The sequence below is a fragment of the Ranitomeya imitator genome, chromosome 3 (assembly GCF_032444005.1).
Source record: "Ranitomeya imitator isolate aRanImi1 chromosome 3, aRanImi1.pri, whole genome shotgun sequence".
NCBI lineage: Eukaryota > Metazoa > Chordata > Amphibia > Anura > Dendrobatidae > Ranitomeya > Ranitomeya imitator.
Window position 1 is genome coordinate 304,583,599 of NC_091284.1, and position 72,089 is coordinate 304,655,687.

Here is a 72,089-nt window from a genome sequence, read left to right on the forward strand (position 1 = left end):
CCAAAGATTCCAGGATGACCAGCCAACACCGAACAATGAACCTCAGAGATAACTTTATTCGTCCACCTATCAGGGACAAACAGTTTCTCCGCTGGGCAACGATCAGGTTTATTAGCCTGAAATTTTTGCAGCACCCGCCGCAAATCATGGGAGATGGCAGACACAATTACTCCCTCTTTGAGGATACCCGCCGGCTCAGATACACCCGGAGAGTCGGGCACAAAACTCCTAGACAGAGCATCCGCCTTCACATTTTTAGAGCCCGGAAGGTATGAAATCACAAAGTCAAAACGGGCAAAAAACAACGACCAACGAGCTTGTCTAGGATTCAACCGCTTGGCGGACTCGAGATAAGTCAAGTTCTTATGATCAGTCAAGACCACCACGCGATGCTTAGCTCCTTCAAGCCAATGACGCCACTCCTCGAATGCCCACTTCATGGCCAGCAACTCTCGATTGCCCACATCATAATTTCGCTCAGCAGGCGAAAACTTCCGGAAAAGAAGGCGCATGGTTTCATCACCGAACAATCAGAACTTCTCTGCGACAAAACAGCCCCTGCTCCAATCTCAGAAGCATCAACCTCGACCTGGAACGGAAGCGAAACATCTGGTTGACACAACACAGGGGCAGAAGAAAAACGACGCTTCAACTCTTGAAAAGCTTCCACCGCAGCAGAAGACCAATTGACCAAATCAGCACCTTTCTTGGTCAAATCGGTCAATGGTTTAGCAATACTAGAAAAATTGCAGATGAAGCGACGATAAAAATTAGCAAAGCCCAGGAACTTTTGCAGACTTTTCAGAGATGTCGGCTGAGTCCAATTATGGATGGCTTGGACCTTAACAGGGTCCATCTCGATAGTAGAAGGGGAAAAGATGAACCCCAAAAATGAAACCTTCTGAACACCAAAGAGACACTTTGATCCCTTCACAAACAAAGAATTAGCACGCAGGACCTGAAACACCGTTCTGACCTGCTTCACATGAGACTCCCAATCATCCGAGAAGATCAAAATGTCATCTAAGTACACAATCAGGAATTTATCCAGGTACTCTCGGAAGATGTCATGCATAAAGGACTGAAACACTGATGGAGCATTGGCAAGTCCGAATGGCATTACTAGATACTCAAAATGGCCCTCGGGCGTATTAAATGCAGTTTTCCACTCATCGCCTCGCTTAATACGCACAAGATTATACGCACCACGAAGATCTATCTTGGTGAACCAACTAGCCCCCTTAATCCGAGCAAACAAATCAGATAACAATGGCAAGGGGTACTGAAATTTAACCGTGATCTTATTTAGAAGGCGGTAATCTATACAAGGTCTCAGTGACCCATCCTTCTTGGCTACAAAAAAGAACCCTGCTCCTAATGGCGACGATGACGGGCGAATATGCACCTTCTCCAAAGACTCCTTCACATAACTCCACATAGCGGCGTGCTCAGACACAGATAAATTAAACAGTCGACCTTTTGGGAATTTACTACCAGGAATCAAATCGATAGCACAATCACAATCCCTATGCGGAGGTAGGGTATCGGACTTGGGCTCATCAAATAAATCCCGGTAATCAGACAAGAACTCAGGAACCTCAGAAGGGGTGGATGATGAAATAGTCAGAAATGGGACATCACCATGTACCCCCTGACAACCCCAGCTGGACACAGACATGGATTTCCAATCTAATACTGGATTATGGACTTGTAGCCACGGCAACCCCAACACGACCACATCATGCAGATTATGCAACACCAGAAAGCGAATAACCTCCTGATGTGCAGGAGCCATGCACATGGTCAGCTGGGTCCAGTACTGAGGCTTATTCTTGGTCAAAGGTGTAGCATCAATTCCTCTCAATGGAATAGGACACTGCAAGGGCTCCAAGAAAAACCCACAGCGCCTAGCATACTCCAAGTCCATCAAATTCAGAGCAGCGCCTGAGTCCACAAATGCCATGACAGAATACGATGACAAAGAGCAGATCAAGATAACAGACAGAAGAAATTTTGACTGTACCATACCAATGGTGGCAGACCTAGCGAACCGCTTAGTGCGCTTAGGACAATCAGAGATAGCATGAGTGGAATCACCACAGTAGAAACACAGCCCATTCAGACGTCTGTGTTCTTGCCATTCAACTCTGGTCAAAGTCCTATCGCACTGCATAGGCTCAGGTTTAAGCTCAGGTAATACCGCCAAATGGTGCACAGATTTACGCTCGCGCAAGCGTCGACCGATCTGAATGGCCAAAGACATAGACTCATCCAGACCAGCAGGCATAGGAAATCCCACCATGACATCCTTAAGGGCTTTAGAGAGACCTTTTCTGAAAATAGCTGTGAGCGCACCTTCATTCCACTGAGTGAGTACGGACCACTTTCTAAATTTCTGACAATATACCTCTATTTCATCCTGACCCTGACACAGAGCCAGCAAATTCTTCTCTGCCTGATCCACAGAATTAGGCTCATCGTACAGCAATCCGAGCGCCAGGAAAAATGCATCGATATTACTTAATGCAGGATCTCCTGACGCAATAGAAAATGCCCAGTCCTGAGGGTCGCCACGCAAAAAAGAAATAACGATCCTAACTTGTTGAACTGGGTCACCAGAGGAGCGAGGTTTCAAAGCCAGAAATAGTTTACAATTATTTTTGAAACTCAGAAATTTAGTTCTATCTCCAAAAAACAAATCAGGAATAGGAATTCTCGGTTCTAACATAGAATTCTGAACCACAAAGTCTTGAATACTTTGTACTCTTGCCGTGAGCTGATCCACACATGAAGACAGACCTTTAATGTCCATTGCTACACCTGTGTCCTGAACCACCCAAATGTCTAGGGGAAAAAAAAGGCAAAACACAGTGCAGAGAAAAAAAAAATGGTCTCAGAATTCTTTTTTCCCTCTATTGAGAATCATTAGTACTTTTGGCCTCCAGTACTGTTATGAAAGGTAATTCAGTACCACAATGGACATAGAGGTCAGCGCACATACAGTGACCTGGCAATAACCCAAAAAACAAGAACGAGCTCTGAGACGTGGGAACTCTGTTGACCGCAATCCCTAATCCTCTCCAACCACACTAAAGGCAGCCGTGGATTGCGCCTAACGCTACCTATGCAACTCGGCACGGCCTGAGAAACTGGCTGGCCTGAAGATAGAAAATAAGCCTACCTTGCCTCAGAGAAATACCCCAAAGGAAAAGGCAGCCCCCACATATAATGACTGTGAGTTAAGATGAAAAGACAAACGTCTGGAAAAGTATAATGTTACAGGGTATATACACTAGATTCCTTGATAGGGCGTTGATCCAGGGAACTAGTCTGATTGCCGTATGTGGAGTCGGGAAGGAATTTTTTTCCCCAATGTGGAGCTTACTCTTTGCACATGGGTTTTTTTTGCCTTCCTCTGGATTAACATGTTAGGTTAGGCTATGGGTTGAACTAGATGGACATATAGTCTTCCTTCAACCTTAATAACTATGTAACTATGTAGAGATGAAATAGTTTTAGCAAAGTGAGGCCCAACTTTCTGAACAGAGCGAGGATAGGAAAGGTAACTTTGCGGTCAACACAAAACCCTACAAAGACCACGCAAAGGGGGCAAAAAGACCCTCCGTACCGAACTAACGTCACGGAGGTACACCCTCTGCGTCCCAGAGCTTCCAGCAAGCAGTAAAAAACAAATTGACAAGCTGGACAGAAAAAAAACAGCAAACAAATAGCAAAGAGGAACTTAGCTATGCAGAGCAGCAGGCCACAGGAACGATCCAGGAGGAAACAGGTCCAATACTGTTGTGAATTCTGTGGCAGAGCTCCCTCTTGTGGTCACAAGTGGTACTTCGGCTGATTCTCTCTGTGAGCTTCCGTTGGTGGAGGAAAGTGGTACTGCGGCTTCTGAGTTTCCTTCCTCAGGTGATATGGTGAAGTCGTTAGGTGCTACCTTATTTAACTCCACCTAGTGCTTTGATCCTGGCTTCCAGTACTGTTATGAAAGGTAATTCAGTACCACAATGGACATAGAGGTCAGTGCACATACAGTGACCTGGCAATAACCCAAAAAACAAGAACGAGCTCTGAGACGTGGGAACTCTGTTGACCGCAATTCCTAATCCTAACCAACCACACTAGAGGCAGCCGTGGATTGCGCCTAACGCTACCTATGCAACTCGGCACGGCCTGAGAAACTGGCTAGCCTGAAGATAGAAAATAAGCCTACCTTGCCTCAGAGAAATACCCCAAAGGAAAAGGCAGCCCCCACATATAATGACTGTGAGTAAAGATGAAAAGACAAAGGTAGAGATGAAATAGACTTAGCAAAGTGAGGCCCAACTTTCTGAACAGAGCGAGGATAGGAAAGGTAACTTTGCGGTCAACACAAAACCCTACAAAAACCACGCAAAGGGGGCAAAAAGACCCTCCGTACCGAACTAACGGCACGGAGGTACACCCTCTGCGTCCCAGAGCTTCCAGCAAGCAGAAAAAACAAATAGACAAGCTGGACAGAAAAAAAACAGCAAACAAATAGCACAGAGGAACTTAGCTATGCAGAGCAGCAGGCCACAGGAACGATCCAGGAGGAAACAGGTCCAATACTAGAACATTGACTGGAAGCCAGGATCAAAGCACTGTGTTTTGCCTTTTTTTTTCCCCTAGACATTTGGGTAGTTCAGGACACAGGTGTGGACATGGATATTCAGGGTCTGTGCTCTTCATTGGATAATCTCGTTATAAATGTACAAAAGATTCAAGATTTGGTTGTTCAGAAGCCTATGTTAGAACCAGAATTCCTATTCCTGATTTGTTTTATGGTGATAGAGCGAAGTTTGTGAATTTCAAAAATAATTGCAAACTGTTTCTGGCCTTGAAACCTCGCTCCTCTGGTGATCCAGTTCAACAAGTGAGAATTGTTATTTCTTTTTTGCGTGGCGATCCTCAGGACTGGGCATTTTCCCTTGCGCCAGGGGATCCTGCATTGAGTAATGTTGATGCGTTTTTTCTGGCGCTCGGATTGCTGTACGATGAGCCTAATTCAGTGGATTAGGCAGAGAAGAATTTGCTGGCTCTGTGTCAGGGTCAGGATGAGATAGAGGTATATTGTCAGAAATTTAGAAAGTGGTCTGTACTCACTCAGTGGAATGAAGGTGCGCTCGCAGCTATTTTCAGAAGAGGTCTCTCTGAAGCTCTTAAGGATGTCATGGTGGGATTTCCTATGCCTGCTGGTCTGGATGAGTCTATGTCTTTGGCCATTCAGATCGGTCGATGCTTGCGCGAGCGTAAATCTGTGCACCATTTGGCGGTATTACCTGAGCTTAAACCTGAGCCTATGCAGTGCGATAGGACTTTGACCAGAGTTGAACGGCAAGAACACAGACGTCTGAATGGGCTGTGTTTCTACTGTGGTGATTCCACTCATGCTATCTCTGATTGTCCTAAGTGCACTAAGCGGTTCGCTAGGTCTGCCACCATTGGTATGGTACAGTCAAAATTTCTTCTGTCTGTTACCTTGATCTGCTCTTTGTCATCGTATTCTGTCATGGCATTTGTGGACTCAGGCGCTGCTCTGAATTTGATGGACTTGGAGTATGCTAGGCGTTGTGGGTTTTTCTTGGAGCCCTTGCAGTGTCCTATTCCATTGAAAAGGAATTGATGCTACGCCTTTGGCCAAGAATAAGCCTCAGTACTGGACCCAGCTGACCATGTGCATGGCTCCTGCACATCAGGAGGTTAGGCTACGTTCAGATTAGCGTTGCGCGCCGCTGCGTCGGCGACGCAACGCACGACACACACAAAAACGCGGCAAAACGCACGCAAAAACGCTGCGTTTTGCGACGCGTGCATCGTTTTTTGCCGAAAATCGGACGCAAGAAAAATGCAACTTGCTGCGTTTTCTTGGTCCGACGCTAGCGGCAAAAAAGACGCAAGTGTTGCAAAACGCAACACACAAAAACGCATGCGTCCCACATGTTAAACATAGGGGCGCATGACGCGTGCGTCGCCGCTGCGTCGCCCGACGCTAAGGCGACGCACACTAGCAGAACGCTAGTGTGAACGTAGCCTTATTCGCTTTCTGGTGTTGCATAATCTGCATGATGTGGTCGTGTTGGGGTTGCCGTGGCTACAAGTCCATAATCCAATATTAGATTGGAAATCCATGTCTGTGTCCAGCTGGGGTTGTCAGGGGGTACATGGTGATGTCCCATTTCTGACTATTTCATCATCCACCCCTTCTGAGGTTCCTGAGTTCTTGTCTGATTACCGGGATTTATTTGATGAGCCCAAGTCCGATACCCTACCTCCGCATAGGGATTGTGATTGTGCTATCGATTTGATTCCTGGTAGTAAATTCCCAAAAGGTCGACTGTTTAATTTATCTGTGCCTGAGTACGCCGCTATGCGGAGTTATGTGAAGGAGTCTTTGGAAAAGGGGCATATTCGCCCGTCATCGTCGCCATTAGGAGCAGGGTTCTTTTTTGTAGCCAAGAAGGATGGTTCACTGAGACCTTGTATAGATTACCGCCTTCTAAATAAGATCACGGTTAAATTTCAGTACCCTTTGCCATTATTATCTGATTTGTTTGCTCGCATTAAGGGGGCTAGTTGGTTCACCAAGATAGATCTTCGTGGTGCGTATAATCTTGTGCGTATTAAGCGAGGCGATGAGTGGAAAACTGCATTTAATACGCCCGAGGGCCATTTTGAGTATCTAGTAATGCCATTCGGACTTGCCAATGCTCCATCAGTGTTTCAGTCCTTTATCCATGACATCTTCCGAGAGTACCTGGATAAATTCCTGATTGTGTACTTAGATGACATTTTGATCTTCTCGGATGATTGGGAGTCTCATGTGAAGCAGGTCAGAACGGTGTTTCAGGTCCTGCGTGCTAATTCTTTGTGAAGGGATTAAAGTGTCTCTTTGGTGTCCAGAAGGTTTCATTTTTGGGGTTCATCTTTTCCCCTTCTACTATCGAGATGGACTCTGTTAAAGTCCAAGCCATCCATAATTGGACTCAGCCGACATCTCTGAAAAGTCTGCAAAAGTTCCTGGGCTTTGCTAATTTTTATCGTCGCTTCATCTGTAATTTTTCTAGTATTGCTAAACCATTGACCGATTTGACCAAGAAAGGTGCTGATGTGGTCAATTGGTCTTCTGCTGCTGTGGAAGCTTTTCAAGAGTTGAAGCGTCGTTTTTCTTCTGCCCCTGTGTTGTGTCAACCAGATGTTTCGCTTCCGTTCCAGGTCGAGGTTGATGCTTCTGAGATTGGAGCAGGGGCCATTTTGTCGCAGAGAAGTTCTGATTGCTCGGTGATGAAACCATGCGCCTTCTTTTCCAGGAAGTTTTCGCCTGCTGAGCGAAATTATGATGTGGGCAATCGAGAGTTGCTGGCCATGAAGTGGGCATTCGAGGAGTGGCGTCATTGGCTTGAAGGAGCTAAGCATCGCGTGGTGGTCTTGACTGATCATAAGAACTTGACTTATCTCGAATCCGCCAAGCGCTTGAATCCTAGACAAGCTCGTTGGTCGTTGTTTTTTGCCCGTTTTGACTTTGTGATTTCTCATCAGTTCCTGGATCACTTTGCCACCTGGCTTCCACACTTTCTCTCCTGTGACACCCCCACCCTTATCATGGGTGATTTCAACATCCCCATTGCTTCTCCCCTCTCCCCATCTGCTTCTCACCTTTTATCTCTAACCTCCTCTTTCGGCCTCTCGCAGCATACTAACTCTCCAACATATGAAGATGGAAACTCCCTTGACTTGGTCTTCTCGCGGCTTTGCTCAGTGGATGATTTCACAAACTCCCCTCTCCCGCTCTCTGACCACAACCTTCTTTCATTCTCTATCAAAAACTGCCATCCCGCTCAGGTCACCCCCACTTTCCACACTTATGGAAACATACAGGCCATTAACACCCAGAAACTTATGAAGAACTTGCAGTCCTCATTGTCCCCAATCTCCTCCATCTCATGTCCTGATTCTGCTCTGAAGCATTACAATGAAACCCTGCAAAGTGCCCTGGATGAAGCTGCACCTCCTATACAAAGAACACTCAGCACAGACGGCGACAACCGTGGCACACGCTACAAACACGTTTCCTGCAGCGGTGCTCCAGGTGCGCCGAACGTCTGTGGAGAAAATCTAATCTACCCGAAGATTTCATCCATTATATATTTCATGCTAAAAACATACAACTCTGCCCTTCACCTCTCCAAACAAACCTATTTCAACACCCTGATCATGTCACTGTCAAATAACCCTAAACGTCTCTTTGGCACTTTCCAGTCCCTACTCAACCCAAGAGAGCAGGCCCAACCACGGATCTCCGCGCTGACGATCTGGCCAATGACTTTAAAGAAAAAATTGACCACATTCGACAGGAAATCATCTCCCAATCTCTTCATACCATGCACTGTCCTCCCTCCCCCACTGCATCTAGTTCACTCTCTGACTTTGAACCAGTTACAGAAGAAGAAGTAGTCGGGCTCCTTGCATCTTGTCGCCCGACAACTTGCACCAGTGACCCCATTCCGTCACATGTCCTCCAGTCCCTTTCCCCGGTTGTCACCTCTCACATAACAAAAATATTCAACCTTTCTCTCACTTCCGGTATTTTTTCCTCCTCATTTAAGCATGCCATCATACATCCATTACTTAAAAAACCATCCCTCGACGAAAACTGTGCCGCTAACTATAAACCTGTCTCTAATCTTCCCTTCATCTCTAAAATCCTCGAACGCCTGGTCCACTCCCATCTTACCCGCTATCTTTCAGATAACTCTCTTCTCGACCCTCTTCAATCTGGCTTCCGCTCTTTACACTCTACTGAAACTGCCCTCACTAAAGTCTCTAATGACCTACTAACAGCTAAATCTAATGGTAACTACTCCATACTAATTCTCTTGGATCTCTCCGCAGCATTCAACACTGTGGATCATCAGCTCCTCCTCACTATGCTCCGCTCCATCGGTCTCAAGGACACCGTTCTCTCCTGGTTCTCCTCCTATCTCTCTGACCGCTCCTTCACTGTATCTTTTGCTGGTTCCTCCTCCTCTCACCTTCCCCTTACTGTTGGGGTTCCTCAAGGATCAGTCCTAGGCCCCTCCTCTTCTCTTTGTATACTGCCCCTATTGGACAAACAATCAGTAGATTTGGTTTCCAGTACCATCTCTATGCTGACGACACCCAATTATACACTTCTTCTCCTGTTATCACACCGACCTTTTTAGTAAACACCAGTGATTGTCTTACCGCTGTCTCTAACATCATGTCCTCCCTCTATCTGAAACTGAACCTGTCAAAAACTGAACTCCTCGTGTTCGCTCCCTCTACTAACCTACCTTTGCCTGACATTGCCATCTCCGTGTGCGGTTCCACCATTACTCTAAAGCAACATGCCCGCTGCCTTTGGGTCATCCTTGATTCCGAGCTTTCATTCACCCCCCACATCCGATCACTGGCTCGCTCTTCTTATCTGCACCTTAAAAACATTTCTAGAATTCGCCATTTTCTGATTTTCGACTCTGCAAAAACTCTTACTGTTTCACTTATTCATTCTCGTCTGGACTATTGTAACTCTCTACTAATCGGCCTACCTCTTGCCAAACTCTCCCCGCTCCAATCTGTGCTGAATGCTGCAGCCAGGATCATATTCCTCACCAACCGTTACACCAATGCCAGTCATTACACTGGCTATCCATCCAATCCAGTACAAAACTACTACCCTCATCCACAAAGCACTCCATGGCTCAGCACCACCCTACATCTCCTCTCTGGTGTCAGTCTACCACCCTACCCATGCCCTCCTCTCCGCTAATGACCTCAGGTTAGCATCCTCAATAATCAGAACCTCCCACTCCCGTCTCCAAGACTTTACACGTGCTGCGCCGATTCTTTGGAATGCATTACCGAGGTTAACACGATTAATCTCCAATCCCCACAGTTTTAAGCGTGCCCTAAAAACTCATTTATTCAGATTGGCCTACCGCCTCAACACATTAACCTAACGATCCCTGGGTGACCTATCATGAAAAAAAAACAAAAAAACATAATCAGGTTCCTCGCATCATGTTCTCATACACTTTATGCAGTTATTAGCCCTCTGTGTCTGTACTGCTACATACTTAGGCAGTTAACTGGTTCATGCAGCTTTACAGGAACACCCGAGCCTTACACTATGGCTGGTCCGAACAACTAAAGCAATTGTTACCATCCACCTCTCGTGTCTCCCCTTTTCCTCATAGTTTGTAAGCTTGCGAGCAGGGCCCTCACTTCTCTTGGTATCTATTTTGAACTATGATTTCTGTTATGCTGTAATGTCTATTGTCTGTACAAGTCCCCTCTATAATTTGTAAAGCGCTGTGGAATATGTTGGCGCTATATAAATAAAATTATTATTAATTATTATTATCTGGGGCTCTCCAAACGCGACATGGTGTGCTATCTCAATTCCAGTCAATTTTGCATTGAAAAGTCAAACGGTGCTCCTTCTGCCATGCGCCCAGTGTACTTAGGAAAAATTGTGCAACAACTTTTGGGGTCCAATTTCTCCTATTACCCTTGGTAAAATAAAACAAATTGGAGCTGAAGTAAATTTTTTGTGAAAAAAGTTAAATGTTCATTCCAAAAATTCCTGTGAAACACCTGAAGGGCTAATAAACTTCTTGAAGGTGGTTTTGAGCACCTTAAGGGGTGCAGTTTTTAGAATGGTGTCACACTTGGGTATTTTCCAGCATATAGACCCCTCAAAGTTATTTTAAATGTGATGTAGTCCCTAAAAAAATGGTGTTGCAAAAATGAGAAATTGCTGGTCAACTTTTAACCTTTGCAACTCCCTAACAAAAAAAAATGTTGGTTCCAAAATTCTGCTGATGTAAAGTAGACATGTAGGAAACGTTACTTATTAAGTATTTTGTGTGACATATCTCTGTGATTTAAGGGCATAAAAATTCAAACTTGGAAAATTGCGAAATTTTCAAAATTTTCGCCAAATTTCCATTTTTTTCACAAATAAACGCAGGTGATATCAAAGAAATTTTACCACTAACATGAAGCACAATATGTCGCGAGAAAACTTTCAGAATCATCAGGATCCATTGAAGCGTTCCAGAGTTATAACCTCATAAAGGGACAGTGGCCAGGATTGTAAAAATTGGCCCGGTCATTAAAGTGCAAACCACCCTTAGGGGTTAAGGGGTTAATTATGAACACCCACCCTTAATTAACCCCTTGTGAGTATAGCTATGCAACAGGGGCCGGGGTGGTAGTCATGGCGAGTGGCTGCTGTTTTGGCACACCCTGGTGGGATTTGGATGTTTCGCCCCCAGCAGTTCGCCCCTGGGTACACTTCACCCCCACACATTTCGCCCCCAGCAGTTCACGCCTGGGTACATTTCGTCCCTAGCATTTGGCCCCCAGGATGTTTTGGCCCCGCACATTTCACCCACGCACATTTTGCCCCCAGCATTTGGCCCCCAGGATGTTTCGCCCACGGCAGTTCACCCCCAGCAGTTCGCCCCCGGATGTTTATACATTTCGCCCCCGAACATTTCATCCCCAACATTTGGCCCCCAGGATGTTTCGCTCCCGCACATTTCACCCCCAGCAGTTCGCCCACTTCGCCCCCGGTCGAACATTTCATCCCCAGCATTTGGCCCCCAGGATTTTTCAGCCCTGCACATTTCACGCCCGCACATTTCGCCCCCGCAGTTCACCCCCAGCAGTTCGCCCCCAGATGTTTTGCCCCGAATGTTTCTCCTACAGCATTTTGTCCCTGGATGTGTCGCCATCTGATGTTTTGCCCTTAACATTTTGACCCAGATGTTTCACCCTCAAATTTTGTGGTCAACATGCAGGGAACAAAACATCTAGGGCTGAACATACCCGGGGGTAAAATGTACAGGACCCCAATTGCTGTGGATTCCTGTGGCTGCCTTTTCAGCAGCTCACCCAGTGTCTCTTCTGGCTGGCCTTAAAGGAGTATTATCACCCTAGAACAAAAAAACCTGACATACTTACCTGTCGCAGCTGCACTTGGGTCATGGAGTGCAGTCTAGAGGTTCCCCGTGATGTCTTCTGCTGCTTCTGGCTGTTTTTTCATCTTGCCTGGATCACTGATCCATGAAGCATGATGAATGCAAATCTCCAGGTCGCTCACTGATATGACGTCACTCCCGCCATACCATAGCTCCCTGAGAAGCCAGTCTAGCTTGTTCCTTGTGCTCCATCCATTTTCCCCTGTTATGACCTGGTTGTTAGGAGCACCCGGAATGACCTGATAGTTAAAACTCACACAGGACAAGCTCTGGGATGTGGGAGCTCTGCTGACCGCAATCCCTAATCCTATCACACACACTAGAAATAGCCGTGGAGCGCTCCTGACACTCCCTAGGCGCCTCGTCACAGCCTAAGAGCTAGCTAGCCCTAGAGATAGAAAATAAAGCCTACCTTGCCTCAGAGAAATTCCCCAAAGGATAAGGCAGCCCCCCACATATATTGACTGTGAGTAAAGATGAAAGTCACAAACGCAGAAATGAAACAGGTTTCAGCAAAGGGAGGCCAGACTTACTAAATAGACAGAGGATAGGAAAGGTAGCTTTGTGATCAGCACAAAAAACTACAAAAGACCACGCAGAGTGTGCAAAAAGACCTCCGCACCGACTAACGGTGCGGAGATGCCACTCTGCATCCCAGAGCTTCCAGCTAGCAAGACAAAATCATGATATCCAGCTGGACAAGAAAACAATGAACGAATTAGATACTATCAGGAACTTAGCTTCTGCTGGAGTAGACATGTCACCAGAAAGATCCAAGAGCGAACTGAACCAATGCAGAAACATTGACAGCTGGCATGGAGTAACGATCTAAGTGGAGTTAAATAGAGCAGCCAACCAAAGGATAAACCGCGTCACCTGTGTAAGGAACCTCAGAAGCAGCAGCTCCACTCACAGCCACCAGAGGGAGCCCACGGACAGAACTCACCGAAGTACCACTCACGACCACAGGAGGGAGCTCAACAACAGAATTCACAACAGTACTCCCCCTTGAGGAGGGGTCACCGAACCCTCACCAGAGCCCCCAGGCCGATCAGGATGAGCCAAATGAAAGGCACGAACTAAATCGGCAGCATGAACATCAGAGGCAAAAACCCAGGAATTATCTTCCTGACCATAACCCTTCCACTTGACCAGGTACTGGAGTTTCCGTCTTGAAACACGAGAATCCAAAATCTTCTCCACCACATACTCCAACTCCCCCTCGACCAACACCGGGGCAGGAAGATCAACGGAGGGAACCATAGGCGCCACGTATCTCCGCAACAACGACCTATGGAACACATTATGGATGGCAAAAGAAGCTGGAAGGTCCAAACGAAGTGACACAGGATTAAGAACTTCAGAAATCTTATATGGCCCAATGAAACGAGGCTTAAACTTAGGAGAGGAAACCTTCATAGGAACATGACGAGATGACAACCAAACCAAATCCCCAACCCGAAGTCAGGGACCAACACAGCACCGGCGGTTAGCGAAACGTTGAGCCTTCTCCTGGGACAATGTCAAATTGTCCACCACATGAGTCCAAATCTGCTGCAACCTGTCCACCACAGTATCCACACCAGGACAGTCCGAAGGCTCAACCTGCCCTGAAGAGAAACGAGGATGGAAACCAGAATTGCAGAAAAAAGGAGAAACCAAAGTAGCCAAGCTGGCCCGATTATTAAGGGCGAACTCAGCCAAAGGCAAGAAGGACACCCAATCATCCTGATCAGCAGAAACAAAGCATTTCAGATATGTTTCCAAAGTATGATTAGTTCGTTCGGTTTGGCCATTAGTCTGAGGATGGAAAGCCGAAGAAAAAGACAAATCAATGCCCATCTTAGCACAAAAGGACTGCCAAAACCTTGAAACAAACTGGGAACCTCTGTCCGAGACGATGTTCTCCGGAATGCCATGCAAACGAACCACATGCTGGAAAAACAATAGCACCAAATCAGAGGAGGAAGGCAATTTAGACAAGGGTACCAAATGGACCATCTTAGAGAAGCGATCACAAACCACCCAAATGACCGACATCCTCTGAGAAACAGGGAGATCAGAAATAAAATCCATGGAAATATGTGTCCAGGGCCTCTTCGGGACCGGCAAGGGCAAAAGCAACCCACTGGCACGAGAACAGCAGGGCTTAGCCCGAGCACAAGTCCCACAGGACTGCACAAAAGAACGCACATCCCGTGACAAAGAAGGCCACCAAAAGGATCTAGCTACCAAATCTCTGGTACCAAAGATTCCAGGATGACCAGCCAACACCGAACAATGAACCTCAGAGATAACTCTACTAGTCCATCTATCAGGGACAAACAGTTTCTCCGTTGGACAACGGTCAGGTCTATCAGCCTGAAACTTCTGCAGCACACGCCGCAAATCAGGGGAGGTGGCAGACAAAATTACCCCCTCTTTGAGAATACCCGCCGGCTTCGGAACACCCGGAGAGTCAGGCACAAAACTCCTTGACAGGGCATCAGCCTTCACATTCTTAGATCCCGGAAGGTACGAAACCACAAAATCAAAACGGGAGAAAAAGAGCGACCATCGAGCCTGTCTAGGATTCAACCGTTTGGCAGACTCGAGATAAGTCAAATTCTTGTGATCCGTCAAGACCACCACGCGATGTTTAGCTCCTTCAAGCCAATGTCGCCACTCCTCGAATGCCCACTTCATGGCCAACAACTCTCAATTGCCAACATCATAATTGCGCTCAGCAGGTGAGAATTTTCTAGAAAAGAAGGCACATGGTTTCATCACCGAGCCATCAGAACTTCTTTGCGACAAAACAGCCCCTGCTCCAATCTCAAAAGCATCAACCTCGACCTGAAACGGGAGCAAAACATCTGGCTGGCACAGCACAGGGGCAGAAGAAAAACGACACTTCAACTCCTGAAAAGCCTCTACAGCCGCAGAGGACCAATTGACCACATCAGCACCTTTCTTGGTCAAATCAGTCAACGGTTTAGCAATACTAGAAAAATTAGCGATGAAGCGACAGTAAAAATTAGCAAAGCCCAGGAACTTCTGCAGGCTCTTCACAGATGTCGGCTGAGTCCAATCATAAATGGCCTGAACTTTAACAGAGTCCATCTCGATAGTAGAAGGGGAAAAAATGAAACCCAAAAATGAAACCTTCTGAACTCCAAAGAGACACTTTGACCCCTTCACAAACAAGGAATTCGCACGAAGGACCTGGAACACCATTCTGACCTGCTTCACATGAGACTCACAATCATCCGAAAAGACCAAGATGTCATCCAAATATACAATCATGAATCTATCCAGCTACTCTCGGAAGATGTCATGCATAAAGGACTGAAACACAGATGGAGCATTAGAAAGCCCGAATGGCATAACCAGGTACCCAAAATGGCCCTCGGGCGTATTAAATGCTGTTTTCCATTCATCGCCCTGTTTAATTCGCGAAAGATTATACGCCCCTCGAAGATCTATCTTGGTGAACCAACTAGCCCCCTTAATTCGAGCAAACAAATCAGACATCAGCGGCAAAGGATACTGAAATTTGACTGTGATCTTATTAAGAAGGCGGTAATCAATACAAGGTCTTAAAGAGCCATCCTTCTTGGCCACAAAAAAGAACCCTGCTCCCAATGGTGACGACGACGGGCGAATATGACCCTTCTCCAAGGATTCCTTTATATAACTCCGCATAACAGCGTGCTCTGGCACAGATAAATTAAACAGTCGGCCCTTAGGAAACTTACTACCGGGAATCAAATTAATAGCACAATCGCAATCCCTATGAGGAGGTAGGGCACCGGATTTGGGCTCCTCAAATACATCCCAGGAATACAATAAAAACTCAGGGACTTCAGAAGGAGTGGAAGGCGAAATTGACAACAATGGAACATCACCATGTACCCCTTGACAACCCCAGCCGGACACAGACATAGATTTCCAATCCAATACTGGATTATGGACCTGTAGCCATGGCAACCCCAAAACGACCACATCATGCAGATTATGCAACACCAAAAAGCGAATATCCTCCTGATGTGCAGGAGCCATGCACATGGTCAATTGTGTCCAGTATTGTGGTTTATTCTTGGCCAAAGGCGTAGCATCAATTCCTCTCAATGGAATAGGATACTGCAAGGGCTCCAAGGAAAAACCACAGCGCCTGGCAAACTCCAAGTCCATCAAATTCAGGGCAGTGCCAGAATCCACAAATGCCATAACAGAATAGGACGACAGAGAGCAAATCAGAATAACGGACAAAAGAAATTTAGACTGTACCGTACTAATGGTGGTAGACCAAGCGAACCGCTTAGTGCGCTTAGGACAATCGGAGATAGCATGAGTGGATTCACCACAGGAAAAACACAGTCCATTCCGACGTCTGTGTTCTTGCCGTTCTGTTGTGAATTCTGTGGCAGAGCTCCCCCCTGTGGTCACAAGTGGTACTTCGGCTGATTCTCTCTATGAGCTTCCGTTGGTGGAGGAGAGTGGTATTGCGGCTTCTGAGTTTCCTTCCTCAGGTGATGTGGTGAAGTCGTTAGGTGCTGCTCTATTTAACTCCACCTAGTGCTTTGATCCTGGCCTCCAGTCAATGTTCTATTATTGGACTTGCTTCCTTCTGGATCGTTCCTGTGGCCTGCTGCTCTGCATAGCTAAGTTCCGCTTTTGTTATTTTGTTTGCTGTTTTTTTCTGTCCAGCTTGCTTATTTGGTTTTTCTTGCTTGCTGGAAGCTCTGGGATGCAGAGGGTGTACCTCTGTGCCGTTAGTCGGTACGGAGGGTCTTTTTGCCCCCTTTGCGTGTTTGTTTGTAGGGTTTTGTGTTGACCGCAAAGTTACCTTTCCTATCCTCGCTCTGTTCAGAAAGTCGGGCCTCACTTTGCTAAGTCTATTTCATCTCTACGTTTGTCTTTTCATCTTAACTCACAGTCATTATATGTGGGGGCTGCCTTTTCCTTTGGGGTATTTCTCTTAGGCAAGGTAGGCTTATTTTCTATCTTCAGGCTAGCTAGTTTCTCAGGCTGTGCCGAGTTGCATAGGGAGCGTTAGGCGCAATCCACGGCTGCCTCTAGTGTGGTTGGAGAGGATTAGGGATTGCGGTCAGCAGAGTTCCCACGTCTCAGAGCTCGTTCTATGTTTTTGGGTTATTGTCAGGTCACTGTATGTGCTCTGACTTCTATGTCCATTGTGGTACTGAATTACCTAATTATAACAGTACTGGAGGCCCAAAGTACTAATGATTCTCAATAGAGGGAAAAAAGAAGTTCTGAGACCATTTTTTTTTCTCTGCACTGTGTTTTGCCTTTTTTTCCCCCTAGACATTTGGGTGGTTCAGGACACAGGTGTAGCGATGGACATTAAAGGTCTGTCTTCATGTGTGGATCAGCTCACGGCAAGAGTACAAAATATTCAAGACTTTGTGGTTTAGAATTCTATGTTAGAACCAAGAATTCCTATTCCTGATTTGTCTTTTGGAGATAGAACTAAATTTCTGAGTTTCAAAAATAATTGTAAACTATTTCTGGCTTTGAAACCTCGCTCCTCTGGTGACCCAGTTCAACAAGTTAGGATTATTATTTCTTTTTTACGTGGCGACCCTCAGGACTGGGCATTTTCTCTTGCGCCAGGAGATCCTGCATTAAGTAATATTGATGCATTTTTCCTGGCGCTCGGATTGCTGTACGATGAACCTAATTCAGTGGATCAGGCAGAAAAAAATTTGCTGGCTCTGTGTCAGGGTCAGGATGAGATAGAGGTATATTGTCAGAAATTTAGAAAGTGGTCCGTACTCACTCAATGGAATGAAGGTGCGCTCGCAGCTATTTTCAGAAAGGGTCTCTCTGAAGCCCTTAAGGATGTCATGGTGGGATTTCCTATGCCTGCTGGTCTGAATGAGTCTATGTCTTTGGCCATTCAGATCGGTCGACGCTTGCGCGAGCGTAAATCTGTGCACCATTTGGCGGTATTATCTGAGCATAAACCTGAGCCTATGCAGTGCGATAGGACTTTGACCAGAGTTGAACGGCAAGAACACAGACGTCAGAATGGGCTGTGTTTCTACTGTGGTGATTCCACTCATGCTATCTCTGATTGTCCTAAGCGCACTAAGCGGTTCGCTAGGTCTGCCACCATTGGTACGGTACAGTCAAAATTTCTTTTGTCCGTTACCTTGATCTGCTCTTTGTCATCTTATTCTGTCATGGCATTTGTGGATTCAGGCGCTGCCCTGAATTTGTTGGACTTGGAGTATGCTAGGCGTTGTGGGTTTTTTTTGGAGCCCTTGCAGTGTCCTATTCCATTGAGAGGAATTGATGCTACGCCTTTGGCCAAGAATAAGCCTCAGTACTGGACCCAGCTGACCATGTGCATGGCTCCTGCACATCAGGAGGTTATTCGCTTTCTGGTGTTGCATAATCTGCATGATGTGGTCGTGTTGGGGTTGCCATGGCTACAAGTCCATAATCCAGTATTAGATTGGAAATCCATGTCTGTGTCCAGCTGGGGTTGTCAGGGGGTACATGGTGATGTCCCATTTCTGTCTATTTCGTCATCCACCCCTTCTGAGGTTCCAGAGTTCTTGTCTGATTACCGGGATGTATTTGATGAGCCCAAGTCCGATACCCTGCCTCCGCATAGGGATTGTGATTGTGCTATCGATTTGATTCCTGGTAGTAAATTCCCAAAAGGTCGACTGTTTAATTTATCTGTGCCTGAGCACGCCGCTATGCGGAGTTACGTGAAGGAGTCCTTGGAGAAGGGGCATATTCGCCCGTCATCGTCGCCATTAGGAGCAGGGTTCTTTTTTGTGGCCAAGAAGGATGGTTCGCTGAGACCTTGTATAGATTACCGCCTTCTAAATAAGATCACGGTTAAATTTCAGTACCCCTTGCCGCTGTTATCTGATTTGTTTGCTCGGATTAAGGGGGCTAGTTGGTTCACCAAGATAGATCTTCGTGGTACGTATAATCTTGTGCATATTAAGCGAGGCGATGAATGGAAAACTGCATTTAATACGCCCGACGGCCATTTTGAGTATCTAGTAATGCCATTCGGACTTGCCAATGCTCCATCAGTGTTTCAGTCCTTTATGCATGACATCTTCCGAGAGTACCTAGATAAATGCCTGATTGTATACTTGGATGATATTTTGATCTTCTCGGATGATTGGGAGTCTCATGTGAAGCAGGTCAGAACGGTGTTTCAGGTCCTGCGTGCTAATTCTTTGTTTGTGAAGGGATCAAAGTGTCTCTTTGGTGTTCAGAAGGTTTCATTTTTGGGGTTCATTTTTTCCCCTTCTACTATCGAGATGGACCCTGTTAAGGTCCAAGCCATCCATGATTGGACTGAGCCGACATCTCTGAAAAGTCTGCAAAAGTTCCTGGGCTTTGCTAATTTTTATCGTCGCTTCATCTGCAATTTTTCTAGTATTGCTAAACCATTGACCGATTTGACCAAGAAGGGTGCTGATGTGGTCAATTGGTCTTCTGCTGCTGTGGAAGCTTTTCAAGAGTTGAAGCGTCGTTTTTCTTCTGCCCCTGTGTTGTGTCAACCAGATGTTTCGCTTCCGTTCCAGGTCGAGGTTGATGCTTCTGAAATTGGAGCGGGGGCTGTTTTGTCGCAGAGAAGTTCTGATTGCTCGGTGATGAAACCATGTGCCTTCTTTTCCAGGAAGTTTTCGCCTGCTGAGCGAAATTATGATGTTGGCAATCGAGAGTTGCTGGCCATGAAGTGGGCATTCGAGGAGTGGCGTCATTGGCTTGAAGGAGCTAAGCATCGCGTGGTGGTCTTGACTGATCATAAGAACTTGACTTATCTCGAGTCTGCCAAGCGGTTGAATCCTAGACAGGCTCGTTGGTCGCTGTTTTTTGCCCGTTTTGACTTTTTGGTTTCGTACCTTCCGGGCTCTAAAAATGTGAAGGCGGATGCCCTGTCTAGGAGTTTTGTGCCCGACTCTCCGGGTTTATCTGAGCCGGCGGGTATTCTCAAAGAGGGAGTAATTGTGTCTGCCATCTCCCCTGATTTGCGGCGAGTGCTGCAAAAATTTCAGGCTAATAAACCTGATCGTTGCCCAGCGGACAAACTGTTTGTCCCTGATAGGTGGACGAATAAAGTTATCTCTGAGGTTCATTGTTCGGTGTTGGCTGGTCATCCTGGAATCTTTGGTACCAGAGAGTTAGTGGCTAGATCCTTTTGGTGGCCATCTCTGTCACGGGATGTGCGTTCTTTTGTGCAGTCCTGTGGGATTTGTGCTCGGGCTAAGCCCTGCTGTTCTCGTGCCAGTGGGTTGCTTTTGCCCTTGCCGGTCCCGAAGAGGCTTGGACACATATCTCTATGGATTTTATTTCAGATCTTCCCGTCTCTCAAAAAATGTCAGTCATTTGGGTGGTTTGTGATCGCTTCTCTAAGATGGTCCATTTGGTACCCTTGTCTAAATTACCTTCCTCCTCTGATTTGGTGCCATTGTTCTTCCAACATGTGGTTCGTTTACATGGCATTCCAGAGAATATCGTTTCTGACAGAGGTTCCCAGTTTGTTTCGAGGTTTTGGCGAGCCTTTTGTGCTAGGATGGGCATTGACTTGTCTTTTTCCTCGGCTTTCCATCCTCAGACTAATGGCCAGACCGAACGAACCAATCAGACCTTGGAAACATATCTGAGATGCTTTGTTTCTGCTGATCAGGATGACTGGGTGTCCTTTTTGCCTTTGGCTGAGTTCGCCCTTAATAATCGGGCCAGCTCGGCTACCTTGGTTTCGCAGTTTTTCTGCAACTCTGGGTTCCATCCTCGTTTCTCTTCAGGGCAGGTTGAGTCTTTGGACTGTCCTGGTGTGGATACAGTGGTGGACAGGTTGCAGCAGATTTGGACTCATGTAGTGGACAATTTGACCTTGTCCCAGGAGAAGGCTCAACGTTTCGCTAATCGCAGACGCTGTGTGGGTCCCCGACTTCGTGTTGGGGATTTGGTTTGGTTGTCTTCTCGTCATATTCCTATGAAGGTTTCCTCTCCTAAGTTTAAACCTCGTTTCATTGGTCCGTATAGGATTTCTGAGGTTCTTAATCCTGTGTCTTTTCGTTTGACCCTTCCAGATTCTTTTTCCATCCATAACGTATTCCATAGGTCATTGTTGCGGAGATACGTGGCACCTATGGTTCCATCCGTTGATCCTCCTGCCCCGGATTTGGTGGAGGGGGAGTTGGAGTATATTGTGGAGAAGATTTTGGATTCTCGTGTTTCAAGACGGAAACTCCAGTATCTGGTTAAGTGGAAGGGTTATGCTCAGGAAGATAATTCCTGGGTCTTTGCCTCTGATGTCCATGCTCCCGATCTTGTTCGTGCCTTTCATATGGCTCATCCTGGTCGTCCTGGGGGCTCTGGTGAGGGTTCGGTGACCCCTCCTCAAGGGGGGGGTACTGTTGTGAATTCTGTGGCAGAGCTCCCTCCTGTGGTCACAAGTGGTACTTCGGCTGATTCTCTCTATGAGCTTCCGTTGGTGGAGGAGAGTGGTACTGCGGCTTCTGAGTTTCCTTCCTCAGGTGATGTGGTGAAGTCGTTAGGTGCTGCTCTATTTAACTCCACCTAGTGCTTTGATCCTGGCCTCCAGTCAATGTTCTAGTAATGGACTTGCTTCCTTCTGGATCGTTCCTGTGGCCTGCTGCTCTGTATAGCTAAGTTCTGCTTTTGTTATTTTGTTTGCTGTTTTTTTCTGTCCAGCTTGCTTATTTGGTTTTTCTTGCTTGCTGGAAGCTCTGGGACGCAGAGGGTGTACCTCCGTGACGTTAGTCGGTACGGAGGGTCTTTTTGCCCCCTTTGCGTGGTTGTTTGTAGGGTTTTGTGTTGACCGCAAAGTTACCTTTCCTATCCTCGCTCTGTTCAGAAAGTCGGGCCTCACTTTGCTAAATCTATTTAATCTCTACGTTTGTCTTTTCATCTTAACTCACAGTCATTATATGTGGGGGCTGCCTTTTCCTTTGGGGTATTTCTCTGAGGCAAGGTAGGCTTATTTTCTATCTTCAGGCTAGCTAGTTTCTCAGGCTGTGCCGAGTTGCATAGGGAGCGTTAGGCGCAATCCACGGCTGCCTCTAGTGTGGTTGGAGAGGATTAAGGATTGCGGTCAGCAGAGTTCCCACGTCTCAGAGCTCGTTCTATGTTTTTGGGTTATTGTCAGGTCACTGTATGTGCTCTGACTTCTATGTCCATTGTGGTACTGAATTACCTAATCCTAACACCGTTCAGCTCTGGTCAAGGTCCTATCACACTGCATAGGCTCAGGCCTATTCTCAGAGAATACCGCCAAATGGTGCACAGCTTTGCGCTCACGCAAGCGCCGATCGATCTGAATGGCCAAGGACATAGACTCATTCAGACCAGCAGGTGTGGGAAATCCCACCATGACATCCTTAAGGGGTTCAGAAAGACCCTTTCTGAAAATTGCCGCCAGGGCACATTCATTCCACTGAGTAAGCACAGACCACTTTCTAAACTTCTGACAGTACACCTCCGCTTCATCCTGACCCTGACACAATGCCAGCAAGATTTTCTCTGCCTGATCCACTGAATTTGGTTCATCATAAAGCAATCCAAGCGCCAGAAAAAACGCATCAACATCACGCAATGCAGGATCTCCTGGCGCAAGTGAAAATGCCCAGTCTTGAGGGTCACCACGCAACAAAGAAATAATGATTTTTACTTGTTGAGAGGGGTCACCAGAGGAGCGGGGTTTCAAAGCTAGAAACAGTTTACAATTATTTTTGAAATTCAGAAACTTAGATCTATTCCCTGAAAATAAATCAGGAGTAGGAATTCTAGGCTCTAACATCGGATTCTGAACCACAAAATCTTGAATGTTTTGTACCCATGCAGTGAGATGATCCACACAAGAGGACAGACCTTGAATGTCCATATCTACACCTGTGTCCTGAACCACCCAAGGGTTTAGGGGAAAAGAAAGACAAAACACAGTGCAAAGAAAAAAAAAATGGTCTCAGAACTTCTCTTATCCCTCTATTGAGATGCATTAATACTTTGGGCCAGCTGTACTGTTATGACCTGGTGGTTAGGAGCACCCGGAATGACCTGATAGTTAAAACTCACACAGGACAAGCTCTGGGATGTGGGAGCTCTGCTGACCGCAATCCCTAATCCTATCACACACACTAGAAATAGCCATGGAGCGCTCCTGACACTCCCTAGGCGCCTCGTCACAGCCTAAGATCTAGCTAGCCCTAGAGATAGAAAATAAAGCCTACCTTGCCTCAGAGAAATTCCCCAAAGGAAAAGGCAGCCCCCCACATATATTGACTGTGAGTAAAGATGAAAGTCACAAACGCAGAAATGAAACAGGTTTCAGCAAAGGGAGGCCAGACTTACTAAATAGACAGAGGATAGGAAAGGTAGCTTTGCGATCAGCACAAAAATCTACAAAAGACCACGCAGAGTGTGCAAAAAGACCTCCGCACCGACTAACGGTGCGGAGATGTCACTCTGCATCCCAGAGCTTCCAGCTAGCAAGACAAAATCATGATATCCAGCTGGACAAGAAAACAATGAACGAATTAGATACTATCAGGAACTTAGCTTCTGCTGGAGTAGACAGGTCACCAGAAAGATCCAAGAGCGAACTGAACCAATGCAGAAACATTGACAGCTGGCATGGAGTAACGATCTAAGTGGAGTTAAATAGAGCAGCCAACCAAAAGATAAACCACGTCACCTGTGTAAGGAACCTCAGAAGCAGCAGCTCCACTCACAGCCACCAGAGGGAGCCCACGGACAGAACTCACCGAAGTACCACTCACGACCACAGGAGGGAGCTCGACAACAGAATTCACAACATTCCCAATCCTGAGCAAAAGTAAAGGATGCCACTGCCAATCCTTGTCAGACCATAGGACTTCGACGTCACAGAAGTGTCCCATAAGCCTAGCTGCTGTTTCTCTCATGTTACCCAATTCTGCTTGTGCCCATGTGTCTGTCCACCCGTAGAGCCTGGATTCATGAGCCTCTGTCATAACACAGCTCTGGTCAATCACCTCACTGTTCCTCTTCCTATCCAACCCTGTAACTAACTCCAGAACACTCCAGAACACTCTCCTAACCTAATCTAGCTCCTCCCACTAGCTAACATCCTATTGCTTTAACTATTTCTTATCTGAACTCAATCTACTCTCCTAATCTAGAGTGCCCCCCACTGCACTAAGTCCTATATTAACCCTTACTAACATTTGCAGTATGGCGTCCTTTGGTTTCCTTTAGTTCATAGAGCAGCAGGTGATATGGATTAGAACAAAAGGGTGGAAACGTTTAGGTTTTAACATGCGTCATAACTCATTTAAATATGAGGCTGGTGGGTATTTGCAGTCTGTGATTTTGTTTTATTAATTCAACTCTTCCTTGATGTTGGAAACTTGATACGTCATAGCAGTGGGCGTTATGACATCACAATTGGTACAGAATGTATAAAGGTGTATTCCTGAAACATCTTGTGTCCCCAGAGGGTGCAGCTTGAGGAAGGCCAGGTAGGTAGCTGTTCACTTAACACTAAGGGTACCTTCACATTTAGCGATGCTGCAGCGATCCAGACAACGATCCCGATCGCTGCAGCGTCGCTGTTTGGTCGCTGGAGAGCTGTCACACAGACAGCTCTCCAGCGACCAACGATGCCGGTCCCCTGATAACCAGGGTAAACATCGGGTTACTAAGCGCAGGGCCGCGCTTAGTAACCCGATGTTTACCCTGGTTACCAGCGTAAACGTAAAAACAAACAAACACTACATACTTACCTTCCGCTGTCTGTCCTCCGGCGCTCTGCTTCTCTGCACTGACTGTGAGCGCCAGCCGGAAAGCAGAGCAGTGACGTCACCGGAGGACAGACAGCGGAAGGTAAGTATGTAGTGTTTGGTTTTTTTTATGTTTACGCTGGTAACCAGGGTAAACATCGGGATACTAAGCGTGGCCCTGCACTTAGTAACCCGATGTTTACCCTGGTTACCAGTGAAGACATCGCTGAATCGGCGTCACACACGCCGATTCAGCGATGTCTGCGGGAGATCCAGCGACGAAATAAAGTGCTGGCCTTCTAGCTCCGACCAACGATGGCACAGCAGGATCCAGATCGCTGCTGCGTGTCAAACTCAACGATATCGCTATCCAGGACCCTGCAACGTCACGGATCGCTAGTGATATCGTTGAGTGTGAAGGTACCTTAAGGCCCCAATCGCATATTATGTGGCTGTGGGGTGTTTGTGGTGAAGTTCAGAATTGCACCATTTACCCCTAAAAAATCTCAACAAACATCTCTGAGTGACATGTTCTCTCTTGTGTATCAGGATGATTCCTTAAATAGGACCTATAATATCATTTTTTTTTGTAATGATAGGTGTTATGTCTCATCTAGTTCAGATGAGCGCTGTAATGAAGCACGGACAGATGACGATGGTGCAGCAGGATGGCGGAGCAGAAACAACTGAGGATGTTGTAGCTTGATGGCAGCAGGAAGACTAGAACTGGAACCACAAGATATCATGGGCAGAATTGGAGCAACAGCAACTGGCATAATAGAGTAACAGAGTCTAATCAGAGTTTGACCAGAGTTTGATGAGAGAGGCATCAGTTTTTCTCGGATGTGCAGAGGGGAAAAAAAACAGGTTTCTCCACCTTCTCCATTCTGTCAGTGTTGTGAATTCCGCTCTTGGGCTCCCTCCGGTGGTTGTAAGTAGCATTTTTGTGAGTTCTGCTCTTTGACTCCCTCCTGTGGTTTTGAGTGGTATGGCTGCTTCTTGGATTTAGCTTCTGCAGCTGTTTTCACTGATCGTCTTTCTGGCTCGGCTATATTAGTCTGGCCTTATCCCTCATTCAATGCCAGTTGTCAATTGTTCCTGCCTGGAGTCATTGCTCTTAGGACTTTCCTGACACTCTGACCAGTTCATCAAAGCTAAGTCCTTTCTTGTCCTTTTGCGGTTCTCTTGTTGTGGACTTTGTTGTTCAGCACTTTCTTTGTTTTTGTTCATTTGTCCAGCTTTTCAGTGTGGATCTATTCAGCTAAGCTGGAAGCTCTGGGCAGCAGAGTTTGCCCTCCACACCTTTAGTCAGGTGTGGAGATTTTTGCATTTCACTGCGGTCAGTACAGTTGCCACCTGCTCAGAGCTAGATGCATGTCGCTCCTTAATCACCAGATCATAACAGTCAGTCTGTGAAAATCTGATCGGTGCCATCCAATTTATTCATGGACCGATAGACTTGCATGGCAGATTTTGATTCAACCCTCGGATGAAAATTGGACTTATATCTGATTTTTTTCAGCAGACCACTCTGTCCAAGGAAAAAATCTGATGCAGCTCCAAGGAATATCATGGGTAGGAGTTCTATCCGTAAAACCCACAAACAGCACTTATACGAGAAAATCGGTTGTGTGCACGAGCCCTTGTGTGGAGTGGATCAGTGGGGGACTGGGTCCTGAGAAATCCACTGGTTGCTCAAAACAGGTGCTCTATAGCATGCTGCACAACAGACAGAAAGCACAGAGGTTCAGCCTGAGTGGGCTCAAATCTACAGTGGATACAGAAAGTATTCATACCCCTTTAAAATTTTCACTCTTTGTTTCTTTGCAGCCATTTGGTAAATTCAAAAAAGTTCTTTTTTACTCATTAATGCACAGTCTACACCCCATCTTGACTGAAAAAACAGAAATGTAGTAATTTTTACAAATTTATTAAAAAAGAAAAACTAAAATATCACGTGGTCATATGTATTCAGACCCTTTGCTCAGTAATGATTAGAAGCACCCTTTTGAGCTAGTACAGCCATGAGTCTTCTTGGGAATAATGCAACAAGTTTTTTTTACACCTGGATTTGGGAATCCTCTGCCATTCTTAATTGTAGATTCTCTCCAGTTCCATCAGGTTGTATGGTGAACGTTGGTCAGGGCTCTGGCTGGGCCAGTCAAAAATGGTCACAGAGTTGTTCTGAAGCTACTCCTTTGTTATTTTAGCTGTGTGCTTAGGGTCATTGTCTTGTTGGAAGGTGAACCTTCTGCCAAGTCTGAGTTCCAGAGCACTATGGAAGAGGTTTCCATATCTCTGTACTTGGCTGCTTTCATGTTTCCTTCAGTGACAACCAGTTGTCCTGTCCCTGCAGCTGAAAAATACCCCCATAATATGATGCTGCCACCACCATATTTCAGTGTTAGGACTGAATTAGGCAGGTGATGAGCAATGCCTGGTTTTCTTCACACATACCACTTAGAATTATCACCAAAAAGGTATATCTTCATCTCATCAAACCAGAGAATCTTATTTCTCATAGTCAAGGAGTCCTTCACGTGTTTTTTTTAGCAAACTCTATGCGGGCTTTCATATGGCTTCCATCAGGCCACTCTGCCATAAAGCCAAAACTGTTGGGAGGGCTGCAGTGATAGTTGACTTTGTGGAACTTCTTCCATCTCCCTACTGCATCTCTGGAGCTCAGCCACAGTGATCTTGGGGTTCTTCTTTACCTCTCTCACCAATAGTGTTGAACATTCCGATACCGCAAGTATCGGATATCGGCCGATATTTGCGGTATCGTAATTCTGATACCGAGTTCCGATATTTTTGCGATATCGGGAATCGGTATCGGGATCCATATTCATGTGTAAAATAAAGAATAAAAATAAAAAATATTGATATACATACCCTCGGAGACGCCCTGGTTGAAACCGCTGTAACCGCCAGTCTCCCCTCCTAAGAATGAGCGAGTGAAGGACCTGCGATGACGTCGCGGCTTTTGATTGGTCGCGTGAGCGGTCACATGAGCGGTCACGCGACCAATCACAAGCCGCGACGTCATCGAAGGTCCTTCACCCTGCATTCTTAGGAACAGAGGCTGCCGGTTACACCGCTTATAGCCAGGGGCCGTCAGAGGGGTGAGTATATCGATATTTTCTTATTTTTATTCTTTATTTTTTACATGAATATGAATCCCAGGGCCTGAAGGAGAGTTTCCTCTCCTTCAGACACTGGGAACCATTACAGGATACCTTCCGATATTTGCGTCCCTTTGACCTGTATTGGTATCGGATATCGGTATCGGCGATATCCGATATTTTTTGGATATCGGCCGATACAATCCGATACCGATACTTTCAAATATCGGAAGGTATCGCTCAACACTACTCACCAATACTCTTCTCCCAAGATTGCTCAGTTTGAATGGACAGCCAGGTCTAGGAAGACTTCTGGTGGTCCCAATCTTCTACCATTATTAGGATTATGGAGGCCACTGTGCTCTTAGGAACATTGAGTACTGCAGATATTCTGTTGTAACCTTGGCCAGATCAGTGCCTTGCCACAGTTCTGTCTCTGAGCTCCTTGGCCAGTTCCTTTGACATCATGATTCTCATTTGGTCTGACATGCACTGTACAGTAAGTGAGCTCTTATATAGACAGATGTGTGCCTTTCCAAATCAAGTCCCATCAGTTTAATTAAACACAGCTGGACTCTGATGATGGAGTAGAACCATATCAAGAAGGATAACAAGGAAATGGACAGCATATGACTTAAATATGAGTGTCTGAGCAAAGCGTCTGAATACTTATGACCATGTGATATTTCAGATTTTCTTTTTTATTAAATTTGCAAAAATTTCTACATTTATTTTTTTCAGTCAAGATGGGATGCAGTGTGTACATTAATGAGAAAAAAAATGAACTTTTTTGAATTTACCAAATGGCTGCAATGAAACAAAGAGTGAAAAATTTAAAGGTGTCTGAATATTTTCTGTACCCACTGTATGTGCGGGCTCAGGAGAAAGTCTATAAGACTGAACTTCGCTCGGTGTACAGGCTTATATAGTTGCTCAAATACACACACACATTATATATACAGTGCCTTGCAAAAGTATTCGGCTCCCTGGAACTTTTCAACCTTTTCCCCACATATCATGCTTAGTGTTGAGCATTCCGATACTGCAAATATCGGGTATCGGACGATATTCGCTGTATCGGATTTCCGATCTGAGTTCCGATACTTTTAAGATATCGGATACCGGAATCGGAAGTTCCTATAGTGCAATGATGCACTATAATGGAGTGTGGGTGGTGCGTGGGCGGAGACTGCATGTCTGTGTGTATGGGCGGGATCTGTGCGTGACCATGGGGGGGTCTGTGCGGGCCTGCCGGGGGTCCGTGCGGGCCTGCCGGGGGTCTGTGCGGCCTACCAGGGGTCTGTGCTGGCCTGCTGGGGGTCTGTATGGGCCTGCTGGGGGTCTGTGTGGGCTGCCAGGAGTCTGTGCAGGCCTGCCGGGGGTTTGTACGGGCCTGCCGGGGGTTGTGTGTGTTTGCAGGCATTATCCGATGGGGCTACAAGTCCCATCGGGCTATGCCTGCTACAATGACAGTGATTGACACATTAGCCAATGATGGGACAGTAGTAGTCCCATCTTCCGGCTAATGTGTTGAATGTAAAAAAAAAACACAAACATACATACTACATACAACATACATACTACATACATACATACAACATACATACTACATACTACATACATACTACATTCATACTACATACATACTGCATACATACAACATGCATACATACTACATACATATAACATACATACATACAACATACTACATACAAACAACATACATACTACATACATACTACATACATACAACATACTACATACATACAACATACTTACAACATACGTACTACATGCATACTACATGCAAACAACATACAAATACATACTACATACATACTTGTTATGATCCGGTGACCTAGGAGCTGCATGAGAACTTTCACTGGAGAAAGTGGCCACTGTACTGACCGCAATCCTGAACTTAACACCGGAACTAGAAGTAGCCGTGGAGTGTACCTAACACACCTAGACACCTCGTCACAGCGGGAGATCTAAATACCCCTAAAGATGGAAGTAGGAATACTATCTTGCCTTAGAGAAAATCCCCAAAGGATAGACAGCCCCCCACAAATATTGGCGGTGAGTCGAAGAGGAAAAAACATACACAGGCAGAAAAACAGGATTAGCACAGGAGGTCACTCTAGCTAGATAGGACAGGATAGGACAGAGTTCTGTGCGGTCAGTATAAAAACCCTTCAAAACATCCACAGCAGAATATACAAAAACTTCCTTCATCTTTACTAAAAGATGCAGGAGCGTAAATCTGCAACTCCAGTGAATCCTACAATCAGAGCAGGAATAAAACTGAAACAAGCACACTGGCAGTGTGCCACAGAAACAAAAACCAAACACTTATCTTTGCTGAAATAGGCAGCGAGCAGGAGAAGCCAGAAAGTGATCCAACACTTCACAAGGAACATTGACTACTGGCAAGGGCTAAAGGATCCTGCCCACTTAAATATCCCAGTCAGAATTGTAATCATCCGATACACCTAGCCAGGTCTGTGACTCAGAGACAACTGCATTCCCACCTACAACCACTGGAGGGAACCCAAGAGCAGAATTCACAACAGTACCCCCCCCCCCCTTGAGGAGGGGTCACCGAACCCTCACCAGGGCCCCCAGGACGATCAGGACGAGCCAGATGAAAGGCACGGACCAAATCAGCAGCATGGACATCAGAGGCAAAAACCCAAGAATTATCCTCCTGGCCATAACCCTTCCATTTGACCAGGTACTGGAGCTTCCACCTCGAAAAACGGGAATCCAAAATCTTCTCAACAACATATTCCAACTCCCCATCAACCAACACAGGGGCCAGAGGATCAACAGAGGGAACAACGGGCTCCACATATTTCCGCAACAAAGATCTATGGAAGACATTATGGATAGCAAAAGAGGCCGGAAGCGCCAGTCGAAAAGACACCGGATTAATAATCTCAGAAATCCTATAAGGACCAATAAACCGAGGCTTAAACTTAGGAGAAGAAACCTTCACAGGAACATGACGAGAAGACAACCAGACCAGATCCCCAACCCGAAGCCTGGAACCAACACACCGGTGACGATTAGCAAAACGTTGAGCCTCCTCTGGAGACAACACCAACTTGTACACCACATGAGCCCAAATCTGCTGCAACCTGTCCACCACAGAATCCACACCAGGACAGTCAGAAGGCTCAACCTGCCCAGAAGAAAAACGAGGATGAAAACCAAAATTACAAAAGAAAGGCGAAACCAAGGTAACAGAACTAGCCCGATTATTAAGGGCAAACTCGGCCAATGGCAAGAAGGCCACCCAATCATCCTGATCAGCAGACACCAAGCATCTCAAAAAAGTCTCAAAGGTCTGATTAGTTCGCTCGGTCTGGCCATTTGTCTGAGGATGAAACGCAGAAGAAAAAGACAAATCAATGCCCAGCCTAGCACAAAAGGCCCGCCAAAACCTAGAAACAAACTGGGAACCTCTGTCGGACACAATATTCTCCGGAATACCATGCAAACGAACCACATGCTGAAAGAACCATATTATACAAAAAGCAACTGGTGCACCGCCATAAAGCTGGTATATATATATAGGGGGTGCAAAGTAGTGGAAAAAACCTAAATACAAAAACAAAGAAAAAAGACTCCACTATAAAATGCACACCACCCAACACAATATAACAAAATACAAATTTTATTGGCACAAAAATTAAAACACAATTAAAAGTACTATGTTGCTTGCAATCCTACATGGTACAAAATACTTCCCCTGACGAAGCCTCATTTGGGAGGCGATACGCGTGGGGCCAAGTGCTTGTTTTATCCTCGGACATCCCTCAGCCTGCTCGCTTCAAAACGCTGGTTTGTATCTGCTTATGGCGTTTTGTTTAGTCTTGTATGGTTCTGACTATCAGTGTCTATATGCATTTGGACTCCCCATGAGCCATTAGGCAGGGCACTTCTAAATCATATATGGTATACAGATTATTAAGTTTGTATCTGTGCCCCAGGCTGTAATATGGATGTTTTGTAGCTATTTTGTACCATGTAGGATTGCAAGCAACATAGTGCTTTTAATTGTGTTTTAATTTTTGTGCCAATAAAATTTGTATTTTGTTATATTGTGTTGGGTGGTGTGCATTTTATAGTGGAGTCTTTTTTCTTTGTTTTTGTATACATGCTGAAAGAACAACGGAACCAAATCTGAAGAGGAAGGCAATTTAGGTAAGGACACCAAATGAACCATCTTACAGTACCGGTCACAAACAACCCAGATAACAGACATCTTTTGGGAGACCGGAAGATCAGAAATAAAATCCATCGAAATATGCGTCCAGGGCCTCTCAGGGACTGGCAATGGCAAAAGCAACCCACTAGCACGGGAACAACAAGGCTTGGCCCGCGCACAAGTCCCACAGGACTGCACAAAAGAACGCATATCACGTGACAATGAAGGCCACCAAAAGGACCTTCCAACCAAATCTCTGGTACCAAAAATGCCAGGATGACCGGCCAACACGGAACAGTGAACCTCAGAAATCACTCTACTAGTCCATCTGTCAGGAACAAACAATTTCCCCACAGGACAGCGGTCAGGTTTGTCAACCTGAAATTCCTGAAGAACCCGTCGTAAATCAGGGGAGATGGCAGAAAGGACCACCCCCTCTTTCAGAATACCGACCGGCTCTAAGACCTCAGGAGAATCAGGCAAAAAACTCCTAAAGAGGGCATCAGCCTTAATATTCTTAGAATCCGGAAGGTACGAGACCACAAAATCAAAACGGGAAAAAAACAAGGACCATCGAGCCTGTCTAGGATTCAGCCGTTTAGCAGACTCGAGGTAAATCAAATTCTTATGATCGGTCAAGACCACAATACGGTGCTTAGCTCCCTCAAGCCAATGTCGCCACTCCTCAAACGCCCACTTCATAGCCAACAACTCCCGATTGCCGACATCATAATTGCGTTCAGCAGGCGAAAACTTACGGGAAAAGAAGGCACACGGTTTCATTAAGGAACCAACAGGATCCCTCTGAGACAAAACGGCCCCTGCCCCAATCTCAGAAGCGTCAACCTCAACCTGAAACGGAAGAGAAACATCCGGTTGGCGCAACACTGGAGCAGAAGTAAATCGACGTTTAAGCTCCTGAAAGGCAGAGACAGCCGCAGAGGACCAATTCGCCACATCAGCGCCTTTGTTCGTCAAATCGGTCAAGGGTTTAACCATGCTGGAAAAATTAGCAATGAAACGGCGATAAAAATTTGCAAAACACAAATATTTCTGAAGGCTCTTCACAGATGTGGGCTGAATCCAATCATGAATGGCCTGAACCTTAACCGGATCCATCTCTATAGACGAAGGAGAAAAAATGAAGCCCAAAAAAGAGACTTTCTGCACCCCAAAGAGACACTTAGACCCTTTCACAAACAGGGCATTGTCACGAAGGATCTGAAATACCATCCTGACCTGTTGCACATGAGACTCCCAATCATCGGAAAAAATCAAAATATCGTCCAAATATACAATCAAGAATTTATCAAGATAAGTCCGGAAGATATCATGCATGAAGGACTGAAAAACAGATGGAGCATTAGAGAGTCCGAATGGCATCACAAGGTATTCAAAATGGCCTTAGGGCGTATTAAACGCAGTTCTCCATTCATCACCCTGCTTAATACGAACAAGATTATATGCCCCCCGAAGGTCAATCTTCGTAAACCAACTAGCTCCCTTAATTCTAGCAAACAAATCGGAAAGCAAAGGTAAAGGGTATTGAAACTTGACCGTGATTTTATTCAAGAGGCGATAATCTATACAGGGTCTCAAGGAACCATCTTTTTTAGGAACAAAAAAGAACCCCGCTCCCAACGGTGAAGAAGATGGCCAAATATGCCCTTTCTCCAAAGACTCCTTAATATAGCTCCGCATGGCGGTATGTTCAGGCACAGATAGATTAAAAAGTCGACCCTTAGGAAACTTACAGCCTGGAATAAAGTCAATAGCACAATCGCAGTCCCTGTGCGGTGGAAGGAAACTGGACTTGGGCTCATCGAATACATCCTGAAAATCAGACAAAAACTCTGGAATTTCAGAAGGTGAAGAAGAGGAGATTGACATCAAAGGAACATCATTATGAACCCCCTGACAACCCCAACTAGTCACAAACATGGACTTCCAGTCCAACACAGGATTATGTACCTGCAACCATGGAAAACCCAGCACGATAGCATCATGCAAGTTATGCAACACCAGGAATCGACAATCTTCCTGATGGGCTGGCGCCATGCGCATGGTCACCTGTGTCCAAAACTGGGGCTTATTTTTAGCCAAGGGTGTAGCATCAATGTCTCTTAAAGGAATAGGGTTCTGCAAAGGCTGCAAGGGAAAACCACAACGCTTGGCAAACTCAAAATCCAATAAAATCAAGGCGGTGCCTGAATCCACAAACGCCATGACAGAAAATGATGACAATGAGCAGATCAAGGACACAGATAACAGAAATTTAGGTTGTACAGTACTGATGGTAATTGAACTGGCGATCCTCTTTGTCCGCTTAGGGCAGACTGAAATGACATGAGAAGCGTCGCCACAATAATAACACAACCTATTTTGACGTCTGAAACCTTGTTGTTCCGTTCTAGACAGAATTCTATCACACTGCATAGGCTCAGAAATTTGCTCTGAGGATAACGCCACAGCGCACACAGTTCTGCGCTCCCACAGGCGTTGGTCAATCTGAATGGCCAGAGATATAGAATCACTCAGACCGGAAGGCGTGGGAAACCCCACCATAACATTTTTAACGGATTCAGAAAGCCCCCTTCTGAAAATTGCCACCAAAGCATCATTATTCCATTTAGTCAACACAGACCATTTTCTGAATTTCTGACAATACAATTCTGCCGCCTCTTGACCCTGAGACAGGACCAACAAGGTTTTCTCAGCTTGATCCACAGAATTAGGTTCATCATATAATAGTCCTAAAGCCTGAAAAAAGGAGTCAATATTAAGCAAAGCCGGATTCCCAGATTCCAGGGAAAACGTCCAATCCTGCGGGTCGCCACGCAGCAGGGAGATTACGATTTTTACCTGCTGAATGGAATCACCAGAGGATCGAGGTCTCAGGTCAAAAAACAGTTTACAGTTGTTTTTAAAACTCAAAAATTTAGACCTGTCACCAGAAAACAAATCAGGAATAGGAATCTTCGGTTCTAAAGCAGGAGTTTGAACAATATAATCAGAAATACCTTGCACCCTAGCAGCAAGCTGGTCTACACGAGAAACTAATTCCTGAACATTCATGCTTGCACCAGGCTCCTCAGGCACCCAGAGATAAAGAGGGAGGAGAAGACAAAACAGACTGGAGAAAAAAAAATGGCTCAAGAGCTTCCTTCCCTTCTTCTGAGATGCATTTAACTCATTGTTGGCCAGTAGTACTGTTATGATCCGGTGACCTAGGAGCTGCATGAGAACTTTCACTGAAGAAAGTGGCCACTGTACTGACTGCAATCCTGAACTTAACACCGCAACTAGAAGTAGCCGTGAAGTGTACCTAACACACCTAGACACCTCGTCACAGCCGGAGAACTAAATACCCCTAAAGATGAAAATAGGAATACTATCTTGCCTCAGAGAAAATCCCCAAAGGATAGACAGCCCCCCACAAATATTGGCGGTGAGTCGGAGAGGAAAAAACATACACAGGCAGAAAAACAGGATTCGCACAGGAGGCCACATACATACAACATACTACATACATACATACATACTACATACATACATACTACATACATACATACTACATAGATACTACATACAGTACATTCATACATTACACACAATACATACATACAGACATACAGTACATATAACATAGATTACATACTCACCATCACTTGTCACTTTGTTCCTCCAAAGCCAGTGTTATCTGTAAAAAATATTGAAATAGCAAACAACCAATATACTCCCTGATCCGCAGAAATCCACGAATGTCCCAGACGATCTCCCGTGGAGAACGGCAGCATCAGCTGATGTGACCGCTCTCTAGGGGCTCCAGGAATACAATGAAGGGAGGAAGGTATCCTTCCGTACTGTATTCCTCCGCCGCTGTAAAAAATAGTCCCTAGTCTCACTTTTGGCATTGCTGTGTGAGAAATTTCTCACACAGCAACTGCCATAAAGTGAGACTGTGAACTATAGTAACCTCTCAGTGATGCACTGCAGGAGCCATTGTCTCCTGTCAGTGTGTCACTGAAGGTCCTTTAGAGCAGTGACATCACCCGATGTCACTGCTCTATAGGGGAGATCATCATGGGACACTCGTTATTAATTGGACTATGGTGGACAGGTAGTATACGGTTTATTATTTTACGTTTTTTGCAGGCGCTGAAGTATGATTAAATGAAGAATATTAAAATACTTTTTTCTGGCTGTGTCTTTATTTTTTTTTAACTCTTTCACTACACTAGGATTAATAATGGATAGGCGTCTTATTGACGCCTCTCCATTATTAACCCGCCTTAATGTCACCTTACAATAGCAAGGTGACATTAACCCCTTATTACCCCATATAAAACCGCTACACGGGAGTGGGAAGAGAGGGGCAAAGTGCCGGAATTGGCACATCTTACAGATGCGCCACCATTTCTGGGGCGGCTGCGGATTGGTATTTGCAGCCGGGGGGGGGGGCAATATCCATGGCCCCTCTCTAGGCTATGAATATCAGCCCCCAGCTATCTGCGTAACCTTTCTGGCTATAAAATATAGGGGGACCCCACGTCATTTTTTGGGGTGTCCCCCTATTTTAATAGCCAGTAAAGGCTACGCAGACAGCTGCAGGCTGATATTTATAGCCCAGGCTACAAATATTGGCCCCCGGCCATCGGCTTTCCACCTCTGGCGCAGAAAATTGCACGGGAGCCCACACCGTTTTATTCCTTTTTTTTTTCTACATTAAATGCTCATTAAGGCCTCTTTCACACTTGCGTCGGTACGTGTCCGTCGCTATGCGTCGGTCCGACGTACCAACGCACGTTGTGAAATTTGTGCACGACATGGGCAGTGGATGAAGTTTTTCAACGCATCCACTGCCCATTCTGAAGTCCGGGAAGGAGGGGGGCAGTGTTTCGGCCGCGCATGTGCGGTAGAAAATGGTGGACGCGACGGACAAAAAAACGTTCACTTGAACGTTTTTTCATGCCGACTGTCTGCCAAAACACAACGGATCCATTGCATGATGGACGCGACGTGTGGCCATCCGTCGCGATCCGTTGCTAATGCAAGTCTATGGGTAAAAAACGCATCCTGCGAGCACATTTGCAGGATCCTTTTTTTTTCCCGCCGGATCCGTTTTTTTCTCATAGAGTTGTATTAGCGCCAGATTGCGCCTGATGGCCACACGTTTCATCCGTTTTTTGCCGGATCTGTCGCTGTGCGTTTTTTCACCGGACAGAAAAACAGTTGCTCTGTATGTGTTTTCCGTCTGGTGGAAACAGCTTTTTTGATGGATCCGGCAAAAAACAGATGAAACGTGTGGCCATCAGGCACAATCCGGCGCTAATACAACTCTGTGAGAAAAAAACGGATCCGGCGGAAAAAACGGATCCTGCAAATGTGCTCGCAGGATGCATTTTTTACCCATAGACTTATATTATTATTATTATTATTCATTTTTATAGCGCCATTTATTCCATGGCGCTTTACATGTGAACGGGGCAAATATAGACAAGTACAATAAACATGAGTAAAACAAGGCACACACAAGTACAGGAGGAGAGAGGATATTGTAAACTGTGGGATTCTATGAGCTGTCCCAGGCCGAAGGTGTAGATGGAGTAGAGTAGGGGTCCTAGAACTGAGCCTTGGGGAATACCGACAGACAGGGGGCGAGATGAGGAGGCGGTGTGTGAGAAAGAGACACTGAATGTCCGGTCTGTTAGATATGATGAGATCCAAGATAGGGCCAAGTTTAGCGACGGATGGCCACACATCGCGTCCATCGCGCAACGGAATTGTCATGTTTTGGCAGACCGTCGGCACGAAAAAACGTTCACGTTAACGTTTTTTGTCCGTCGTGTCCGCCATTTTCTACCACGCATGCGCGGCCGAAACTCCGCCCCCTCCTCCCCGGACTTCAGAATGGGCAGCGGATGCATTGAAAAACTGCATCCGCTGCCCACGTCGTGCACAAATTTCACAACGTGCGTTGGTACGTCCGCCCGACGCATAGCGAAATTTACGTGGGGTCCCCCTATATTTTATAGCCAAAAAGGCTACGCAGACAGCTGCAGACTGATATTCATAGCCTAGAGAGGGGCCAAGGGTATTGGCCCCCCGGCTACAAATACCAGTCCGCAGCTGCCCCAGAAATGGTGCATCTGTAAGATGCGACAATTCCGGCACTTAGCCCCTCTCTTCCCACTCCCGTGTAGCGGTTGGATATGGGGTAATAAGGGGTTAATGTCACCTTGCTATTGTAAGGTGACATTAAGCAGGGTTAATAATGGAGAGGCATCAATAAGACGCCTATCCATTATTAATCCTAGTGTAGTGAAAGAGTTAAAAAAATAGACACAGCCAGAAAAAAGTATTTTAATATTCTTCATTTAACCATACTTACCATACTTCAGCACCTGCAAAAACGTAAAATAATAAACCGTCTACTACCTGTCCGCCGTAGTCCAATTAATAACGAGTGTCCCATGATGATCTCCCCTATAGAACAGTGACATCGGGTGATGTCACTGCTCTATAGGACCTTCAGTGACACACTGACAGGAGACAATGGCTCCTGCAGTACATCACTGAGAGGTTACTATAGTTCAGAGTCTCACTTTATGGCAGTTGCTGTGTGAGAAATTTCTCACACAGCAATGCCAAAAGTGAGACTAGGGACTTTTTTTACAGCGGCGGAGGAATACAGTACGGAAGGATACCTTCCTCCCATCATTGTATTCCTGGAGCCCCTAGAGAGCGGTCACATCAGCTGATGCTGCCATTCTGCACGGGAGATCGTCGTGGGACACTCGTGGATTTCTGTGGATCAAGGAGTACATTGGTTGTTTGTTATTTTAATTTTTTTTTTACAGATGACACTGGCTTTGGGGGAACAAAGTGACAAGTGATGATGAGTATGTAATCTATGTTATATGTACTGTATGTCTGTATGCATGTATTGTATGTAATGTATGAATGTACTGTATATAGTATGTTGTATGCAGGAATGGACTGGGGCTGAAATTAAGCCCTGGCATTTGAAATCACACAGGCCCATGTTTTCTCCATCTCCAAGCACCAGATGGGATATATTGCTAATATCACCTTGGATAGAGGGAAAACGAGATTTACTACAAGACCAATATGTCTGATGATTCCCGTGGCCTACTGGGGTAAGTGACGGAGTCAGCGACTTTGTGCTCCATCACAACTCTTAACAGTATGTGTTATGACCTGGTGGTCAGGACAATAATGGACCTGGTGGTTCAGAGCACACGGAAAGATCTGATAGTTACTGATAATAAGGACGAGCTCTGGGACGTGGGAACTCTGCTGACCGCAATCCCTAAACCTATCAAACACACTAGAAATAGCCGTGGATTGCGCCTAAAGCTCCCTATGCAACTCGGCACAGCCTAAGAAACTAGCTAGCCCTGAAGATAGAAAAATAAAGCCTACCTTGCCTCAGAGAAATTCCCCAAAGGAAAAGGCAGCCCCCACATATAATGACTGTGAGTAAAGATGAAAATACAAACACAGAGATGAAATAGATTTAGCAAAGTGAGGCCCACCTTACTGAACAGACCAAGGATAGGAAAGGTTACTTTGCGGTCAGCACAAAAACCTACAAAAAGACCACGCAGAGGGCGCAAAAAGACCCTCTGCACCGACTCACGGTGCGGAGGCGCTCCCTCTGCGTCCCAGATCTTCCAGCAAGCAGGACAACAAATTAAATAGCAAGCTGGACAGAAAAATAGCCAAACCAAAGAAATACAAGCTGGAACTTAGCTTCTGATGGGAAGACAGGTCACAAGAACGATCCAGGAGTGAACAGACCAATACTGGCACATTGACAGGTGGCATAGAGCAAAGATCTAAGTGGAGTTAAATAGAGCAGCAGCTAACAAATTAACCTCGTCACCTGTGAAACTCAGAAACACCCACCAGAGGAAGTCCATGGACAGAACCAGCCGAAGTACCATTCATGACCACAGGAGGGAGCCCGACAACAGAATTCACAACAGTCCCCCCCCTTGAGGAGGGGTCACCAAACCCTCACCAGAGCCCCCAGGTCGACCAGGATGAGCCAAATGAAAGGCACAAACCAGATCGGCAGCATGAACATCAGAGGCAAAAACCCAGGAATTATCTTCCTGACCATAACCCTTCCACTTGACCAGGTACTGGAGTTTCCGTCTCGAAACACGAGAATCCAAAATATTCTCCACCACATACTCCAACTCCCCCTCAACTAACACCGGGCAGGAGGATCAACGGATGGAACCACAGGCGCAACGTATCTCCGCAATATCGACCTATGGAACACATTATGGATGGCAAAAGAAGCAGGAAGGGCCAAACGAAATGACACAGGATTGATAACCTCAGAAATCTTATACGGACCAATGAAACGAGGCTTAAACTTAGGAGAGGAAACCTTCATAGGAACATAACGAGACGACAACCAAACCAAATCCCCAACACGAAGTCGGGGACCCACACAGCACCGGCGGTTAGCGAAACGTTGAGCCTTCTCCTGGGACAATGTCAAATTGTCCACCACATGAGTCCAAATCTGCTGCAACCTATCCACCACAGTATCTACACCAGGACAGTCTGAAGACTCAACCTGCCCTGAAGAGAAACGAGGATGGAAACCAGAATTGCAGAAAAACGGCGAAACCAAAGTAGCCGAGCTGGCCCGATTATTAAGGGCGAACTCAGCCAACGGCAAAAAGGACACCCAATCATCCTGATCAGCAGAAACAAAGCATCTCAGATATGTTTCCAAAGTTTGATTAGTTCGTTCGGGTTTGGCCATTTGTCTGAGGATGGAAAGCCAAGGAAAAAGACAAATCAATGCCCATCCTAGCACAAAAGGATCGCCAAAACCTTGAAACAAACTGGGAACCTCTGTCAGAAACGATGTTCTCCGGGATACCATGTAAACGAACCACATGCTGGAAAAATAATGGCACCAAATCAGAGGAGGAAGGCAATTTAGACAAAGGTACCAAATGGACCATCTTAGAAAAGCGATCACAAACCACCCAAATGACCGACATCTTTTGAGAGACAGGGAGATCCGAAATAAAATCCATAGAAATATGCGTCCAGGGCCTCTTCGGGACAGGCAAGGGCAAAAGCAACCCACTAGCACGAGAACAGCAGGGCTTAGCCCGAGCACAAGTCCCACAGGACTGCACAAAAGAACGCACATCCCGCGACAAAGATGGCCACCAGAAGGATCTAGCCACCAAATCTCTGGTACCAAAGATTCCAGGATGCCCAGCCAACACTGAACAATGAATCTCAGAGATAACTCTACTAGTCCATCTATCAGGGACCAACAGTTTCTCCGCTAGGCAACGGTCAGGTCTATCAGCCTGAAATTTTTGCAGCACCCGCCGCAAATCAGGGAAGATGGCAGACAAAATTACCCCCTCTTTGAGAATACCCGCCGGCTCAGGAACACCCGGAGAGTCAGGCACAAAACTCTTTGACAGGGCATCAGCCTTCACATTCTTAGAGCCCGGAAGGTACGAAACCACAAAATCAAAACGCGAGAAAAATAACGACCATCGAGCCTGTCTCGGATTCAACCGTTTGGCAGACTCAAGATAAGTCAAATTCTTGTGATCTGTCAAGACCACCACGCAATGCTTAGCTCCTTCCAGCCAATGACGCCACTCCTCGAATGCCCACTTCATGGCCAACAATTCACGATTACCAACATCATAGTTACGCTCAGCAGGCGAAAACTTTCTAGAAAAGAAAGCACATGGCTTCATCACCGAGCCCTCAGAACTTCTTTGCGACAAAACAGCCCCTGCTCCAATCTCAGAAGCATCAACCTCAACCTGAAACGGAAGCGAAACATCTGGCTGGCACAACACAGGGGCAGAAGAAAAATGACGCTTCAACTCCTGAAAAGCCTCTACAGCCGCAGAAGACCAATTGACCACATCAGCACCCTTCTTGGTCAAATCAGTCAACGGTTTAGCAACAGTAGAAAAATTAGCGATGAAGCGCCGATAAAAATTAGCAAAGCCCAGGAACTTTTGCAGGCTCTTCACAGATGTCGGCTGAGTCCAATCGTAAATGGCCTGGACTTTAACAGGGTCCATCTCGATAGTAGAAGGGGAAAAAATGAACCCCCAAAATGAAACCTTCTGAACTCCAAAGAGACACTTTGACCCCTTCACAAACAAGGAATTCGCACGAAGGACCTGGAACACCATTCTGACCTGCTTCACATGAGACTCCCAATCATCCGAAAAGACCAAAATATCATCCAAATACACAATCAGGAATTTATCCAGGTACTCTCGGAAGATGTCATGCATAAAGGACTGAAATACTGATGGAGCATTGGAAAGCCCGAATGGCATAACCAGGTACTCAAAACGGCCCTCGGGCGTATTAAATGCTGTTTTCCATTCATCGCCTTGTTTAATACGCACAAGATTATACGCCCCTCGAAGATCTATCTTGGTGAACCAAGTAGCCCCTTTAATACGAGCAAACAAATCAGACAGCAACGGCAAAGGATACTGAAATTTGACAGTAATTTTATTAAGAAGGCGGTAATCAATACAAGGTCTCAAAGAACCATCCTTCTTGGCCACAAAAAAGAACCCTGCTCCTAACGGTGATGACGACGGGCGAATATGGCCTTTCTCCAAGGATTCCTTTATATAACTCCGCATAGCGGCGTGTTCTGGCACAGATAAATTGAACAATCGGCCCTTAGGAAACTTACTACCAGGAATCAAATTAATTGCACAATCGCAATCCCTATGAGGAGGTAGGGCACTGGCTTTGGGCTCATCAAATACATCCCGATAATCCGACAAAAACTCTGGAACTTCAGAAGGAGTGGAAGACGAAATAGACAAAAATGGAACATCACCATGTACCCCCTGGCAACCCCAGCTGGACACAGACATAGATTTCCAGTCCAATACTGGATTATGAACCTGTAGCCATGGCAACCCCAAAACGACCACATCATGCAGATTATGCAACACCAGAAAGCGGATATCCTCCTGATGTGCAGGAGCCATGCACATGGTCAATTGGGTCCAATACTGAGGCTTATTCTTGGCCAAAGGCGTAGCATCAATTCCTCTCAATGGAATAGAATACTGCAAGGGCTCCAAGAAAAAACCACAGCGCCTAGCATACTCCAAGTCCATCAAATTCAGGGCAGCGCCTGAATCCACAAATGCCATAACAGAATAGGATGACAAAGAGCAAATCAGAGTAACAGACAATAGAAATTTAGACTGTACCGTACCAATGGTGGCAGACCTAGCGAACCGCTTAGTGCGCTTAGGACAATCGGAGATAGCATGAGTGGAATCACCACAGTAAAAACATAGCCCATTCCGACGTCTGTGTTCTTGCCGTTCAGCTCTGGTCAAAGTCCTATCACATTGCATAGGCTCAGGCCCATGCTCAGATAGTACCGCCAAATGGTGCACAGCTTTACGCTCACGCAAGCGTCGATCGATCTGAATGGCCAAGGACATAGACTCATTCAGACCAGCAGGCATGGGAAACCCCACCATGACATCCTTAAGAGCTTCAGAGAGACCCTTTCTGAAGATTGCTGCCAGGGCACATTCATTCCACTGAGTGAGCACAGACCACTTTCTAAACTTCTGACAATATATCTCCGCTTCATCCTGACCCTGACACAGAGCCAGCAAGATTTTCTCTGCCTGATCCACTGAATTAGGTTCGTCATAAAGCAATCCAAGCGCCAGGAAAAACGCATCAACATCACGCAATGCCAGATCTCCTGGCGCAAGGGAAAATGCCCAGTCTTGAGGGTCACCACGTAACAAAGAAATAATGATCTTTACTTGTTGAACAGGGTCACCTGAGGAGCGAGGTTTCAAGGCAAGAAACAATTTACAATTATTTTTGAAATTCAAGAACTTAGATCTATCACCAAAAAACAAATCAGGAATTGGAATCCTAGGCTCTAACATCGGATTCTGAACCACAAAATCTTGAATGTTTTGTATCCTTGTAGTGAGATTATCCATCCAAGAGGACAGACCTTGAATGTCCATGTTTACACCAGTGTCCTGTACCACCCAGAGGTAAAGGGGAAAATAGAGACAAAACACACTGCAAAGAAAAAAAAATGGTCTCAGAACTTCTCTTATCCCTCTATTGAGATGCATTAGTACTTTGGGCCAACTGTACTGTTATGACCTGGTGGTCAGGACAATAATGGACCTGGTGGTTAAGAGCACACGGAAAGACCTGATAGTTACTGATAATAAGGATGAGCTCTGGGACGTGGGAACTCTGCTGACCGCAATCCCTAAACCTATCAAACACACTAGAAATAGCCGTGGATTGCACCTAACGCTCCCTATGCAACTCGGCACAGCCTAAGAAACTAGCTAGCCCTGAAGATAGAAAAATAAAGCCTACCTTGCCTCAGAGAAATTCCCCAAAGGAAAAGGCAGCCCCCACATATAATGACTGTGAGTAAAGATGAAAATACAAACACAGAGATGAAATAGATTTAGCAAAGTGAGGCCCGACTTACTGAACAGACCAAGGATAGGAAAGGTTACTTTGCGGTCAGCACAAAAACCTACAAAAAGACCACGCAGAGGGTGCAAAAAGACCCTCCGCACCGACTCACGATGCGGAGGCGCTCCCTTTGCGTCCCAGAGCTTCCAGCAAGCAAGACAACAAATTAAATAGCAAGCTGGACAGAAAAATAGCCAAACCAAAGAAATACAAGCTGGAACTTAGCTTCTGATGGGAAGACAGGTCACAAGAACGATCCAGGAGTGAACAGACCAATACTGGAACATTGACAGGTGGCATAGAGCAAGGATCTAAGTGGAGTTAAATAGAGCAGCAGCTAACGAATTAACCTCGTCACCTGTGAAACTCAGAAACACCCACCAGAGGAAGTCCATGGACAGAACCAGCCGAAGTACCATTCATGACCACAGGAGGGAGCCCGACAACAGAATTCACAACAAGTATGGGTGTCCTGATAACACAGATTTTGTTAACAATGCAGCAGCAAGGCAGCCCACAACCGCCGGTTCAGCCTGTGCAACTGCACCGGGGCCCGGAGCGGGAGGGGGCCCCGAAGGACCAAGAAAGCAGGGCGGTGAATGACAGCTAACAGGAGAAGCAGGGGGCCGCTCTGCTGCACGCATGTGATATGAACTTCAAAAGGACCCCCTGCTGACCTCACCTGTTAGTATTCATTATGCTGCTGTCCGGTAGTCACTGGTGCGGTAGCCATGGTGACGGCAGACGCTGGAACAGAGGAGCCAGGGAGAGGGAGGGGGAGTGTCGGTGACTCACTGAAGCTTCCCCTCTGTTTGAGTCCCTGTGCTGCTGCTGTGCACGTGCGCACTCAGTGATCCCTCGGGAGTCGGGACTGGGATACATGAGAATGGGGGGAGAGGGGCTGAGGAGGGATCACTAGGTTAGGTAGGAGAAGGGCCGGGTACTAAAATGATCCACTATATAGGGGGATGGGATGGCGATCCCCTGGTGCAATGTCTAAGATTACATGGAGTGCACAGTGACATCTGTGCATCATTACCTCGGGGATGTCTGTGCTCTGGAGTCCGCAGCTTGGAGCGGGAAGCTGCAGCAGACTCAGTGCAGACTCAGAGGACGAGTGTGGACCAGGCTGACAGGATCTTTGCTGCCTGGTGGAAATGTTGTAAGTATACAGTTTTGTTTTGAAAAATAAAGAAACAACTATTTATATATTAACTATGTTGGGAGTAGTGATCAATAGTCATAAGCAAGCATGTTTGGATAAAGTGTTATCTGAGCATGCTCAAGTGCTAATGGAGCATCTTCGGCGTTGTCTTATAATATGTTCGAGTTTCCGCTGCTGCACAATTCGTGGCTTTTTGACATCCGCAACACAAGCAGGAATGATTCCCTGTTTGTTAGGCAGCCCCTGCATGTGTGGAACAGCCCACATGAAGCGGTGGGGAGTCAAAAATAAATATTATTCAAGCACGCCAAAAACACTCCGCACACAAGCATGTTCAGATAATGCCTTATCTGGGCACGTTCACTGATCACTAATGTCAGAGACCTAAGGAAAGTGACATATCCTCATATTCAGTGCACAGTGGCCCGCTAGTGACAGCACCAGCCTGGTCTGTTTGTCCGCTGCAATCTCACATAGACCATAAGGGTGTGTTTCCACATGGCGGATTTGCTGCAGATTGGACACTGCGTTCATCCACAGCTGCAGATGTTACAGCATAGTGGGGGAAATTCCATCCCCACTATGCGTACAAAGACGCAGGTGGCAGACCTGTGCATACGCACATGCGGCGTGGTATATGTATCTAAAGTGTATGTATGTACGGTATATGTATGTGTATCTGTAAATGTACGGTATATGTATGTACTGTGTGTATGTGTGTACGGTATATGTATGTATCTGTGTGTATGTACGGTATATCGGTATATGTATGTAAGGTGCATGTATGTGCGGTATATGTATGTGTATCTGTGACTGTATGGTATATGTATGTACGGTGTGTGCATGTATGTATGGTATATGTATGTGTATCTGTGTATGTACGGTATATCGGTATATGTATGTAAGGTGTATATAAGCACGGTATTTGTATGTACGGTATATCGGTATATGCATGTATGGTGTATGTATGCACGGTATGTGTATCTGTGTATGTACGGTATATCGGTATATGTATGTAAGGTGTATGTATGCACGGTATATATATCATCCGAGTGCTGTGCGATATACGCTGACCCCGGCAATGGAGGAGATGGAGAAAGTCATTTCTCCGCAGCTGTGCTCCGATTCTCTCTGTGCGAGAGGCTCGGAGCACAGACGCATGACATTCGGCTCCTGCTCGCAGCAGAGCAGGAGACGGGGGTCATTAGCATATCGCATCCGATGCCATACGCTCATCTGACGCCGGCCTACGCAGCATACCGGGCAGGGAGGGGGGCCCAGACACATTTCTTGCACAGGGGCCCCAAGCTGTTAGTGTCCGCCCCTGTGTAGTATGTATGTAATATGTATGTAATATGCTGTATGTATGTAGTATGTATGTAGTATGTTGTATGTCGTATGTATGTATGTTGTATGTATGTAGTATGTATGTTGTATTTATGTGGTATGTTGTATGTATGTTGTATGTATGTATGTAGTATGTATGTAGTATGTTGTATGTATGTTGTATGTATGTTGTATGTATGTAATAATAATAATAATAATAATAATTTTATTTATATAGCGCCAACATATTCCGCAGCGCTTTACAAATTATAGAGGGGACTTGTACAGACAATAAACATTACAGCATAACAGAAATACAGTTCAAAACAGATACTAGGAGGAGTGAGGGCCCTGCTCGCAAGCTTACAAACTATGGGGATGTAGTATACAGGGCTGTGGAGTCGGAGTCATGGAGTCGGAGGTAGTTTTGGTTGGAGTTGGAGTCGGAGTCGATAGAAATGTACCGACTCCGACTCAAGCTTTAAAAAAAATGTATTAATATTTCATAATTGAACTTTCATATGAATTTTATAAATGTTACTCAAATATATATGTTCTATCAAACTATGAACAACAGTGATAAGCAGTTCTGCTGGAGATAGAGACATTTCTTAAGGCCCCTTCACATAAGGCGACGCTGCAGCGATACCGACAACGATCCGGATCGCTGCAGCGTCGCTGTTTGGTCGCTGGAGAGCTGTCACACAGACCGCTCTCCAGCGACCAACGATGCCGGTAACCAGGGTAAACATCGGGTTACTAAGCGCAGGGCCGCGCTTAGTAACCCGATGTTTACCCTGGTTACCATCCTAAAAGTAAAAAAAACAAACAGTACATACTTACCTACAGCCGTCTGTCCTCCAGCGCTGTGCTCTGCACTCCTCCTGTACTGGCTGTGAGCACAGCGGCCGGAAAGCAGAGCGGTGACGTCACCGCTCTGCTTTCCGGCTGACCGACGCTCACAGCCAGTACAGGAGGAGTGCAGAGCACAGCGCTGGAGGACAGACGGCTGTAGGTAAGTATGTAGTGTTTGTTTTTTTTACTTTTAGGATGGTAACCAGAGTAAACATCGGGTTACTAAGCGCGGCCCTGCGCTTAGTTACCCGATGTTTACCCTGGTTACCAGTGAAGACATCGCTGGATCGGTGTCACACACGCCGATCCAGCGATGTCAGCAGGGAGTCCAGCGACGAAATAAAGTTCTGGACTTTCTTCAGCGACCAACGATCTCCCAGCAGGGGCCTGATCGTTGGTCGCTGTCACACATAACGATTTTATTAACGATATCGTTGCTACGTCACAAAAAGCAACGATATCGTTAACGATATCGTTATGTGTGAAGGTACCTTAACTTCTGGTGTGTCACTGTTCTCCACTGCCCTTATCTAATCTTATACTTGGTTAACCTCATGCTGCCCCAACCCCCCTACTTACAATGTATGAAACTGAAAGTGAAAATGTGTTGCAAATTCTTAGTAGTAAAGTTCCTCCTCTAGACTAGATGTTTGGTGTGCGTCTTCCAAGCATCTCACAGCTGCTACTCAGAAGAGGAAGACTGTAAGAAGTATTATCCTTTCAACAAACTTTGCATCAGTTAACTGTGAGTACATGAGGAATAACAGAATTTAAAGGGAATCTGTCACCTGAATTTGGCGGGACCAGTTTTGGGTCATATGGGCGGAGTTTTCAGGTGTTTGATTCACCCTTTCCTTACCCGCTGGCTGCATGCTGGCCGAAATATTGGATTGAAGTTCATTCTCTGTCCTCCATAGTACACGCCTGCGCAATGCAAGATTACCTTTCGCAGGTGTGTACTACGGAGGACAGAGAATGAACTTCAATCCAATATTGCGGCCAGCATGCAGCCAGCGGGTAAGGAAAGGGTGAATCAAACACCTGAAAACTCCGCCCATATGACCCAAAACTGGTCCCGCCAAATTCAGGTGACAGGTTCCCTTTAATTTCGAAAAAATATTTGGATCACAAGGACCGTGCAAAGCGTTCCCGCATAGAAGAGTCATCCCCATCAAAGAACACAGCCAGTACATTTCAGCAGAATTTTTCATGTGCACTAAAAGAAATTGAGAAATGTGACCGTTCATCAAAAATAACAGTGCAACAAGCGATTCCTCTGTATCCTGACATTGTCAGATGTTGTCCGAGTGGTAACTGCTTTGCCACCAACCCAAGTTAGTGTAGAGAGGTTGTTCTCTGCTCTCAAAATAATTAGACCAGATTTGAGGGCATTCATGAAGGAGGATCTGACAGAGGCAATACTTTTTCTGAGGACAAATTTATAGATTTCTTCTTATTAACTGCATAACAGTGTTTATTGCATATTTACTTACAAGAGTTTAGAAAAGTTTATAAAAGTTATTTGCTATATTCTAATTGCATTCTAATAAATATAGTTTTTGCTCTAAGTGGTCTTATATGATGGTGAGAAACTGAATAAACACGATGTTAATATTTGACAACAGTAAATTTATTGTTACGAATTGGCCATTTATGAAGGAGTCGGAGTCGGAGCCGGAGTTGGAGTCGAAACCTGATACAATCCAGGAGTCGGAGTCGGAGTCGCAACTGTGGCTTACCGACTCCACAGCCCTGGTAGTATATAGCATGTTGCATGTATGTTGTATGTATGTAGTATGTATGAATGTAGTATGTATGTTGTATGTATGTAGTATGTATGTAGTATATAGTATGTTGCATGTATGTTGTACATATGTATGTAGTATGTATGTAGTATGTTGTATGTATGTTGTATGTATGTAGTATGTAGTATGTATGTAATATGTTGTATGTAGATTGTATGTTTGTGTTTTTTTCTTTTTTATATTCAACACATTAGCCGGATGATGGGTCTACTACTGTCCCATCATTGGCTAATGTGTCAATCACTGCCATTGTAGCAGGCATAGCCCGATGGGACTTGTAGTCCCATCATACGATGCCTGCACACAAACACAAAGACCCCACACAGACCCCCGAGAGGCCCGTACAGACCCCCGGCAGGCCGCACAGACCCCCGAGAGGCCCATACAGACCCCTGCCAGGCCGCACAGACACCCAGCAGGCCGCACAGACCCCTGAGAGGCCCGTACAGACCCCCGTCAGGCCACACAGACCCCCGGCAAGCCGCACAGACCCCCAAGAGGCCCATTCAGACACCTGCCAGGCCTGCACAGACCCCCAGCAGCACGCACAGACCCCCCACAGTCCCACACAGACATGCAGTCTCCGCCCATGCACCGCCCACACTCTTCCCCCCTCCGGAACTGGATGTGCATTCCGATATTTGTGTCCCATTGACTTGCATTGGTTTTCGGTATCGGTATTGGCGATATCAGATATTTTTTGGATATCGGCCGATCCAATCCGTTCCCAATATTTCCGGATATCGGAAGGTATCGCTCAACACTAATCATGCTTCAAACATAAAGATACCAAATGTAAATTTTTGGTGAAGAATAAACAACGAGTGGAACACAATTGTGAAGTTCAACGAAATGTATTGCTTATTTTACATTTTTGTGGAAATTCAAAAACTGAAAAGTGGGGCGTGCAATATTATTCAGCCCCTTTAACTTAATACTTTGTTGCGCCACCTTTTGCTGCGATTACAGCTGCAAGTCGCTTGGGGTATGTCTCTATCAATTTTGTACAATGAGAGACTGAAATTCGTGCCCATTCTTCCTTGGAAAACAGCTCGAGCTCAGTGAGGTTTGATGGAGATCGTTTGTGAACAGCAGTTTTCAGCTCTTTCCAAAGATTCTCGATTGGATTGAGGTCTGCAATTTGACTTGGCCATTCTAACACCTGGATATGTTTATTTGTGAACCATTCCATTGTAGATTTTGCTTTATGTTTGGGATCATTGTCTTGTTGGAGGACAAATCTCCGTCCCAGTCTCAGGTCTTTTGCAGACTCCAACAGGTTTTCTTCGAGAATGGTCCTGTATTTGGCTCCATCATCTTCCCATCAATTTTAACCATCTTCCCTGTCCCTACTGAAGAAAAGCAGGCCCAAACCATGATGCTACCACCACCATGTTTGACAGTGGGGATGGTGTGATCTGGGTGATGAGTTGTGTTGCCTTTACGCCAAATATATCATTTGGCATTGTTGCCAAAAAGTTCGATTTAGGTTTCATCTGACCAGAGCACCTTCTTCCACATGTTTGGTGTGTCTCCCAGGTGGCTTGTTGCAAACTTTAAATTACACTTTTTATGGATATCTTTGATAAATGGCTTTCTTCTTGCTACTCTTCCATAAAGGCCAGATTTGTGCAGTGTACGACTGTTGTCCTATAGACAGTCTGTCCCACCTCAGCTGTAGATCTCTGCAGTTCATCCAGTGATCATGGGCCTCTTGGCTGCATCTCTGATCAGTCTTCTCCTTGTTTGAGATGAAAGTTTAGAGGGATGGCCGGGTCTTGGTAGATTTGCAGTGGTATGATACTCTTTCCATTTCAATATGATCGCTTGCACAGTGCTCCTTGGGATGTTTAAAGTTTTGGAAATCATTTTGTATCCAAATCCGGCTTTCAACTTCTCCACAACAGTATCATGGACCTGCCTGTTGTGTTCATTGTGTGCTTGGTCTTCATGATGCTCTCTGTGCTTCAAACAGAACCCTGAGACTATCACAGAGCAGGTGTGCAGCGCCCCAGAGATCTGGTCGTTGCAGTAACGTCGCTCTGCCACTAAGGGGAGTGATGGTACGTCTGATGGCACTAAAGGAGTTCTACTGACCAGGTATCACCAGCACACATTGCACTTCACACTCCGGCCACTAGGGGGAGAAAAAGGCTTTATTTATTGGGCCACTCCTCACAAAGGTAAAACTAGGGGTTGGATAGGAAGTTAGTCAGAAGCTGACTGGGTTGGATTTAGGCAGCATCCCGTGGCAGGGGGTGCTGCAGGGAGAAGATTCAGGGGGGTCCCTGTCAGGCGTGGGAACCTGGCAGGTACCTAGCGAACAGAACAGAACGTTACGGAACCGCGCCTGCACTACCTTGCGGCAGTATCCTAAGAAAGAGACACGAAGAAAAGGATATTGTGGAACAGTGAGAAGCGAGATCAAGCACAAAGGAGAGCCAGTAGGAGTCGTGCCCCGAGAACGGCAACATCCTACTGAGGCGCGTAGACGGTGGCCGGAACACCGAGGAAGTAACTGACTCTATGCTTTACTTCAAACTCCGCAGGACAGTTAATTATAGGTTGGCTGTCTACCTTGCATCACCTACGCAGACTTAGGGGGCAACGCGTGGAGAGGGGCATCTCTAGGGTCCCGGAAGAGCTCCGAGCCTACCCGTCAAACGGGTGCGTCCTAGCCATAACATACCTGGGGGACATGGAACTAGAAAGATCTGGAATGAATTAGAAAGAACTAGAAAGAACGAGAACAGAAGTTGTGAGGACTATTCCGAATGCTCAGCAGGGTAGCACTACAACACACAGGCGCTATTGGTAGGCAACGATTTCCACCTGCAAAGGGAACTCTGGATGTGCCTTCGGACTGGCCGGTCTCAGACAGCCCTGTTAACTGTGCTCTGGATTGAGGATCCTGAAGTCACCAGTAAAGAGATAAAGAGACTGCAACCCTGTGTCCTCGTTATTGTCTGCACCTCACACCATCACCATCCACCTTACTGGGAAGCCCTGGGGACATACTTCACCTGTGGGAAGGTACACCATCTAGCTGCCATCACATCACCCCAGTGGACCCCAAGCAGCGTCGGTCGCCCTGACCGAATACCACAGGTGGAGTCACGAAATCTTGACAGACTTGTATCACCTTTCATTGGCCGCCCCTTAGCAGGGTCACGGACCGGGTCCAGCCACCGTAACATCCCCAGAACTGAGACAGAGAGGACCGGTACCAAGTAACCCGCGGCCCTGCATCTGGGGGCGCTCCAACTTGGCGTCACGAACAGGATTGTACTTAAGCCTGAAGAATCAGGTCATGTGTGCCTTGGAACTGCGATTGAATTGTGCATGAACCGTGATTTATTGCAAGGACTGTGTATTGTTGATCGCCACAAGATTCCCACCAAAACCGCCGTTATTACAGCGCCACAAGGAGCGCAGGAGAAGAAGAAGGGCGTGGAAGTGGGCGTCAACAAGCTGCAGAGCGCGAACGACAATGACCGCCCAGTCTAAATATTTCTGTACCTTGAGGACGTGTCCGTCAGCGGCTGAAATCCGCCTCATGATTCTCAATGGAGGGCAGAGACAAAGAAAACGGAACCGCCCATGAAGGAGAGCGCGGGAAAGAGACCAGGAAGCGACCCACGTGGAGGACGCCATGGCCAGTCGCTCAGACCCAGACTGCGGGGTTGAAGCAGAGGGCTCCCCCAGCAACCCGGACGAGCACAGCAGCCAGATCTCCACATCTGGGACCGGTCTCCTGCAGGGTGAGATGGAGGATCTCATGGAGCAGCTTCTCTAGTGGCGGCTGGAGACCAAGGACTCGTGCCAGGAGGCACCGGCGGAGGAACTCCCGACCCCGGATCCTTTGCCATCACCGGAGCCGGCTGCAATGGAGGAAGTCGCATCGGCCAGTGAGTCTGCTGACCCCGTTCCGCAGGCGGAGGACCTGCTGATAGGCCTCGTTGCGGCACCCCCTTCCCCTGGGCCCCACACCCGTCAGCGCCTTCCACACTGGGACCGGGCCACGGGCATGGAGCACTTCTTGAAGGCCCCGATCTCGCCGATCACCATGCCAGGCGAGGTCTATGCCGAGCGCACAGTGTGCCGCTGGGTGAACCCGGGCTCTGACTTCATGGGGTTCCACGGGGTGAAGATGCAAGAAGGGGAGGTGGTGGAGGCCCTTAGCTGGGAAGATTACCAGGCCCAGCTGAACCGGCAGTGGGAAGAACAGGAGAGGAAATATCAGGCTGGGCGAGAGGCCCACTACTAGCGGGATCTCGCGGTGAAGGACCGGGCCCGCGCAGGGCACCGTTGTGGATTTCAAGCTCCGTGGGGGATGGGGCTTCATCAAGGAGCCGGACCTGTATTCCGAGGTCTTTGTCAACCGGAGGGATGTGGAGTCCCATCTCAGAGAGGGCCACCCGGACCGGGATATCTACCTGGGGGACGAGGTAACCTACACTCGACACTTTGGGGAAAGGAGGTGGTTCGCCCTGAATGTTCACAAGCGGCAGGGCCCCGTGACACCATCAGACAAAGCATCGGATAAGCTGTCCCCTGTAGCAAGGGTGCCCCCTTGTGACCGGACCACTGCCATCACCAAAACTACGGTGGTGACCCCCACGTGCACCATCGTTAAGACCACCACCTGCACCGTGGACACCACTACTACCGTGGTGGTGGAAAGCCCAGCCTCAGGAGTGATTAGTATCCATGCTGTTGCGAGGTTCAGGACAATCGCCACCCAGACTCCTGACTGGAGTCCAGGATCTCCTGTGACCACACCGAGTGCCCACAAGTACCGGCTGGATGGCCCGGCTCATTGCTGCCGGTGGAGCTATCACCCCCAACATCAAAGAACTAAACCTCGAAGGCCCGCATTTGTAAATAGTTAACACTTTGTTTTCCTTACTCTTTTGCTGCTTAAACCCATCCAGGGTTAACTCATAGGGATCCCTTTGTTTACCCGGGATCCCTCTTCCTCTTCTTTGTTCATCCTTACTCTTTTGCTGCTTAAACCCGTAGGGGTTAGAGAGAGAGTCCTCCTGAGAACCATAGGAAGATGGTTGGTTGCTGATGGAAAGACAATGACAGTAGGCCCAGCCAAGGAGCTAGGCGGTCCTGCATTGGTGAAGCTAGAAAGAAAAGAAAAAGTTGAGTTGTCTTATAGTACTTTATAGTAGGCCTTTAGTGGGTTCAGCTTATACGCCCTTAAAGGAAAAGTTAAATTATTGTTCAGAATTTGCTCTTAGTAGAATACCCGGCAGGGTACTAGAAGTTATTTATAGTCAAAATGTTATTTGAAATATTTAACCTTGTTTTTGTTTGTAACGTTCAAGTGTCCTTACCTCCCATAAAGGGAAGCATTGTTCTAACTACTTGTTTCAAGCATTCCAAAATTTTGTATGTCTTTTGCTAACATGTATTGTTGTTCTTCTTCCCAGTCCTGGAGTACTGGATTTAACCGGGGGGGAGTGCAGCGCCCCAGAGATCTTGTCATTGCCGTAACGTCGCTCTGCCACTAAGCGGAGTGATGGTACGTCTGATGGCACTAAAGGAGTTCTACTGACCAGGTATCACCAGCACACATTACACTTCACACTCCGGCCACTAGGGGGAGAAAAAGGCTTTATTTATTGGGCCACTCCTCACACTGGTAAAACTAGGGGTTGGATAGGAAGTTAGTCAGAAGCTGACTGGGTTGGATTCAGGCAGCATCCCGTGGCAGGGGGTGCTGCAGGGAGAAGATTCAGGGGGGTCCCTGTCAGGCGTGGGAACCTGGCAGGTACCTAGCGAACAGAACAGAACTTTACGGAACCGCGCCTGCACTACCTTGCCGCAGTATCCTAAGAAAGAGACACGAAGCGAAGGATATTGTGGAACAGTGAGAAATGAGATCAAGCACAAAGGAAAGCCAGTAGGAGTCGTGCCCCAAGAACGGCAACATCCTACTGAGGCGCGTAGCCGGTGGCCGGAACACCAAGGAAGTAACTGACTCTATGCCTTACTTCAAACTCCGCAGGTATTGTGAATTCTGTGGTCAAGCTCCCTCTTGTGGTCATGAGTGGTACTTCGGCTGGTTCTGTCCATGAGCTTCCTCTGGTGGATGTGAGTGGGGCTGCGGCTTCTGAGTTTCCTTCCTCAGGTGACGAGGTTAAGTCGTTAGGTGCTGCTCTATTTAACTCCACCTAGTTCTTTGTTCCTGGCCTCCAGTCAATGTTCCAGTATTGGTCTTGCTCTCTCCTGGATCGTTCTTATGACCTGTCTTCCCTGCATAAGCTAAGTTCTGCTTGTGTTACTTTTGTTTGCTATTTTTTCTGTCCAGCTTGCTATATTGGTTTGTCTTGCTTGCTGGAAGCTCTGGGACGCAGAGGGAGCACCTCCGTACCGTTAGTCGGTGTGGAGGGTCTTTTTGTGCCCTCTGCGTGGTTGTTTGTAGGTTTTTGTGCTGACCACAAAGCTATCTTTCCTATCCTCGGTCTATTCAGTAAGTCGGGCCTCACTTTGCTAAAATCTATTTCATCTCTGTGTTTGTATTTTCATCTTTACTCACAGTCATTATATGTGGGGGGCTGCCTTTTCCTTTGGGGAATTTCTCTGAGGCAAGGTAGGCTTATTTTTCTATCTTCAGGGCCAGCTAGTTTCTCAGGCTGTGCCGAGGCGCCTAGGTCTGGTCAGGAGCGCTCCACGGCTACCTCTAGTGTGGTGTGATAGGATTAGGGATTGCGGTCAGCAGAGTTCCCACGTCTCAGAGCTCGTCCTATGTTATTAGTAACTATCAGGTCATTTTCTGTGCTCTTAACCACCAGGTCCATTGTGGTTCTAAATCACCAGTTCATAACAGCAGGACAGTTAATTATAGGTTGGCTGTCTACCTTACATCACCTACGCAGACATAGGGGGCATCGCGTGGAGAGGGGCATCTCTAGGGTCCGGAAGAGCTCCGAGCCAACCCGTCAAACGGGTGCGTCCTAGCCATGACATACCTGGGGGACGGAGAACTAGAAAGATCTGGAACGAATTAGAAAGAACGAGAACAGAAGTTGTGAGGACTATTCCGAATGCTCAGCAAGGTAGCACTACAACACACAGGCGCTATTGGTAGGCAACGATTTCCACCTGCAAAGGGCACTCTGGATGTAACTTCGGACCGGCCGGTCTCAGACAGCCCTGTTAACTGTGCTCTGGATTGAGGATCCTGAAGTCACCAGTAAAGAGGTAAAGAGACTGCAACCCTGTGTCCTCGTTATTGTCTGCACCTCACACCATCACCATCCACCTTACTGGGAAGCCCTGGGGACATACTTCACCTGTGGGAAGGTACACCATCTAGCTGCCATCACATCACCCCAGTGGACCCCAAGCAGCGTCGGTCGCCCTGACCGAATACCACAGGTGGCGTCACGAAACCTTGACAGACTTGTATCACCTTTCATTGGACGCCCCTTAGCAGGGTCACGGACCGGATCCAGCCACCGTGACATCCCCAGAACTGAGACAGAGAGGACCGGTACCGAGTAACCTGCGGCCCTGCGTCTGGGGGCGCTCCAGATGCATTTATACAGAGACTTGATTACACACAGGTGGATTATATTTATCATCATTAGGCATTTGGGACCACATTGGATCATTCAGAGATCCACAATGAACTTCTGGATTGAGTTTGCTGCACTGAAAGTAAAGGGGCTGAAAAATATTGCACACCCCTCTTTTCAGTTTTTGAATTTCCACAAAAATTTAAAATAATCAATAAATTTCATTCAACTTCACAATTGTATTCCACTTGTTGTTGATTCTTCATGTTTGAAGCATGATACAGTGGGGCAAAAAAGTATTTAGTTAGTCAGCAATAGTGCAAGTTCCACCACTTAAAAAGATGAGAGGCGTCTGTAATTTACATCATAGGTAGACCTCAACTATGGGAGACAAACTGAGAAAAAAAATCCAGAAAATCACATTGTCTGTTTTTTTAACATTTTATTTGCATATTATGGTGGAAAATAAGTGTTTGGTCAGAAACAAAATTTCATCTCAATACTTTGTAATATATCCTTTGTTGGCAATGACAGAGGTCAAACGTTTTCTGTAAGTCTTCACAAGGTTGCCACACACTGTTGTTGGTATGTTGGCCCATTCCTCCATGCAGATCTCCTCTAGAGCAGTGATGTTTTTGGCTTTTCGCTTGGCAACACGGACTTTCAACTCCCTCCAAAGGTTTTCTATAGGGTTGAGATCTGGAGACTGGCTAGGCCACTCCAGGACCTTGAAATGCTTCTTACGAAGCCACTCCTTTGTTGCCCTGGCGGTGTGCTTTGGATCATTGTCATGTTGAAAGACCCAGCCATGTTTCATCTTCAATGCCCTTGCTGATGGAAGGAGGTTTGCACTCAAAATCTCACGATACATGGCCCCATTCATTCTTTCATGTACCCGGATCAGTCGTCCTGGCCCCTTTGCAGAGAAACAGCCCCAAAGCATGATGTTTCCACCACCATGCTTTACAGTAGGTATGGTGTTTGATGGATGCAACTCAGTATTCTTTTTCCTCCAAACACGACAAGTTGTGTTTCTACCAAACAGTTCCAGTTTGGTTTCATCAGATCATAGGACATTCTCCCAAAACTCCTCTGGATCATCCAAATGCTCTCTAGCAAACTTCAGACGGGCCCGGACATGTACTGGCTTAAGCAGTGGGACACGTCTGGCACTGCAGGATCTGAGTCCATGGTGGTGTAGTGTGTTACTTATGGTAGGCCTTGTTACATTGGTCCCAGCTCTCTGCAATTCATTCACTAGGTCCCCCCGCGTGGTTCTGGGATTTTTGCTCACCGTTCTTGTGATCATTCTGACCCCACGGGGTGGGATTTTGCGTGGAGCCCCAGATCGAGGGAGATTATCAGTGGTCTTGTATGTCTTCCATTTTCTAATTATTGCTCCCACTGTTGATTTCTTCACTCCAAGCTGGTTGGCTATTGCAGATTCAGTCTTCCCAGCCTGGTGCAGGGCTACAATTTTGTTTCTGGTGTCCTTTGACAGCTCTTTGGTCTTCACCATAGTGGTGTTTGGAGTCAGACTGTTTGAGGGTGTGCACAGGTGTCTTTTTATACTGATAACAAGTTTAAACAGGTGCCATTACTACAGGTAATGAGTGGAGGAAAGAGGAGACTCTTAAAGAAGAAGCTACAGGTCTGTGAGAGCCAGAAATCTTGATTGTTTGTTTCTGACCAAATACTTATTTTCCACCATAATATGCAAATAAAATGTTAAAAAAAACAGACAATGTGATTTTCTGGATTTTTTTTCTCAGTTTGTCTCCCATAGTTGAGGTCTACCTATGATGTAAATTACAGACGCCTCTCATCTTTTTAAGTGGTGGAACTTGCACTATTGCTGACTGACTAAATACTTTTTTGCCCCACTGTATGTGTAAAAAGGTTGAAAAGTTCCAGGGATTCAAATACTTTCGCAAGGCACTGTATATACTTTTATTAATCAAATTAGTTGCCAAATGAATTGCAAATCTAGTCCAGACATTGACAAGGTTAAAAAAAAAAGATTTTTATTTGAAATTTTCTCCTTCAAACTTTGCTTTCGTCAAAGAATGCTCCCTTTGCAGCAATTACAGCATTGCAGACCTTTGGCATTCCAGCAGTTAATTTGCTGAGGTAATCTGGAGAAATTTCATCCCATGCTTCCAGAAGCCCCTCCCACAAGTTGGTTTGGCTTGATGGGCACTTTTTGCATACCATATGGTCAAGCTGCTCCCACAACAGCTCAATGGGGTTGAGCTCTGGTGACTGCCCTGGCCAATCCATTAGCGTTAGAATACCAGCTGCCTGCTTCTTCCCTAAATAGTTCTTGCATAATTTGGAGGTGTGCTTTGGGTCATTGTCCTGTTGTAGGATGAAATTGGCTCCAATCAAGCGCTGTCCACAGGGTATGGCATGGCGTAGCAAAATGGAGTGATAGCCTTCCTTATTCAAAATCCCTTTTGCTTTCTACAATTCTCCCACTTTACAAGCACCAAAGCAACCCCAGACCATCAGATTACCTCCACCATGCTTGACAGATGGCGACAGGCACTCTTCCAGCATCTTTTCAGTTGTTCTGCGTCTCACAAATGTTCTTCTGTGTGATCCAAACACCTCAAACTTGGATCCGTTTGTCCATAACACTTTTTTCCAATCTTCCTCTGTCCAATGTCGTTTTTTTTTTCTTCAATTCTTTATTTATAATTTTAACATAAGAAACATATAACACTTATCACAACATGTCATATAAGGAGAAAATGAGGCTATGCGTTTATAGATAACCCATGTATCGAGAGAACCAAATGGAATGGAACGACCGAACAGGTGTCACTTGTAGTCCAGCGTTGGCATGAGACCAGCATATGCGTACCAATTTACAGGTGAATTTCAAATTATAAGAAAAATTTTGACATCAAAATAGAGATAATGAGTTTGTTTACTGAAGCTGAAATAGGGGAGGGAGACTCTGTCACACTAGCTTAGATGAAAATCATTTCTAAGGCTATCCAAAACACCATACTATACAAAAGAAAAATTTAAGTCAGATAATGATCTAATTTTTTCCAATCCAGTTGGACCAAGGGGACCAGATCTTTAGGAAACGGTCATGATAGAGCGTTTCCCAGCTTGTCAATTCTTCCAGTCAAAAAATATCCCTAACCTTCTCAATCCAATTCCCCTGGGATGGTGGGGTTGTTTGCTTCCATTTCAAGGCAATCAGATGTTTTGCTGCTCCCAGCAGTAGGGGTGGAAGATCATATTTCTTAGGTTTAAAATTTGGTCTGGGAAGAGACAAAAGGACTTCTTGGGAAGTGAGGTCCAATTTCAAAACTCCCATGGCTCTCATAGATTGATTGATTTGAAGCCAGTGTCACGTCGCGACCGTTTGCCGAGCCCTCTCATACTTACGTGTCCTCGGCATCCCGGCGCGGCTCTTCTGCTGCAGCATCTATCCTCCGGCGCACGCTCCCGGCCTCTGCTGCTTGTCGGGTGCGCGCGCACGCTGGGTTCAATTCTGTGCGCGCGCACTTCTGATCCCTCTCCTGCACTTCTTGCCCTGTCCTCTCTATCATACTGGACGACTCTCACCCGGAGGTAATGCACAGCGCTGCTACAAATTTCGGTCTCTCCCTCACCCCTGTGCCTTATGGTCATTTGTGCATTCAAGTGCCCTTGGCTGCCCGTGGTCTCTGTGCATTCCCGTGCTCTCTGACTTTGAGTTTCTTTCTCTGTCTCTGCAGTACCCTGCCGCTTCCTGTGTCTCTGCGGTGTTCCTGCCTGTCTCTGTGTCCCTGTGTTGTTCCTGTGTCTCTGCGGTGTTCCTGCCTGTCTCTATGTCCCTGCGTTGTTCCTGCCGGTTCCTGTGTCTCTGCGGTGTTCCTGTCAGTTCCTGTGTCTTTGCAGTACTCCTGCCAGTCTCTGTGTCCTTGCATTTCCTGTGTTTCCTGCTGGGTCCTTGCCACTTCCCTAGCCCCTGTCGCTCTCGTCAGCCTAGTGTTCCTTCCTTTTTCCGTCTTGGTCCCCCAGCTCCCGTGGCGATAGTCCCTCATGGGCCTGCCCCAACTCTCTCGTCCGTGAGGGGTTCGTTGCCACGGTCCAGAGGGTCCACTTTTTTCACTCTAAAGAGTCACAGTACCATAAGGCCATGGACCCCGCTGGTGTCTCTGCTATTCAGAAAGAGTTGCTTTTTTTGCAGGAGAACCAAACCAGGATCATGTCTTTTCTAAAGAATATGGAGTCTTGCCTACCGGCCTTACAGTCCTCTGATCCTGGCAATGCCTCACAGTTGGCTGCTCTTCAGCAGGAGCTTAGCCAACAACGGGACACTCAGTCTCATATTTTGAATTGTATGGCCTCTGTGGATGCTCGGCTTCTGTCCCTCCAGGGTGTCGCCTCTGTTCCTACCCAGGCATCTGCTCTGCAGCCCTCGCCCCCGTCTTGCCCTGCCTCCTTGGTATGGTGGGGATCCAAAGTTATGCCGCGGCTTCCTTAATCAGTGCCAATTGCATTTCGAATTGTTGCCACTACTTTACCCCACCGATCGAGCTAAGGTAGCCTTTGTGGTGTCCCATTTGGAGGGTGAGGCTTTGGCGTGGGTTAATCCCCTCTGGGAGCGAGACGATCCTTTGGTCACCCAACTTAACCCTTTCTTAGATACCTTTTGCAACATATTTGATGAGCCGGGTCAGTTGGTCTCTACCACTGAGTCCCTCTTCAACCTTCACCAGGGTTCTCTTTCCGTAGCCCAGTACGCCATTCGTTTCTGGACCTTGCCCTCAAATTTAGGTTGGAACAATGAGGCTTTGGTTGGCGTGATTTGGCGTGCTTTGTCGTCTCGGATTAAGGATGAGCTGGCAGGACGGGATACTTTTAAGGTACCGTCACACTAAGCGACGCTGCAGCGATACCGACAACGATCCGGATCGCTGCAGCGTCGCTGTTTGGTCGCTGGAGATCTGTCACACAGACCGCTCTCCAGCGACCAACGATGCCGGTAACCAGGGTAAACATTGGGTTACTAAGCGCAGGCCGCGCTTAGTAACCCGATGTTTACCCTGGTTACCATCCTAAAAGTAAAAAAAACAAACGCTTCATACTTACCTTCCGCTGTCTGTCCTCGGCGCTGTGCTTTTCTGTACTGGCTGTGAGCACAGCGGCCGGAAAGCAGAGCGGTGACGTCACCGCTCTGCTTTCCGGCCGCTGTGCTCACAGTGAGTGCAGGAAAGCAGAGCGCCGGAGAACAGACAGCGGAAGGTAATTATGAAGCGTTTGTTTTTTTTACTTTTAGGATGGTAACCAGGGTAAACATCGGGTTACTAAGCTCGGCCCTGCGCTTAGTAACCCAATGTTTACCCTGGTTACCAGCGAAGACATCGCTGAATCGGCGTCACACACGCCGATTCAGCGATGTCAGCAGGAAGTCCAGCGACGAAATAAAGTGCTGGACTTTCTGCAGCGACCAACGACATCACAGCAGGATTCTGATCGCTGCTGTGTGTCAAACTGAATGATATCGCTAGCCAGGACGCTGCAACGTCACGGATCGCTAGCGATATCGTTTAGTGTGACGGTACCTTTACCGCCTTGGATGATCTTATCTCCTTGGCGATACGCATAGACTTGCGCTTCCAGGAGCGCTCTTGTGAAGTTGTCAGAGAGAAGAGACCTCTTCGTCTGTCTACTAGTACACGAGGTGCGTCATTCTCTCAAGCCGCATCGGCTGCCTCCACATCTTCTCCTGAACCTATGCAGGTTGATCGTCTCAAGTCTGCCGAGCAACGCCGCAAGGAGAGACTCACACAGGGTCTTTGCTTTTATTGGGGCAGTGCCTCTCATCTTCTGCGTTCCTGTCCTCTGAAGCCGGAAAACGCCTCCACCTAGGTCAGGTAAGAGAGGCCTCCCTAGGTAGCTGTGATACATCTCCACCTCTGATTCTATCAGTTATTTTGCATTTATGTTCTTGTCGCTTTTCTTTGGAAGCCTATATTGATTCGGGAGCATCTGGAAATTTTATTCAACTAGAGGTTGTTAACAAACTTGGGATTCCTGTTAGACCCTTGGAAACTGCTAGACAAATAGCTTCTGTCGATGGTTGGCCTTTGCGGGAGACCGTCAACCTGGTGACGGAGGAGGTTGAATTTTAGATTGGAGCTCTACACCGTGAGAAATTGGATTTTTATGTCTTGCCTTCTCTGTCTCATTTGTTCCTTTTGGGGCTTCCCTGGCTCAGAAATCACAAGCCCACTCTGGACTGGCGTACGGGAGATGTTTTACGTTCAGGACAGTCGTGCCTGAATAGGTGCCTGCTCTTCGTCAAGCCTGCAAATTCCTCTCGGCCTGCTCCAGTATCTGAGAACATTTCATTGGTCTATCACTCCTTTTCGGATGTTTTCAACAAGAAGGAGATTCTACCACCACATCGTCCGTATAAACCCCATAGATCTAGTCCCTGGTTCTACTCCTCCTAGAGTTCATATTTACCCTCTGTCTCCTACCGAGACTCAAGCCATGTCCGAATATGTCCAAGAGAATCTAGCCAGAGGCTTCATCCGAAAGTCTACCTCTCCGGCTGGAGCTGGTTTTTTCTTTGTTAAAAAGAAGGATGGCTCTCTTCGTCCATGCATTGACTACCGGGGCTTCAATAGTATCACGATTAAAAACAAGTATCCACTCCTTCTCATTCCTGAACTTTTTGATCGTCTGCGAGGAGCACGAATTTTCACCAAGTTGGATCTCAGAGGAGCCTATAACTTGATCCGTATCCATTCGGGAGACGAGTGGAAGACTGCGTTTAACACCAGAGACGGCCATTACGAATATTTGGTTATGCCCTTCGGCGTATGTAGTGCACCCGCAGTCTTCCAGTAACTGGTGAATGATGTCTTTCGGGATCTACTTTACTCCTGTGTAGCAGTGTACTTGGATGATATTCTTGTGTTTTCACCAGATCTGTCTTCCCATAGAAGAGATGTTCGGCAAGTACTTCTACGTGTGAGAGAGAATCGACTATACGCAAAACTTGAAAAGTGCGTCTTCGAACAGTCATCTCTACCTTTCTTGGGCTTCATCATTTCTGATGCTGGTCTGCATATGGATCCGGGAAAAGTTTCTGCTGTGCTCAACTGGCAGCATCCACTTGGAGTTAAAGCTATTCAATGATTCATGGGATTCGCAAATTATTATCAGCAATTTATTCCTCATTTTTCCTCTTTATCAGCTCCCATCTCCTCTATGATTCGCAAGGGTGCTAACCCTCACCAATGGTCTATTGAGGCTAAAGAGACTTTTCGGTCCCTCAAGCAAGCTTTTGCCTCCGCTCCTATACTGCAACGTCCTGTAGCCAACAAACCCTTCATTCTTGAAGTTGATGCTTCTGCTATCTGTTATTATGGCAATCCAGTAACACAGTGTGCCAGTAATCAGAGCACATACAGTGATCTGACAATAACCCAAAAACAATAGAACGAGCTCTGAGACGTGGAATCTCTGTAGACCGCAATACCTGAACCTATCCTAAACACAACTAAAGGCAGCGGTGGATTGCGCCTGACACTACCTATGCAACTCGGCACAGCCTGAGGAACTGACTAGCCTGAAGATAGAAATACAAGCCTGACTTGCCTCAGAGAAATACCCCAAAGGAAAAGGCAGCCCCCCACATATAATGACTGTTAGCAAGATGAAAAGACAAAACGTAGGGATGAAATAGATTCAGCAAAGTGAGGCCCGATATTCTAGATAGAGCGAGGATAGCAAAGAGAACTTTGCAGTCTACAAAAAACCCTAAAGCAAAAAACCACGCAAAGGGGGCAAAAAGACCCACCGTGCCGAACTAACGGCACGGCGGTACACCCTTTGCGTCTCAGAGCTTCCAGCAAAAACAAATAGACAAGCTGGACAGAAAAAACAGCAACAAAAGCAAGAAGCACTTATCTAAGCAGAGCAGCAGGCCACAGGAAAGATCCAGAAGCTCCGATCCAACACTGGAACATTGACAAGGAGCAAGGAAGACAGAATCAGGTGGAGTTAAATAACAAGGCAACCAACGAGCTCACCAGAACACCTGAGGGAGGAAGCCCAGAAGCTGCAGTACCACTTGTGACCACAGGAGTGAATTCAGCCACAGAATTCACAACAGTACCCCCCCCCCCTTGAGGAGGGGTCACCGAACCCTCACCAGAGCCCCCAGGCCGACCAGGATGAGCCACATGAAAGGCACGAACAAGATCTGTAGCATGGACATCAGAGGCAAAAACCCAGGAATTATCTTCCTGAGCATAACCCTTCCATTTAACCAGATACTGGAGTTTCCGTCTAGAGACACGAGAATCCAAAATTTTCTCCACAATATACTCCAGTTCCCCCTCCACCAAAACAGGGGCAGGAGGCTCAACAGATGGAACCATAGGTGCCACGTATCTCCGCAACAATGACCTATGGAATACCTTATGTATGGAAAAGGAGTCCGGGAGGGTCAGACGAAAGGACACAGGATTGAGAATCTCAGAAATCCTATACGGACCAATAAAATGAGGTTTAAATTTAGGAGAGGAAACCTTCATAGGAATATGACGAGAAGATAACCAAACCAGATCCCCAACACGAAGTCGGGGACCCACACGGCGTCTGCGATTAGCGAAAAGTTGAGCCTTCTCCTAGGACAAGGTCAAATTGTCCACTACCTGAGTCCAGATCTGCTGCAACCTGTCCACCACAGAATCCACACCAGGACAGTCCGAAGACTCAACCTGTCCTGAAGAGAAACGAGGATGGAACCCAGAATTGCAGAAAAATGGAGAGACCAAGGTAGCCGAGCTGGCCCGATTATTAAGGGCGAACTCAGCCAACGGCAAAAAGGACACCCAATCATCCTGGTCTGCAGAAACAAAACATCTCAGATATGTTTCCAAGGTCTGATTGGTTTGTTCGGTCTGGCCATTAGTCTGAGGATGGAAAGCCGAGGAAAAAGATAGGTCAATGCCCATCCTACCACAAAAGGCTCGCCAGAACCTCGAAACAAACTGGGAACCTCTGTCAGAAACAATATTCTCAGGAATGCCATGCAAACGAACCACATGCTGGAAGAACAAAGGCACCAAATCAGAGGAGGAAGGCAATTTAACCAAGGGCACCAGATGGACCATTTTAGAAAAGCGATCACAGACCACCCAAATGACTGACATCTTTTGAGAAACGGGAAGGTCAGAAATGAAATCCATCGAAATATGTGTCCACTGCCTCTTTGGGACCGGCAAGGCAAAAGCAACCCACTGGCACGTGAACAGCAGGGCTTAGCCCTAGCACAAATCCCACAGGACTGCACAAAAGTACGTACATCCCGTGACAGAGATGGCCACCAGAAGGATCTAGCCACTAACTCTCTGGAACCAAAGATTCCAGGATGACCAGCCAAGACCGAACAATGAAGTTCAGAGATAACTTTACTAGTCTACCTATCAGGGACGAACAGTTTCTCCGCCGGACAACGATCAGGTTTATTCGCCTGAAATTTTTGCAACACTCGCCGCAAATCAGGGGAGATGGCAGACACAATGACTCCTTCCTTGAGGATACCCGCCGGCTCAGATAAACCCGGAGAGTCGGGCACAAAACTCCTAGACAGAGCATCCGCCTTCACATTTTTAGAGCCCGGAAGGTACGAAATCACAAAATCGAAGCGAGCAAAAAATAACGACCAACGGGCCTGTCTAGGATTCAAGCGCTTGGCAGACTCGAGATAAGTAAGGTTCTTATGATCAGTCAATACCACCACGCGATGCTTAGCTCCTTCAAGCCAATGACGCCACTCCTTGAATGCCCACTTCATGGCCAGCAACTCTCGGTTGCCCACATCATAATTACGCTCAGCAGCAGAAAACTTCCTGGAAAAGAAGGCACATGGTTTCAACACTGAGCAACCAGAAGCTCTCTGTGACAAAACCGCCCATGCTCCAATCTCAGAAGCATCAACCTCGACCTGGAACGGAAGAGAAACATCTGGTTGACACAACACAGGGGCAGAACAAAAACGACGCTTCAACTCCTGAAAAGCTTCCACGGCAGCAGAAGACCAATTAACCAAATCAGCACCCTTCTTGGTCAAATCGGTCAATGGTTTGGCAATGCTAGAAAAATTACAGATGAAGCGACGATAAAAATTAGCAAAGCCCAGGAACTTTTGCAGACTTTTCAGAGATGTCGGCTGAGTTCAATCCTGGATGGCTTGGACCTTAACCGGATCCATCTCGATAGTAGAAGGGGAAAAGATGAACCCCAAAAATGAAACTTTCTGCACACCGAAGAGACACTTTGATCCCTTCACGAACAAAGAATTAGCACGCAGGACCTGGAAAACCATTCTGACCTGCTTCACATGAGACTCCCAATCATCTGAGAAGATCAAAATGTCATCCAAGTAAACAATCAGGAATTTATCCAGATACTGACGGAAGATGTCATGCATAAAAGACTGAAAAACAGATGGAGCATTGGCAAGTCCGAACGGCATCACTAGATACTCAAAATGACCCTCGGGCGTATTAAATGCCGTTTTCCATTCATCTCCTTGCCTGATTCTCACCAGATTATACGCACCACGAAGATCTATCTTAGTGAACCAACTAGCCCCCTTAATCCGAGCAAACAAGTCAGATAACAATGGCAAGGGATACTGAAACTTAACAGTGATCTTATTAAGAAGGCGGTAATCAATACATGGTCTCAGCGAACCATCCTTCTTGGCTACAAAAAAGAACCCTGCTCCCAGTGGTGATGACGATGGGCGAATATGTCCCTTCTCCAGGGATTCCTTCACATAACTGCGCATAGCGGTGTGTTCAGGCACGGATAAATTAAATAAACGACCTTTAGGGAATTTACTACCAGGAATCAAATTGATAGCACAATCACAATCCCTATGCGGAGGTAGGGCATCGGACTTGGGCTCTTCAAATACATCCTGATAATCAGACAAGAACTCTGGGACCTCAGAAGGAGTGGATGACGAAATAGACAAAAATGGAACATCACCATGTACCCCCTGACAACCCCAGCTGGATACCGACATAGAGTTCCAATCCAATACTGGATTATGGGTTTGTAGCCATGGCAACCCCAACACGACCACATCATGCAGATTATGTAGCACCAGAAAGCGAATAACTTCCTGATGTGCAGGAGCCATGCACATGGTCAGCTGAGCCCAGTACTGAGGTTTATTCTTGGCCAAAGGTGTAGCATCAATTCCTCTCAACGGAATAGGACACCGCAAAGGCTCCAAGAAAAACCCACAACGTTTAGCATAATCCAAATCCACCAGATTCAGGGCAGCGCCTGAATCCACAAACGCCATGACAGAATACGATGACAAAGAGCATATCAAGGTAATGGACAGAAGGAATTTGGACTGTACAGTACCAATGACGGCAGACCTATCGAACCGCTTAGTGCGCTTAGGACAATCAGAAATAGCATGAGTGGAATCACCACAGTAGAAACACAGCCCATTCAGACGTCTGTGTTCTTGCCGTTCAACTCTGGTCATAGTGCTATCGCACTGCATAGGCTCAGGTTTAATCTCAGGTAATACCGCCAAATGGTGCACAGATTTACGCTCGCGCAAAGACATAGACTCATTCAAACCAGCAGTCATAGGAAAACCCACCATGACATCCTTAAGAGCCTCAGAGAGACCCTTTCTGAACAAAGCTGCCAGCGCAGATTCATTCCACAGAGTGAGTACTGACCACTTCCTAAATTTCTGACAATATACTTCTATATCATCCTGACCCTGGCACAAAGCCAGCAAATTTTTCTCAGCCTGATCCACTGAATTAGGCTCATCGTACAGCAATCCGAGCGCCAGGAAAAACGCATCGACACCACTCAATGCAGGGTCTTCTGGCGCAAGAGAAAATGCCCAGTCCTGAGGGTCGCCGCGCAAAAAAGAAATAATAATCAAAACCTGTTGAACTGAATTACCAGAAGAATGAGGTTTCAAGGCCAGAAATAGCTTACAATTATTTTTGAAGCTCAGAAACTTAGTTCTATCACCAAAAAACAAATCAGGAATAGGAATTCTTGGTTCTAGCATAGATTTCTGATCAATTGTATCTTGAATCTTTTGTACATTTATAACGAGATTATCCATTGAAGAGCACAGAGCCTGAATATCCATGTCCACAGCTGTGTCCTGAAGCACCCTAATGTCTAGGGGAAAAAAAAGACTGAACACAGAGCTGAGAAAAAAAAATGATGTCAGAACTTCTTTTTTCCCTCTATTGAGAATCATTAGTTTGGTCTCCTTGTACTGTTATGATGGCAATCCAGTAACACAGTGTGCCAGTAATCAGAGCACATACAGTGATCTGACAATAACCCAAAAACAATAGAACGAGCTCTGAGACGTGGAATCTCTGTAGACCGCAATACCTGAACCTATCCTAAACACAACTAAAGGCAGCTGTGGATTGCGCCTGACACTACCTATGCAACTCGGCACAGCCTGAGGAACTGACTAGCCTGAAGATAGAAATACAAGCCTGACTTGCCTCAGAGAAATACCCCAAAGGAAAAGGCAGCCCCCCACATATAATGACTGTTAGCAAGATGAAAAGACAAAACGTAGGGATGAAATAGATTCAGCAAAGTGAGGCCCGATATTCTAGATAGAGCGAGGATAGCAAAGAGAACTTTGCAGTCTACAAAAAACCCTAAAGCAAAAAACCACGCAAAGGGGGCAAAAAGACCCACCGTGCCGAACTAACGGCACGGCGGTACACCCTTTGCGTCTCAGAGCTTCCAGCAAAAACAAATAGACAAGCTGGACAGAAAAAAACAGCAACAAAAGCAAGAAGCACTTATCTAAACAGAGCAGCAGGCCACAGGAAAGATCCAGAAGCTCAGATCCAACACTGGAACATTGACAAGGAGCAAGGAAGACAGAATCAGGTGGAGTTAAATAACAAGGCAGCCAACGAGCTCACCAGAACACCTGAGGGAGGAAGCCCAGAAGCTGCAGTACCACTTGTGACCACAGGAGTGAATTCAGCCACAGAATTCACAACAGCTATCGGAGCCGGAGCTGTGCTCTCTCAAAGATCCTCTTCTGGTCATCTTGTGCCCTGTGGCTTTTTCTCCAAGATCTTCTCTTCATCAGAAAAGAATTATTCCATCAGAGACAAAGAACTTTTGGCCATCAGATTGGAACTGGAGGAGTGTCGGTATCTCTTAGAGGGAGCCTTACATCGTTTTGTAATTTACACGGATCACAAGAATTTGGCATACATTCGTTCTGCGCATAGATTAAATCCCCGGCAGGCCAGGTGGGCCTTGTTCTTCGCCCGGTTCGACTTTGAGCTTCGCTTCCAGCCAGGTGATAAAAACTCAAAAGCCGACGCTCTGTCTAGGTCATTCCAGTCGTGGATATTGAGGAGGAGCCTATGCACATCATCGATCCAGCCAGAGTCTTCACGGTAGCTCCAGTCTCTCTCTCCTCTTTGCCTCTGGGTAAGACTTTTGTTTCTGAGGGGGACAGGAGACACGTCCTACTTTGGGGTCATGCCTCCAAATTGGCTGGACATGTCGGTTTCAAAAAGACTTTTCGTTTGATTTCTCGTTACTACTGGTGGTCAACTTTATCTAAGGATGTCCGAAGTTTTGTCGCCTCTTGTCCTTCCTGTGACAAGAATAAGATTCCTAGGCATTTACCTTCTGGACTTCTACATCCTCTACTGGTGCCTTCTTCTCCGTGGCAACATTTATCAATGGATTTCATTACTGACCTGCCTCGTTCTGCTGGTTGCACTGCTATTTTTGTGGTGATGGATCGCTTTTCTAAAATGGCTCATTTCATTGCTCTAACTGGTCTACCTTCAGCTCCTGAATTGGCGAAGTTTTTTGTCCATCATATTTTTCGTGTTCATGGTCTGTTGTGAATTCTGCTCTTGGGTTCCCTCCAGTGGTTGTAGGTGGGAATGCAGTTGTCTCTGAGTCACAGACCTGGCTAGGTGTATCGGATGATTACAATTCTGACAGGGATATTTAAGTGAGCAGGATCCTTTAGCCCTTGCCAGTAGTCAATGTTCCTTGTGAAGTGTTGGATCACTTTCTGGCTTCTCCTGCTCGCTGCCTATTTCAGCAAAGATAAGTGTTTGGTTTTTGTTTCTGTGGCACACTGCCAGTGTGCTTGTTTCAGTTTTATTCCTGCTCTGATTGTAGGATTCACTGGAGTTGCAGATTTACGCTCCTGCATCTTTTAGTAAAGATAAAGGAAGTTTTTGTATATTCTGCTGTGGATGTTTTGAATGGTTTTTATACTGACCGCACAGAACTCTGTCCTATCCTGTCCTATCTAGCTAGAGTGGCCTCCTGTGCTAATCCTGTTTTTCTGCCTATGTATGTTTTTTCCTCTCCGACTCACCGCCAATATTTGTGGGGGGCTGTCTATCCTTTGGGGATTTTCTCTGAGGCAAGATATTATTCCCACTTCCATCTTTAGGGGTATTTAGTTCTCCGGCTGTGACGAGGTGTCTAGGTGTGTTAGGTACACTCCACGGCTACTTCTAGTTCCGGTGTTAAGTTCAGGATTGTGGTCAGTACAGTGGCCACTTTCTCCAGTGAAAGTTCTCATGCAGCTCCTAGGTCACCGGATCATAACAGTACTACTGGCCAACAATGAGTTAAATGCATCTCAGAAGAAGGGAAGGAAGCTCTTGAGCCATTTTTTT